Genomic DNA, 72089 nt, shown 5'->3' with positions numbered 1-72089 from the left:
ATGTCTTTCTGCTCAATTGTTTCTGTCCCACTGTAATGCTTAAATGCCTGCAACAGTCTCTCAGAGTATGTATGTATTGACTCTTTTCCTTCGTGAGCTGTCCCATTTATTCTCTGCCAATCAATATTCTTGGGCAAAATTCTCGTTTTAAAAAATTCAGTCACCTTATAGTAATATTTCATTATGTCAGGAGATGGTGCATCTGTTGCTGGATCTCTCTGAGGTTCTCTTGTCAGCCTATCTGCTCTTCTCTTGTACTCAACCCATAAGTCTGTTGGAACTACTATTTCTAATAGGGTGTTCAAATCCTCCCACAGGCATTTTACGAGTTTCACAAACGGATCTGTTTGCTGGTACTATTCCACTAGCTTTTCTCTCAACCTGGGATAATCATTTGTAAATGACAAAATGTCAATTCTGCTCCAAGGGACATGCACAAAATTCCCTCCGGGAATCTCTCTCATTGGTAAGAGTTTCACTGAAGCCTCAACCAGCTGCACATTTGCAGTAAGATTTGCAGAATCCCTTTTCTTCTTGTCTCTTTTCTTCATCCATCTGCCTTTCCACTTATCTAGTGCTCCCCATGTTTGAATGCTCTATGTTAATCATCTAATGTGAATTTTCATTCCCGATACTCTCATGTTCTCAAAGTCCTTTGAGTCAAACTATAATCTCTAACTCCTCTTTAAATGTTTTGTTTTCTTTAATTTCTATGTCATATTTTTCTGCCAGGTCTGCGAATTTCTGATGTACTAATCCTGCTTTGTTGGTAATCAGTTTGTACAAATAATGTAACTCATCTTAACTGTATGAGTCAATTCTGTCCAATCCCTCTGTTCCCTCAATGACGTCTTCTGCCTCTAGTCTAAACCTGGACAAATTCAGTGCACTTCCTCCGCTGGAATCTCCTTTGGTGCCACTCAGCTTCTCCAACCATTCAGTTAACTGCTGTCAAACCTTGTAATGAAATGTTGTTATTACTCACATTGGGCAGTTGCTGTAATGTTAGACTTGGGATCTCTGGTGTCATTGCAACTGGGTTAGGACACAATTCCTGTTTTCCCAAATTATCGGTGTGGTCCTAGGGTAACTCATATCGATTAACGGACTTGTTCCATCAAATGTCGGTCTCAGGGGAGTCATCTTTCTTGCATTCTCGGTGAATCTCTTTCTCTCTACCCTTGGACTCAGGATTTTCAGTTTACTGCTCTTATTATTTCCCTGGGTAAACAATGGTATGACTGGATCTATGGTAACCAGTACTGACACTGCATCTGGGCTTGGTCAGAAATTTGGATCATTGAGGTACATTATTCCTGTATTCTGACTTGTCAAGGCAGACATCTCTGTCTGTGATCCTGTTATGGGGATGTATGTCGGGATCATCTGTATCGTGGACATCAAGTTAGGGGTAGACTCTATCTTGATCAATGTCGGCTTTTGATAAACCTGTCTCATGTGGCCAGCCTGTCCTGTTGGCATTTCTAAGTTTGTTGCAGTATCAATAATAAGCACATCTGAATGAATTCTGGGTATATCAATCTTCTGAGGCATAGGCCTTTGAATTCTCAGAAGTAGCTGGAACATTACGACTAACCTGCATCTGGCTCTGTGTTGATTCAATTGGTATCAGAGCTGTAGGGCCTACACTAGTAATTGAACATTTCTCATGTACTGCACATGGTGGGTTGACGATTTCTCAGTAACTGCAAAGTAAACTCATCATCCTCTGAGTCTTCATCGTAAGTTAAAGACTTCCTAGACTCTGTAGATTTCTGCTCTCTGTCACCTGAAAGATAGGAATCCCTCTTTTTGGTACTCTTTTTAGCCTTGTTCCCGTTCTCCTGTGTAATTGCCGGAAGCAACTTGATTCCCTGAAAGGCCCAGTTCTCCGAACATTTTGCTCACTATCCCCTTAAGTCTCTGCTAAAGTTTTCTCATTCTTCTCTCAAATTTCAGTTGCTGTTACTGTCTAGCCACTAGTTCCCAAATAGCTAATGCTTCAAACTGTACAGGTCTAGAAGGAGGTTTCAAAGCATCCTCAAATTCTCTAAAATCCTCAAATTAAATGTTCAATGGGCAGGAAATGCTAAGGTCCCATCTCTCTCTGTTTCGTTGCACCATTGTTTCAGCCAAGGACATGGCGCAGCACCCTGTTCTTCAAATATAATGTAGGTGGGTGTACCTTCTGGCAGTGTAATTTCTCCTATTCTAGTTGGAATTAACGTATCTCCTCTGAGGGCACTCTTTGCAGCTTTGAAAAATTTCATTTCTGTAATTTACGCTACTATCAATTGAATTAGGAAGTAAATTTCAATCCCAAAATCTTTTTTGTCTACCTTCTCAAACAATTACGCTTCATGGTTGTCCACCAATCTGTTTGCAGCTTTCCACACTAACCGACCTATCCCAGATTGGCTCCAATGATGTCACACTCACACGTACAGCAGCTGACAAAGCCTTTTGGCTTCCCCTCCTCAACTCAGATCCGCGCAAAAATAAATGCAAATATTGCAAGCACCAAAAAAAAAAACACACATCTTGTCTGTTTACTACAGGCAGAGAATACAATTGTTCCAGAAACCTGACTGATTTTTCACTGCAGCATTTTGCTCCTTCTAACTCATTTTCCCTGACTTGCAAGCAAAATTCGAACAGCAAATTTTACTCTCAACAGATTATTGGATCCTCCTGGTGCACATAGGACTCACCAAATCTCCGTCGGAAAAAACTATCACTCCTTTAACCCACACTCTTGGGTTTTTCAACCACGCCGAATGGACCGATTAAACAGACAAATTGCAACATAAACCAAGTGTCTCATACAGTTTTCAATACTCCGGAGTCTTAGACCACACTGGGTCCGTATACCAACAACCATGTGGACAATTTTTGAGCACAAAGCGCCACACACATGTGAAGTTCAAGGATTTCCCTACTCTCACACTTTGAAGTACACAACTTCCCTAAACAACTTCATCTGCAGTATGCAAACTCCCTAAACAACTTCATCTGGAGTATGCAACCCCTAAACAACTTCATCTGGAGTACGCAACCCCCTAAACACTCTCAAACATCACAATTCACCTTCCATTTACTCAAGCTGTGCACGTGCAAAACCTGTTTCATTCACACTGTCACTAGAAACCCTGAGAACACCTTCAACTAAGCATTGGTAAATGCCAAGGTTTTGGGAAAGTCATGGTAGGTTCTTAGGGAGACATAGGGGGTCATTCTGACCCTGGCGGTCATGGAACGCCAGGGCCAATGACCACGGAAGCACCGCCAACAGGCTGGCGGTGCTTCTGGGGCCATTCTGACCGCGGCGGTAAAGCCGCGGTCAGAAAAGGGAAACCGGCGGTTTCCTGTCGGTTTCCCGCTGCCCCAGGGAATCCTCCACGGCGGCGCTGCAAGCAGCGCCGCCATGGGGATTCCGACCCCCTTCCCGCCATCCTGTTTCTGGCGGTTTTCACTGCCAGAAACAGGATGGCGGGAACGGGTGTCGTGGGGCCCCTAGGGGCCCCATTAAGATTTTCAGTGTCTGCTTGGCAGACACTGAAAATCGCGACGGGTGTAACTGCACCGGTCGCACACCAGCAACTCCGCCTGCTCCATTCGGAGCCGGCTTCCTCGTTGCTGGGGCTTTCCCGCTGGGTGGGCGGGCGGCCTTTTGGCGGTCGCCCGCCAGTCCAGCGGGAAAGTCAGAATGACCGCTGCGGTCTTTTGACCGCGGTACGGTCTTCTGGCGGTTCCCGCCAGGCGGGCGGCTTCCGCTGCCCGCGGGGGTCAGAATGACCCCCATAGTCCCTCATTACAACCCTGGTGGTAAAAGCCGCTTACCGCCATGCAGACGGCCGCCAACATACCGTGACTGCGACGGTAATCTGCCACGGGTATTATGACCCACACAATACAGACACCCACACAAGTCCGCCAGACCAAAGGTCAGTGATAAACTGGCGATAGCAAAACCCACACCGTTACGTAAACAGGAATACGGCCACAGTATCATGATCCACGAATCACCGCAGCGGTCTTTCAACTGCGGTAAATCATTGGCGGTACACACTGCCGCGCTCAAAACACACAAACACTTACAAAACTACACCACATTGGACAATTCCAAATACACACACCTGACACACATACACACACCACACCCACACACCCAATCCAATATAAAACACACACCCACATTACCCACAACCCTTAACAACCAAAAAGAAAATAGCGAACAGAGAGAGACACAAGCCAGGAGCACCCACTCAATCTGAGCCACAGAACACCAGCACCCATACACCATCCACGCTACTCACAGCACACACCACAACACAGCACCCCACACCTCACCCCACACATCCTCACACATATCACTCACATCACATCAATAGGACCCCAAAGACACCCCAGGTTCTCAGAGGAGGAGCTAAGGCTCATGGAGGAGTAAATCATCTGGGTAGAGCCACAGCTATATGGGTCACAGGTGCAGCAGACATCCATTGCAAGGAAGATGTAGCTATGGCGGAGAATCGTGGACAGGGTCAATACCATGGGACAGCATCCAAGAACAAGGTATGATATCAGGAAGAGGTGGAACGACCTACGGGGGAAGTTGCGTTCTGTGGTCTCAAGACACCAAATAGCAGTACAGAGAACTGGAGGTGGACCCCCACCTTCTCCCCCACAACTAACAACATGGAAGGAGCAAGTCTTGGCAATAATGCATCCAGAGGGCCTCACAGGAGTAGCACGAGGACTGGACTCTGGTAAGTCAAATCTTTACTATTATATCCCCCACCATACCTGCATGCCATCACGTACTGCTACACCCATCTTCATCACTCCACCAACTCACATACACCCCACTAACATAACCCACCCATCCCAATACCAAGCACTGCATGCACCCCCAAAGCATGGACGCCCATCACAGACCTGCATGGACACCCATCACCCCAGCATGCCCAATAGAGAGACTCACCCAGCCCACAAAATCACTTCTCGCACAAGGCCAAGCTGACAGGGAAATCACAATCATGCAGGGAAACACAGCCATGCACAAGATGGCACACGCAGCTACATTGACAATGTATTTTTCCCCCAACAGGACCCCTAGCCAACGTCACCAGAGAGGAGGCGTCAGCCACATCCAGCCCCCCCCGAGAAGAGGCCCACAGTGACGACAGCAGCTCAGCACGCCTGGATCAGGATGACCAACCTGGCCCATCTGGGACCTCAGGACAGTCTGTTACCCTGCCACAGTCCCAAACCACCACTGAGCCTCCCCCTCAGGAAACAGTGGCACAACAACGGGCGCCTGACACTAGCCAAACCGAGGAACAGCCTTCTACCTCTGCTGGCGCTAGTGGACAGGAGGCCCTGCCACAGGACCAACAGGTCACCAGCACCCCACCCACTGCACAAGGAGAACCACCCCGCAAACGGTCCCTGCGATCCAGGCATAAGACAGAGAACATTGCCAAGAATCCGCCAGGAAATAAGACCCTCCTGATTGTCACCCTTCTGTCCCACCATATCACCCTGTCCACCGTGAACTGACATTGCTCCACTTCCCATGTCCCCTTGGAAAATACGCCTGTGATACCAATAGACTGGACTCTAACTGGACATTCCTCCACCATCACCCCAGCCCCTTGCACATACCCCCATACTTACTGGCACAAAAATAAACACCCTTGAAACCAAAACCATATTGGAGTCAGTGTCATGAATCGATAAATGTATTAGTATAACATTATCAAAGCATTGCAATGTATATGTACAGTGAAATGTACTACAGGATGACCTTTGGTGGACAGTAGTACATATAGCAGGAGCCAGAATGGGGCACACAAATCTGAGAATAGAGAATCCAAAGGGTACAGTCAGTGTCCATAGACAGAGGGTAAGAGGCTGCCATGTACAATGTTCAAAACATTACTGAAAAGTAAAGTTGAGTTACAGTTTCATACCTGTGTGTCATTAGAAGTACTGCTGTATAATGTTTGTTCTGTTGTCCACATCCTCTTCATCTGGTTCCTCTTCCTCAATGTCCACAGGCTCCAACACTGCCGCAAGACCATTTCCAGGCTCATACTCCTGCAGAAAAGGCACCTGAATCTCAAGGCCAGGTTGTGCAACATACAGCATGCCACAGTGATCTGACACACCTTCTTGGGTGAGTAGGACAGGGATCCACCTGTCAGATGGAGGCACCGGAACCTGGCCTTCAGGAGGCTGAAGGTTCTCTCAATAATCCTCCTTGTACGCCCATGTGCCTCATTGTAACTTCCTCTGCCCTTGTCCTGGCATTCCTCACTGGGGTCAGTAGCCATGAGAGGTTGAGGTAACCAGAGTCACCTGTAAATATCGAGGGACAACTGTTAGACACACACTAACCCTTAGGGACAACCCCATACCCAGACACCTACTAATACAGGGTGGGGACCTTGGGCTCACGTATTAGCCACACCCAGTGCCTCTGGAGTTAGCCCATCACATAAGGGATGATGCTATTCCTCAAGATATAGGCGTCATGCACAGAGCCAGGATATTTGGCATTCACATGGGAGATGTACTGGTCCGCCAAACACACCACCTGCATATTCATCGAGTGATAGCTTTTTCTATTTCTGTAAACCTGTTCATTTCTCTGGGGGGGGGAACAAATGCCACATGTGTACCATCAATGGCACCAATGATGTTGGGGATATGTCCCAGGGCATAGAAGTCAGGTTTCACTGTGGCCAAATCCTCCACCTGGGGTAATAGGATGTAGCTGCACATGTGTTTCAGCAGGGCAGACAATATTCTGGTCAACACGTTGGAGAACATTGGCTGAGACATTCCTGATGCCATGGCCACTGTAGTTTGAAATGAACCACTTGCCAGAAAATTAAGTACTGACAGAACCTGCACTAGAGGGGGTATTCCTGTGCGCTGGCGGATAGCTGACATCAGGGCTGGCACCAATTGGGCACACAGCTCTTGAATTGTGGCACGATCAAGTCTGTATATGGTAATGTGTCTGTCCTCCATTGTCGACAGGTTCACCAGGGGTCTGTACACTGGAGGATGCCGCCATCTCATCATCTGCCTCAGCAGTTGTAGCCTATGGAGGAGAACGGTGAGCAGAAGGTCATATTTCCACATAGAATGCACAACTGTTGCTGAAGTTAGGTCACAGAAGCAGTATTTGAAGTTGGGAGTCAGTTGATGGGCCAATGTCTGCTGTGACGCAGTTAGGTGCCATGCCATGTGCCCCCCTGAAATGGCGGCTGCCTGACCTGTGAGGAAGGACAAGTGTAAATGAGGTAATTGCGCTGGTGTTGTGTGCCGTTGCGGTAGGCGGTCGATGACCGGCGCGCAACTTCGCATTGGTTATCATTTGGCCCTATGGGTTCCAGGACCCAATGGCGATGTACGCTGGTGGTGACGGTACGCACCACCGCGGACGTCACCGCCATTTTCGAACTACTAACTCACTTGCTACCTGACCGTCAACAGGAGAGGACATACACTGCAAGTGCTGATGTGACCTGAGTCTGGAAGCGACAATGGCTACAGTGTCTGGGGAAAGAGCCCCTGCCTTCACTGCGGAGGAGTTGGAGAAACTGGTGGATGGGGTCCTACCTCAGTACACGTTACTCTACGGTCCTCCAGACAAACAGGTGAGTACACTGAGAGCATGATGTTAGGCAATGCATGTTTGGAGTGATGTGGATGTAAGCCACATGTTGGGGGATGCTGAGGCATCCTGGCCTTAGTGCTGCATGAGAGGTGGTCAGTGTATGTGCGTCAGGGCATGGGTGGGAACTGGGGGGCGATGAGTATGCTGGTCCTGACGGGTGACCGTCACAGCAGACATTGGCCCATCAACTGACTCTCAACTTCAAATACTGCTTCTGTGACCTAACTTCAGCAACAGTTGTGCATTCTATGTGGAAATATGACCTTCTGCTCACCATTCTCCTCCATAGGCTACAACTGCTGAGAGAGAGGGAGGCTTTTTCTATTTTAATTTCCCCCCTAGTGGTTCTGTTTGAGGAACTGAATAAGTTCCTAACAACTTTATTTCTAACTTCGACATTATTGCTTACGTTTCTAATGCTCAATGTTGATTCCTTAGATATTGTTCCTTAAACGGTTCAAATAGCTTAGAGTCCCCCGTGTCTGAACAATTCCCTTTCATTGCCTCGTTGCTGAAGCTGACCAGACGGTCCAACTGGTGAAGAGAATCGCAGCTTGCTGATCCATATGAGGAGAGGTATAACTAATGCTATTATCCTTGTTGTAGATTGTATTTTGTTACTTGGTACCAACTGCTATTTTGATAGAACCGTAGTCTAGATGTTTTTCCAAATTATCTTTTGACTAAATGTATTTTGCATGAAACCCAAACATACTATTTTATTCAGAAGTTTACTTAGGGAGCCCTGGAAATGTTAACAAACTGCAATTAGCAATTAGCAAAGAATTGATGTTGTTCAACTGTTGAATCTCGATGTATGCTATCTCTATTGTGCAGTTGTTCTTGCTATTAATTTGTACTGTGACTCTTGAATGCTTAATTGTTAATGTTTTAGCTAAACTGAGATTCTTTAGAAAATTTGGTCAGCCAGTGTTATTCATGTATGTTTATCATTTGGTTTTGAGACTAATTTACATTGCATTAGCATTGTTAATATAGGGAAATACTTACTTTTACCTAAAGGTGTGGTTATCCGTGGCCAACTGGGTCATGGTGCGTGAAGATTTTTGACTTCAGAAGAAATTTTTGTTTATTGATTATGTTGAAAGGATTGACGTTTAAAGGTAAAGCTCTTAGTGGAATTACTCCAAGCATAGTCAAAAGGTCCATCGAACCTCTAACGCATCCCCTTATGAATTAGAATGTAAAAGACCAAATAAGGTCAGATGCACTCACAGTTATTGGTAGAGGAGTTGGATGGTTAGTCTCCTTGTGAGGCCACTAGAGTTGGATGGTTAGTCTCCTTGAGAGATCACTATAATTCACAGAGTTGGTAAAAAAGTTGGATAGTGCATCTCCTTAAGAGACCACTATGATCTCCCAGGTGTAAAGGTTACAATTTTGTAGATTTGATAGTGTAAACGAAAGAGTATGGCCCTCATTACAACCTTGGCGGTCGGTGTTAAAGAGGCGGTAATACCGCCAACAGGCCGGCGGTAACAAAAATGTAATCACGACCACAGCGGAAACCGCCAACAAAGACAGCCACTTTAACACTCAGACTGCCACGGCGGTAGCACCAAACACCACGGCGGTCACCACCAACAGACAGGCGGAAGACAATGTACCGCCCACCCTATCATAACCCACCAATCCGCCAGCTTTTCCGGGGCGGTACCAACACCATCAAAAGCACGGCAGAAACAGTACACAGAAGGGGAACCACTCACCTTTCGACACTCAATGAAGAACCAGGACGCCATGGAGCCCGAACTACAGGTCCTGATGGTGTATCTGCTAATACATCAGGAATATCAAAGAAGGTGGCTGCGACGACCACGGTGAGCACTGCGCCTAGCACACAGGGGAGGGGGGAGGAAAAATAGAGTGGCACACCCTCATCCACAACACCATACACACAAAAACATGCAGCAACAGTACGTTTACACCCCGTAACCCCCTGGAAGAACACAAGGACAAAAGGAATTGAGTGCAAATAGTGATATGTATAAATAAGCAGATAAAGTTAACGATTGTAAACAACATTATATACAAATATTTACAATATGTACAGAAGGCGGTACACTGTCCTTTGCAAAAGTTCATGGCCCAGTGGGCAAAAAAACATGGGTGAAGCCCATCCTTGACTCCTGCCTCAAAACGGAGAGAACACTGCAGGGGCATGAGGTCGAAAACACACAGGCACCTCAGGGGGAACAGAAGGGGGGCACCTCAGCCGGAAGATGGTACTATGCCACTGCTCCTCGAGGGGACAACATGCCCACAGCGATTTCCTGGGGAGTGCAAAGCCACAGTATCTCAAGTGGGTGGTTTGCCCACTGCTTGGTCCTGGGGAGTGCAAAGCCACAGTCTCTCAAGTCTCTCAAGTGGATGGTTTGCCCACTGCTTGGTCCTGGGGAGTGCAATGCCACAGTCTCTCAAGTGGGTGACATTTTCCACTGATTCTGGAGGGGGCGTTGTGCCCAGTCTGCTTCATCCTGCCAAGAAAAGTGATAGTGGATGCATATCTCCACTGGTTCTGGAGGGGGCCTTGTGCCCAGTGATGCTGCACCTGGGGTGTGGCAGTCCCCATTCCCTCACCTGGGTGTCTGAGACACGAGATGTGCAGGGAACAGGTAGCATGATACTCCATGGAGGCAGAGCTACACTCCATCCTGCGGCAACTTAGGCTGCAAACTGCTGGTAGTGCCGGTGCTGGTGGTGGTGCTTCAAGTGGTGGGTGGAGGGTCCAGGCCACCTCCTGCAGCCCCGGACGGCTGCCCACTGAGGATGCTGCTGATGACAGATGTAGTGGCACTGGCTGGGCATGTGGTGGTGCAGATGGGGGTGCAGGTGGTGGTGCTTGTGGCGGTGTCTGCAGAGGATATGCTGCTGGTGTAGGCCGTTGTGCAGGTGCTGGTAGTAGTGGAGGGAGACACCAGGCTGTCTCCTGCAGCCTCGGACGGCTGCCCACTGGGGATGATGCTGCTGACTGTTCTTGTGGCAGTGGCAGTGCAGGTGGCGGTGCATGTGGCGGGGAAGATGGTGGTGCAGGTGGCGGTGCCTGAAGCTGTGCCTTCCGCGGTACAGGTTGCTGGGCTGTCAGTACTTATGGTGGGCACCAGTCCCTCACCTGGAGGGTCCGAGGCCTGAAGGGCCTTGCCTTGGGTTTTCTTACCCTTACCCACCTTGCCAGACACTGCTGGGACCTTGGCACTGGTAAATGCTGTTTTGGAGAAGGCCTTGCTGGGTGGGTCGTGCTTTTTGGCCGTGCTGCTTGCTGGCACCCTCTTCACCTTGGCAGGTGGCGTAATGGGTTGTCCTTTGCAGGGGTCGCTGGTACACTGGCAGCCCTGACGGTGCCCCCTTTGATCCCCTGGGACATGCAGGTACCACTGGGGATGCCGACTTGGTGGCTTAGGTGCTAGCCTGGGATCTTGACACCCTGGTCCGAGGGGAAGGATGGGAGGGGAGGGGTAGGGAAGAGGTCAAAGTTTGCAAGGAAAAGTTTTTTAGACACACTGGGACGGGAAGATGGAGAGGGTTTGGGAGTGGAGAAAGTGGGAGTGGTTGTAGGAGTTGTCTTTCTGCTGAGTTTGGGTGAAGGTGCATGGGCTGAATGCTGTTGTGAGGTGGATGGCTGTTGGGTGGGTGGGTGCTTGCCTTTGTGTACTTTGGGAGGAGGGGTCACAGACACACTGGGAGAGGACACAAAGGACATGTGAATGGTTGTGGGGGTGGTGACTGCTCATGACGGCTGTGTTGTGATGGGCGTGCTGGTGATGGAGGTAGTGGATGAGGATGTAGTGCATGCAGGTGTGAGTGGAGACAAGACTGTGAGGGAAGTGGACGAGGAGGAGGAGGGGGACACGGTCAAGGCAGTGGATGTTGGTATGTCTGCATGGGCATGGTGCTGGTGTGAGTGCCTGTGAGATGAGGTGTGGTGCTTATGTTTGCTTGAGCCCCTTTTGTGTGTTGATTTGGGTGAATGCTGGTCTTAAGGTGTGCTTGGGATAGGCTGAGGTTGAGGGGATTGGGACTGGATAGAGGAAGTTGGAGGAGGGAGGCTAGACACAGGGACAATGGCTGTCATCAGTGCTGTGGCCAGGACCTTCACCCAAACTCAGCAGAAAGACACCTCCTACAACCACTCCCACTTTCTCCACTCCCAAACCCTCTCCATCTTCCCGTCCCAGTGTGTCTAAAAAACTTTTCCTTGCAAACTTTGACCTCTTCCCTACCCCTCCCCTCCCATCCTTCCCCTCGGACAAGGGTGTCAAGATCCCAGGCTAGCACCTCAGCCACCAAGTCGGCGTCCCCAGTGGTACCTGCGTGTCCCAGGGGATCAAAGGGGGCACCGTCAGGGCTGCCAGTGTACCAGTGCCCCTGCAAAGGACCAACCCATTACGCCACCTGCCAAGGTGAAGAGGGTGCCAGCAAGCAGCACGGCCAAAAAGCACGACCCACCCAGCAAGGCCTTCTCCAAAACAGCATTTACCAGTGCCAAGGTCCCAGCAGCGTCTGGCAAGGTGGGTAAGGGCAAGAAAACCCAAGGCAAGGCCCTTCAGGCCTCGGACCCTCCAGGTGAGGGACTGGTGCCCATCATAAGTACTGACACCCCAGCAACCTGTACCGCGGAAGGCACAGCTTCAGGCACCGCCACCTGCACCACCATCTGCCCCACCACATGCACTGCCACCTGCTCCGCCACTGCCACAACAACAGTCAGCAGCATCATCCCCAGTGGGCAGCCGTCCGAGGCTGCAGGAGACAGCCTGGTGTCTCCCTCCACTACTACCAGCACCTGCACAACAGCCTGCACCAGCAGCATATCCTCTGCAGACACCACCACAAGCACCACCACCTGTGCCCCCATCTGCACCACCACATGCCCAGCCAGTCCACTACATCTGTCATCAGCAGCATCCTCAGTGGGCAGCCGTCCGGGACTGCAGGAGGTGGCTTGGACCCTCCACCCACCACTTGAAACACCACCACCAGCACCGGCACTACCAGCAGTTTGCAGCCTAAGTTGCAGCAGGATGGAGTGTAACTCTGCCTCCATGGAGTATCATGCTACCTGTTCCCTGCACATCTCGTGTCTCAGACACCCAGGTGAGGGAATGGGGACTGCCACACCCCAGGTGCAGCATCACGGGGCACAAGGCCCCCTCCAGAACCAGTGGAGATATGCATCCACTATCACTTTCCTTGGCAGGATGAAGCAGACTGGGCACAAGGCCCCCTCCAGAACCAGTGGAACATGTCACCCACTTGAGAGACTGTGGCTTTGCACTCCCCAGGACCAAGCAGTGGGCAAACCATCCACTTGAGAGACTTGAGAGACCGTGGCTTTGCACTCCCCAGGACCAAGCAGTGGGCAAACCATCCACTTGAGAGACTTGAGAGACTGTGGCTTTGCACTCCCCAGGACCAAGCAGTGGGCAAACCACCCACTTGAGATACTGTGGCTTTGCACTCCCCAGGAAATCGCTGTGGGCATGTTGTCCCCTCGAGGAGCAGTGGCATAGTACCATCTTCCGGCTGAGGTGCCCCCCTTCCATTCCCCCTGAGGTGCCTGTGTGTTTTCAACCTGATGCCCCTGCAGTGTTCTCTCTGTTTAGAGGCAGGAGTCAAGTGTGGGCTTCACCCATGTTTTTTTGCCCACTGGGCCATGAACTTTTGCAAAGGACAGTTTACGGCCTTCTGTACATATTGTAAATATTTGTATATAATGTTGTTTACAATCGTTAACTTTATCTGCTTATTTATACATATCACTATTTGCACTCAATTCCTTTTGTCCTTGTGTTCTTCCAGGGGGTTACGGGGTGTAAACGTACTGTTGCTGCATGTTTTTGTGTGTATGGTGTTGTGGATGAGGGTGGGGGTGTTCCGTGTGTGTGTCACTCTATTTTTCCTCCCCCCCTCCCCTATGTGCTAGGCGCAGTACTCACTGTGGTCGTCGCAGCCACCTTCTTTGATATTCCTGATGTATTAGCAGATACACCAGCAGGACCTGTAGTTTGGGCTCCATGGCGTCCCGGTTCTTCGTTGAGTGTCAAAAGGTGAGTGGTTCCCCTTCTGTGTACTGTTTCTGCCGTGCTTTTGATGGTGTTGGTACCGGCTCGGAAAAGCTGGCGGATTGGTGGGTTATGATAGGGTGGCGGTACATTGTCTTCCGCCTGTCTGTTGGTGGTGACCGCCGTGGTGTTTGGTGCTACCGCCGTTGGGGTCTGAGTGTTAAAGTGGCTGTCTTTGTTGGCGGTTTCCGCCGTGGTTGTGATTACATTTTTGTTACCGCCGGCCTGTTGGCGGTATTACCGCCTCTTTAACACCGACCGCCAAGGTTGAAATGAGGGCCATACTCTTTCGTTTACACTATCAAATCTACAAAATTGTAGCCTTTACACCTAGGAGATCATGGTGGTCTCTTAAGGAGATGCACTATCCAACTTTTTTTACCAAATCTGTGAATTACAGTGATCTCTCAAGGAGACTAACCATCCGACTCTAGTGGCCTCACAAGGAGACTAACCATCCAACTCTGCTACCAATAACTGTGAGTGCATCTGACCTTATTTGGTCTTTTACATTCTAATTCATAAGGGGATGCGTTAGAGGTTCGATGGACCTTTTGACTATGCTTGGAGTAATTCCACTAAGAGCTTTACCTTTAAACGTCAATCCTTTCAACATAATCAATAAACAAAAATTTCTTCTGAAGTCAAAAATCTTCACGCACCATGACCCAGTTGGCCACGGATAACCACACCTTTAAGTAAAAGTAAGTATTTCCCTATATTAATAATGCTAATACAATGTACATTAGTCTCAAAACCAAATGATAAACATACATGAATAACACTGGCTGAGCAAATTTTCTAAAGAATCTCAGTTTAGCTAAAACATTAACAATTAAGCATTCAAGAGTCACAGTACAAATTAATAGCAAGAACAACTGCACAACAGAGATAGCATACATCGAGATTCAACAGTTGAACAACATCAATTCTTTGCTAATTGCAGTTTGTTAACATTTCCAGGGCTCCCTAAGTAAACTTCTGAATAAAATAGTATGTTTGGGTTTCATGCAAAATACATTTAGTCAAAAGATAATTTGGAAATACATCTAGACTATGGTTCTATCAAAATAGCAGTTGGTACCAAGAAACAATATACAATCTACAACAAGGATAATAGCATTAGTTATACCTCTCCTCATATGGATCAGCAAGCTGCGATTCTCTTCACCAGTTGGACCGTCTGGTCAGCTTCAGCAACGGGGCAATGAAAGGGAATTGTTCAGAAACGGGGGACTCTAAGCTATTTGAACCGTTTAAGGAACAATATCTAAGGAATCAACATTGAGCATTAGAAACGTAAGCAATAATGTCCAAGTTAGAAATAAAGTTGTTAGGAACTTATTCAGCTCCTCAAACAGAACCACTAGGGGGCAAATTAAAATAGAAAAAGCCTCCCTCTCTCTATGCAGTTGGGCTAAGTTAGAATTTCCTAATGAAGCTTTCCACCTTGTCATTGTTCAGAAAATCGTACATTTACATTTAGACCAACAGAAATAAAAACCCACATCTAAAATATCACTTAGTTCTCTTTTGTTAGAAATGGGGTCTTTGGTTGGCAGTCAGGTTACCCCCTGTCCAAGCAAGGACCCTTACTCTAGTCAGGGTAAGTCACACACAGTTCAAATGATCCTGTGCCCACCCTCTGGTAGCTTGGCACTGAGCCGTCAGGCTTAACTTAGAAGGCAATGTGTAAAGTATTTGTGCAACAAATCATACAATAACACCATAAAGCACCACAAAAATACACCACACTGTGTTTAGAAAAATATATAATATTTATCTGGTAACATGCAGGTAAAAACGAAGAAAATGCTATAAATATATGTTCGGATATCACTGTAAAAGTGATATAAAGTGTCTTACGTCTTTTAAAAACAAACAAAGTCTCTTTCAAGTACAGAGTACCTGGTTTGCATGCAAAATCTCCACGAACTTCACTGCCCAAGGAGTCCTTCTTGTAGAGATGAAGTATTTTTTGGTCCTGAGACTTCAGGGAACAGGAGGCAAGCTCTATTCAAGCCCATGGAGAGCACTTCTTCACCTCAGCCGGACAGCAGCAAGGCAGTAGGGCAACAGCAAGGCAGCAGTCATTCACAGAAAGCAGGCAGGTGAGTCCTTTGGCCAGCAAAGCAGATTTTCTTGGCAGGATGCAGGTTCTGGTTCAAGTTTCTTCTCCAGGAAGTGTCTCTGTTGGTAGGGGCAGAGGCACTGTTTAAATACGCAAATGTGCCTTTGAAGTGGGGGAGACTTCAAAGAGTGGCTTAGAAGTGCACAAGGTCTCCTTTCAGTTCAATCCTATCTGCCAGGGTCCCAGTAGGGGTGTGGCAGTCCTTTGTGTTAGGGCAGGCTACTGTCCTTTGACATGCAAGTGTCAGGCCCTCCACCCTCCCAGCCCAGGAAGACCCATTCAAAATGCAGATGTATGCAAGTGAGGCTGAGTATCCTGTGTTTGGGGTTTGTCTGAGTGAATGCACAAGGGAGCTGTCAACTGCACCCAGCCAGACGTCGATTGTAAGGCACAGAAAGATTTAAGTGCAGAAAAATGCTCACTTTCTAAAAGTGGCATTTCTAAAATAGTAATATTAAATCCAACTTCACCAGTCAGCAGGATTTTGTATTACCATTCTGGCCATACTAAATATGACCTTACTACTCCTTTCAGATCAGCAGCTACCACCCAAACTATGTATGAGGGCAGCCCCAATATCAGCTTATGAAGGGAGCAGGCCTCACAGCAGTGTAAAACCGAATTTAGGAGTTGTACACTACCAGGACATGTAAACTACACAGGTACATGTCCTGCCTTTTGCGCACACAGCACCCTGCCCTATGGGTTACCTAGGGCATACCTTAGGGGTATCTTATATGTAGAAAAAGGGGAGTTTTAGGCTTGGCAAGTACTTTTAAATTCCAAGTCGAATTGCCAGTGAAACTGCACACACAGGCCTTGCAAAGGCAGGCCTGAGACAAGGTTAAGGGGCTACTTAAGTGGGTGGCACAATCAGTGCTGCAGGCCCACTAGTAGCATTTAATCTACAGGCCCTGGGCACATATAGTGCACCTTACTAGGGACTTATAAGTAGATTAAATAGTTCAATCAGGTATGTTCCAAGGTTACCATGTTTAAAGGGAGAGAGCACTTTAGCACTGGTTAGCAGTGGTAAAGTGTACAGAGTCTAAAAGCCAGCAAAAACAGAGTCCAAAAAGTGGAGGGAGGCAGGCAAAACGTTAGGGGTGACCACCCTAAAGCATGTCAGGTCTAACATGGGTCCCCCCCAGCTGAAAGTGGGGAGAGCTACCCGACATCCTGGGAGCTCTCATCGCTAAGGCGCTGGGCACATATAGTGCACCTTACTAGGGACTTATAAGTAAATTAAATAGTCCAATTGGGTATGAACCAATGTTACCATGTTTAAAGGGAGAGAGCATATGCACTTTAGCACTGGTTAGCAGTGGTAAAGTGTGCAGTCTTAAATCTAGCAAAAACAGTATCTAAAAAGTGGAAGGAGGCAGGCATAAAGTTGTCAGGTCCAACATCTTTCACACGTCGATGATTGGCTCATCTTCTCCTGTTCCCATCGTCAGACTCGTCAGGTAACCATTTTGTTGCAAATCGCTCTCCAGTCAGTGTATTCATTTTTTGGTTCCTGGGAAGATCACTGTCTCACGCATCAGAATTTACAAAATTGCATTTTCTAATACAAGACCTTGTAGCAGTCAATTCTCATGAGAAGGTTAAAGACATCTGCAAAATGTTTGGTCAGCACAGTGTGAACAATAAAAGCATTAGTTCTCAGGTCATGCATTTCCCACTGTTTTATTAAACAATGCAGCTTAATAAGGGGCTGTGCAGACTAGGCCCAAACCTTGTTAACTTAAGGCCCATAGCATTTTAAGCAAATACATATCATGAAACTATTAATATGACATTCTACTACAATTTTCTTTACACATACCTCAACTAATAATAATATGCATTTAATAAAAGCACTGCGTATTTAATGACAGTCACCCAAGTGGGCACATTTTCTAAGTCGCACATTATTTTCTATGTTAACTTGATTCTATGCAAATTCTTAACCCATAACAAATTAAAACCCATTATAAATTAATTCAGCTTTCACAGAAATGAATCGGCCTATCAAACACAGACAGATGCAGCAGGAGGAGGCTCCAGTCCTTACTACAAGTGTTCAGGTTATTGACTTTGGGTAATGACAATGCTTTCATGGCAACTATGAAAGACATCTCTAAGGAGGTTCATATTGTGCCTAATACAAATTCAGGTAAACAGAAGGCTGACACTCTGCAACGGCTTGCAAGACCAGAATTAATCAGGAACCTAGTATAGGGGGTAGTGCCAGAAGGTAAGGGCAATGTTACAAATAAGCCAGCTCCCACTTTAACATTGATATGTAATCATAGAAATGAAAGAACAGAAACTGTAAGAGCGGCCTTCACGAGAGGAGTCTCATTGGCTCAAAGCAAATTCCAAAAGAAGGGCCACATATAAATCAGATTACCTCCGACCTTGATATTGGAGAACAGTTTTTTCTATTTCTGGGGTTTCATCAGATCTATCAGAAATCAGTGGGGACTCTTAGGGGCATATTTATACTCCGTTTGCGCCGAATGTGCGTCGTTTTTTTCGACGCAAATTCGGCGCAAAACTAACGCCATATTTATACTTTGGCGTTAGACGCGTCTAGCGCCAAAGTATGGGCAAATAGCGTCATTTTTTTGCGTGAATGCCTTCCTTGCGTTAATGAGATGCAAGGAAGGCGTTCCCGTCTAAAAAAATGACGGCGACGCAAATGCGTCGTATTTATACTCCCGGGCAAAAATCACGCCCGGGAGTGGTCGGGTAAAAAAACCCCGCATTTGCGCCACTTTTTAACGCCTGGGTCAGGGTAGGCGTTAAGGGGCCTGTGGGCTCAAAATGAGCCCACAGGTGCCCTCCCCTGCCCCCAGGGACCCCCCCTGCCACCCTTGCCCACCCCAGGAGGACACCCAAGGATGGAGGGACCCATCCCAGGGACATTCAGGTAAGTTCAGGTAAGTATAATTTTTTTTTAATTTTTTTTTTTGGGTGGCATAGGGGGGCCTTATTTGTGCCCCCCTACATGCCACTATGCCCAATGACCATGCCCAGGGGACATAAGTCCCCTGGGCATGGCCATTGGGCAAGGGGGCATGACTCCTGTCTTTACTAAGACAGGAGTCATGTAAATGGCGTCTGGGCGTCGTTAAAAATGGCGCAAATCGGGTGGAGGCGATTTTTTGCGTCAACCTGACTTGCACCATTTTTAAGACGCCCTAGCGCCACTTTTCCCAACGCCGGCGCTGCCTGGTGTACGTGGTTTTTTTCCACGCACACCAGGCAGCGCCGGTCTGCTTGCGCCGGCTAACGCCATTCAATAAATACGGCGCCCGCATGGCGCTTCAGAATGACGTTAGCCGGTGCAAAAAATTTTGACGCTAAACTGCGTTAGCGCAGTTTAGCGTCAAAAAGTATAAATACGGGCCTTAATTCCCACAAGATTTGGTTGAGAGAAGCGATATGCCCACTCAACAGGCAATGTATCAGAAGATCACGGCTCATGGGGAGGGGCAAGAAGGGACAGCAGGAAGGCCTGAGCCATAACAAGGAGACTCATAACATTTCCAAAGCTTGCTTATATGTAGCAGAGCGCATCTCACAGAGGATCAAGCTGCAGTACTCTAGTCAGACCACGCATTTGGTAAAGTGCAGGTCACTGGTTTTGACTCCCAAGTTATGGATAGTCAATAAAAGTTGGAAGACTTCACCAACTGTGACTTAACCTTCCTAGAATACTGGGCATCAAGGAAGATTGTGAGGGAGCAAATCCCAGAGGCTTTATTTTTCAACTGCTAAGATTGTATTCCTGAATTGGCTGAGTGGATTTGGGGATCAGAAATACAGGCCACTCAGATTTCTGTTAATTCTGAAACAGGCATGCTGTGAAGACACAGATCCTAACGCAAACTGAAAGTCAAGGGCCATCTTGGTGTTTTTTGGAAATGTTCTCTTAAGGCAGCAAGTCTTTAAGAAAGCCCGACCAGAGCCCAGGCATGAAATGAATGGACATATCTTTTTTGTAAGGCCTGATGTTTGCCACACAACAGTGGAAAGAGTGAGGCAGCTAAGACAACTTATCAAACGTTTTCAGGATAAAGGATGTCAAGCTTTTTTGCTAAAACCTGAAAGGCTAACAATTATTAGGGATAAGTGGACATGGGGATTCATTCTGAAATTATAAAAACAGGCCACCACATTGTTGGTATAAAGAAAAAAAGCTTATGATTGTTGAGTGGTCTCATGTATAGTTTGGGACATTAAGAGTATTATACTGCAATTAAACATGGCTTCTGACATCCCCTGGGGGGATAGAATTTGGTGCACAAGGAAACAAAAAGATTGTTCATGAAATGGGAAGACAGATACAAAGGTAAGCATATGCAAGGGACATCCCCTACCACAACTTCTAGAGACGAAGCTGTTATAAAGTGAAGAACAATTATCATAGCAATATGTAAGAAAGAGGACTTTAATTCTACTCAGGCTTGCATATGATATTCAATTATAAATTGGAAGACAAAATATAAAAATTTAACTCCTGAAGGAATGCTTGGAAACTGTACTGAGCTATGATTTAAAGGTCGCCAGGTACATCTGAATAATCTGCAATGCTCAGAAATGGTGCTGTTGTAATGTGATGGGTGACTGCACACCAGAGAAATTGGAGGCCAGGAGGTGTTTTAGGTCTGGCTTGAATCACAGCTGTCATTCACCCTTATGTGTTCTTCAGAAGAAGAGCTTCATAAAGTAGCCAAGGACCTACGCTTTGTCAACATTTTGATTTCCTCCTCTGCAAACTTTTGATTGTGCACAAGGTGTGTGCTTACTCTGAAAAATTGTATTTTTTATGCTTTCTGGGTCCTCTAGTAATCAGTACTGTAAGCCTCTAGATGATTATAGGTCATGGTGACAAACCAATGATAAAAATGAACTGATTATTTTTTGGGAACGGTTATATCATAAGCCTTAACTATGATCTTCTTATTTTGAAAAGTTACGATGAAGGCAGTAGGCCTGACTTTTATTATGAAAAGCTGATAGGCCTTAACAGCTGGCTTGTTTCACACAGTGTTTAAAGACTGTCCACAGGTATTTTGTTACATAGAATCTCACAGACAGGCAAGGGAATTGTTCTTTCTTACCGACTATGGCAAACCATGATATTGGTGAATTACACTGTGAACATCCTTGTTAAGTCCTATTAAGAGGGGTTTTGTATTGCTTTTTCAAATGTAAATTTGCACTTATATATATATATATATATAACTTAAACCTGATGGCTGCCTTCTATGAAAGATCATGCTCAATACAACTGGGTGGAGTTGGTTAATTTTTACAAAAGCAGTGTCAAAGGACATAGGTATGATCAGTTTATTATGAAGAGCTTCAACAGTGAAAGAAGGCTTGATGTATACGTTGTAAAAGGCATTTTTTTAAAATCAATAGACCTTTAATGCTGGATTGTGATTACACTGTATTAAATCCTGTATATATGCATTTTGTTACTTTAAAGCTAGCAGATTACCGTAGTAGGCAATGGTTTTGGTGTGTTGTACCCCATCTGAAACACCCAGTGAAGAAGATTGTGCCTAGGACAGTAGAACAGTCAATGTCAGCTACTGGCCCCAATGCCCCAAATGTGACATCATTTTGCCCTATCAGATGTGCAGATCCACCTCAAACTTGAGATTGCCTGAGCGCCAGAGCAAGTCAGGTAGTTTTACTTTTGCAGGACCCCTACCTGTGTTTATCTGCAGGATAGTCTGTTAGGTTGGTATATATGGTTTTTGACTGGCGCACAGTGGGAGCCAATATGATTCCTGAATGTGATGTAATAAAATGTTTGTTCCGCCTTCATAAGGAAGGATTTTCTGTAGAAGTCAATTTTGGGAGTGCACTTAGGAGTACATTGCCTACTTCGGTATGAGAGATCATGCAGACTTGACCCTTAATTAAAAATGTATTGGCAGAAAGGAATAAGTTGATTTTGCACAGTTAGGAAATCGGGTGCCATGTTAAATTAGCTTTTGGTTTTTATTAACTTTCAAGGGTAGGGAAGTATAAAAGTCGAAGACAAGGGTTTTGACTATGTTGGAGGGTAAAAGTGAAACTGTCAACATGTTTTGCTCAGCCAACTTGTAATGTTGTATTGTTCTTTTATTTGATTGAATTTTGTTTTGAGGTGATCAGATTAAATCCTTGCTACCATAAAATGAAACCAGTGTTTGAGGTGTTGAATTTCTGTTACAGCTAGAGGGAAATTGCATGTCATTGTTGTACTGGTGAAGGGATAATGCCCTAATTGGTGAGGGGTGTGCCTATGGGGCCCATATAGTGGCCCAGTATCATTGGAACCAGGATGAATCATTGTGGGACACTGTTTTTCATGAGGGGGGTTGTGTTTGGATTTATCCATTTGAACATGTTGTTGAGTATCAATGAGAAAAGTGCAAAACATTTCATAACTGTGCGTGACTTAAGAGTAAGTCAAGCAGTATGTGGTGGCCAATAATGACAAAGGTTACTGACAGATCAATAAGGGCACGGAGCCTAAGGAGGGAAGGGAATCCTTCTGTGGGTGAGTCATAGAATATCATCAGTACCAAGAAAGGTCTTAGGGCCTGATTTATACTTTTTTAGCACCTCATTTGTGTCATTTTGTGACGCAAAAGCGGCACAAACTTACAAAGGTCAATTGAATTTTTTACGTTTACGCCGCTTTTGAGTCAAAAAATGACGCAAATGCGGCACTCAAAAAGTATAAATCAGACCCTTAGTTTAGTCTTTTAATGCAGCATTTATGAAAAAAATTTCAATGAGTGGTCCGAAGTCATTATTAGTGGTCGTTGTGGTTTTCTCAGAATCTTGCCAGGTAATCCATCTTTTTTGCAGGGTCAGCCCAAATGTTTCACCTATTTTATCGACCATATTTTGTCTAATATTTTAACTCACTCTGCACACTGTAAAACTGCTATTTAGTGCCGCAGTATGTGTGCTCTTTTCCTAAGACTACTGTAAGGCTAGTTGCACATAATTGGTGTATTTAACATTCTATTAAGATCATTGCAACTTGGCAAAAAATTGCACCAGTAGCCTGGAAGGTAAATGTCATGTGTGTCTAAGCACCACTAACACATTTAAAACAAAAATGCATGGCCTTAGGGAACACTATTGTGCTCTGACTGTGTTGCAGTTTACAAGTACTGCAATGACGGCAGCAGAGACAAGTGACTTTGCCATGAAAAACAGCCTATTTTTGTATACTAGTTATGAGACCCCTAAAGTTTGCAAGCCTATCAGGCTGGGTGTGCAAAACATATACATGGGGAATAATAATCATTAGGAATCTGATGCCCTCACTAGGAACAACTACCCAAAGTTATTTTTACTGAGTAGATGAAGCTACATTTTTCAGGAAGAGACTGAGCATTGCATTAAATATGTTTTGCATATTAACTGTTAGGGAATACGTATAGAAAATATTGTTATTTTTCCCTTAGTGTAAAAAATCAACTCACTTGTAAAATGTGGTTGTTGATAATAAATTTGCTGCAAAAGTAACTGCAAGAAAGTGTACTTAGTGGTACTTGAAAGAACATCAGTTTATAAACTAGTACACATTCTTGGCTGGTTTGGTAACAATATTGCTCCTGGAAGGCACTGGCTTGGCCTCTGGCAGCAGTGAGACCGTAGCGTTGTCAACAAGTAGTCACTTAGAAGGGATTAGCCTTTTGCTGGGGAGGTGGGATAGCTGGAAGAACACATGCATCTTTTGCAGTTTTTCCTTAGATTTGAAGGTGCCAAAGGGGGCTGTTAGAACTTGCTAGCATGTATTCTTAGAGTCACCCTACACTTCAAGGGTTCATACCCAGCAGGAGGAAACCCCATTCTAGCCAGCCCTGAAAGAGTGAACCACACCTCATCGCTGTATGAAAGTTGCTAAGGGGCAGACCAGAGCTCCTCCAGAAGGAGGCCAAAGAAACCATCTTGGTTTTAGGGCTTATGGCAAGGTTTGCAGTAAGCCAAAAGAGAAAGTGCTGAACAATGAGGTGGTGATTGAGTAAGAACATAGTCATGATTGAGTGTGGGAAATTCTACAAACACTGGCTAGCACAGAGGATGAGATTTTTATTTCACCACATCTTCTCAGAACATTCCTGAACCTGGGAAGAAACATTTGGAAGGGAAGATGATTCTGCCCAAATGCTTGGGAAAGAAAATATAGGGAATCCTGATTCCCACTGGCATCTAGATACTGCTCTCCAAAAGTTAAGGAGTTTGCCTCCTGTTGCTGCTGCAGACACACAAATGGCAGAGGTTCTCAATGCTATATGAAAAATTACCAGCTGACCGCTTAGTACTTTACTGTGAATAAGCTCTGGCTAGATGGAGACCTGGTTCTGAAAGGCTGCCATTAGGGCTTGCCACCTGTAGGAACAACCCCAAGAATGGCTTTTCCAGCATTAGTAAAATAAGCAGACTCTTGTTTATAGCAGAATTCAGCAGTAGAGTGGCCTATCTACCCCGTGGAGTTGTGACTGGAGTTTCCCAGGAGGGTAATAAGAAGATTGCTAGCACTGTCAGATTACTGACTAAGCCCTAGACATCTTGACCTCTGTGAGGCAAAGCAATTTGCTAATAACTTATCCTTGTTTTCATTACTAATAGCAGGTTTTGGGTAAAGCAACAATACTGCATATGACCTTTATATTTCCATTGTTCACATGGACATTTTTTCACTACTTCACTTTCGAACTTTAAAAATCCCCTTATTTGATGTTTATTGTTTTGTTCTCCATTTATTCTTAATCGCTTTAGGAATTTTATTGTGCTGTTTTCTTAAATGTAAAATTGTTGGCAATACTTAATACACATTTATTTTGGGAGTTGCCAGCTGTTTGTGCCACAGCTACCAGTGGTTGATCAGAGTTTCTCTCAGAACTGTTCGGCAACCCTAAGGTTCCAAATCATTGCTGCATAGATTTGCAAATATTTCGTCACAATCTGGGGGTTTCCCCTTTTAGTTAAAATTCCAGCAAACTGTGAATTAATACAGTGTGACTTTATACTAATAGCAGCACCAGCCTTCTTGTAATCTAGACCGCACAAACAATTACAACAAGTTGTAGCATCAGCATAACGCAACAAATTCACATGTTCCATCTAGGTATGATATAGTCATGATGAACTAAGTGACAAAAATTCAAATATGGCTGTCTTTTTATATGCAGTCAAAGTCAGCGATCTTTGAATATTTTGGCATACTTTATATCAATCATAATTTCCCCTTAAAAGAGGGCTGGTACGTCTTGGAGCAATGCATTGACCATACTGGAAAGGTAAAGAATGAGAAGGCATGAGAAAAAAAGAATTCCAAAATGGCTATTCTTGTGTGCACAAGCTTAGGTAGCTATTTTTAAGACTTTTATTCTCTCATTCTTTGTCATTCTGCCTTATTCTATGACGGGCACGTTGAAAGAAACATGTTAAGCTTATTGGAATTGTAAAGACTGATTAAAACCAAGACTAAAGGATTACCAAAACTGCCAAAGGAGTGCCCGTATGTGATGTGGCACACTGTTAGGATTATGGGTAGGAGCTGTGGGGTGAAATCAGAAGGTAAAAAATGTTAATTTAAAGTTTTCAAAAATGAAAAGAGTATATTTTTCCAGAAAGGCACATAGAGTGAGAGATTGAGAGAGAGTCTCTCTCTTTCTCGAACAAAATGCCACACTCACACTGAGGGGAGTCAGTCCCTGCAGAAGGCTGATATAATATCCCCTGCTGTATGCTGTGGTGAAAGATAAATTAACGGACTAACGGATGACTCAAATCCCCTCTATGTAAGTATTTTGTATATGAATGTTTTTAGAAAAACAATAATCTGGCCTGACCTGGAAATCGAGATGTGCTTAAGAGAACCCCTGCTACTACAACCCCATCTGTCTCCCCGCAGTGTATTTTATTGTACAAACTCATAATTCTGTCCAACAACAGTGTCCCTCTATACTCCTTCTTCTTCCTTCCCTCCCCCGCTAAACCCTCCTCCACTCTCTAATGAGGTCTGTGCTGGTCATCTTCTCATAAATGCACTGTACAAGAACTCCTATGCTTCTTTTTAATTGGTGCACCATTATCTAATTCCTTTACCTGGTATTTTCCATGTGTCTGCCCCCAGCTTTTGTCTCTGCTGAAGTAGAAAATGCATTTTTTAATAAATATTGTCTAGGTTAGGGAAGCACTTGCAGTGTATGCAATTTTCACTGAATATTTATTGGTGATAGACAATTTGTGGCCCCAAAGTCAATTAGACCTGAGTGGTGTTGCATGCGGTGGAGTTGTTAAATCTAGCTTCCATTTTGTGTAAATGTCTTGGTTTGGTATACCCTATTAAAGAAAAACTGGAAAATGTAAAGTTTACCAAAGAATGTAATATGCGTTTTTTTTGTATTGTCTAGCAGGTAATTAATGTATAGTGAGTGCCACAATGTACCCCTTTCTTTTTATTATAGACATGCAAATATGTCATTCACTTAAGAACAACAAAATTACGTTTAGTAAAGTCTCCAGTGGGAATTTAAAAGTATTCATCATTATTTATCGTTCTGACTTTTCTGAAAGTAGTTTCAACTCGTTTACATATTGTGTAATTTAAAAGAAATTAGACACCTATAGGAAATCATACGGTTAATATGACATTAGTCACTGCACTGCACTTTTTCATAAAATCTGTACCGTGTGGATCTGCGCACTCGCTTTTGCGGTTTGGGGTCACTCTGAACATTTTTTCAGTCATATTTATGCTTCATCATGTAAGGAAAGTGGTTTTCTGTTCTCACCAGTGACATTTCGTTTTCTTTTTGAACACTGAACAGGTAGTAATCAAGTCACACAAAGATATATATATTTTTTTTTAAAACACACACAGACGTACCTGGTCCTATTCTTTAGCCGGAAGAAAACAAGTTTATTTCCAAAGTTTACACTAAATTATTTATTTAAAAAAAGAACAGCCACTTGTTAAGGCATGCGAACTTGTTAAAATCAAAACGCGCTGGCGTCCTTGTTCTCTTGACGCCAACTGTACAGTCCGCTCCTTTGACCGCACTACATCGTGGATCAACTTTTACCTTTGGCAAATGACCAACCTATTTCCTCGAGGTAATGGGTTTCAAATGGAACAGTTATAATAGAGGTTGCTATGAATGAAACCCTGCTATTCTTAGGTTTTAAGCAATTTATTTCTGCGAGAGAGAAGGCCAGGTCTGTGTATAACTTCCTAAAATCTACCCGACGATTTATTTTAAATGACTAACTTCTGTTTCCTAAACAATACATGATTGTGTCATTATGGCAATTGTTCACAGCGCAGCTTGACCTCTGTTGCACAGGCTGCCCAGCCAAAACTGATTATTCAATCTCGATTTCGATCGTGATTATGAGTGAATTAATCTGTTGTTTTTGAAAAAGAAATGTGAACCATTTAGATTTTCAGCATTGTATATACATAAGTCAATCTTTAAAGATGTACAGCTTAAGCAGGGAAGCCAGTTACTGTGTTTCTGTTATTTATTGATTTGGCAGCAATGACATTTCGAACAGTACTGTCGCACATAACAACTGGGGTGAATGGGGGTGATAATTTAAATAGGAGAAGCAGTAATGACACCAATGAAGAAATCTGATTGGAACAGACAAAAACACATGGTCTAGCTGGCACAACATAAAAGAATAAACAGCACATGTTTATATCATAGTGGGCGGGTCATCAATTGTGGTTTTCCACCGAGAACAGGTAACTTTTCAGTTCCAGTGCGAACTTTTGGAGCCATTTAATGGCCCCTATGCCAGGAAACAGGAGGCCCAAGGCCTGGAACTTGTCGGGAGCACCAGGGGGATTCTGTATTGCTAGAAGTTTATTAGCAGATCTTAGGTTCCCACTTGGTGTATAGGTTAACCCCTTCGCTGCCAGGCCTTTTCCCCCTCCTGTGCCAGGCCTTTTTTTGCCTATTTGGGGCAGTTCGCGCTTAGGCCCTCATAACTTTTTGTCCGCATTAGCTAACCAAGCCAAATTTGCGTCCTTTTTTTCCAACATCCTAGGGATTCTAGAGGTACCCAGACTTTGTGGGTTCCTGTAGGAGGCTGGACTGGCTTGTAGTGAGTACCAAGGGGAACTTGCACCTTGCACCAGGCCCAGTTATCCCTTATTAGTGTATAGGGTGTCTAGCAGCATAGGCTGATACATAATGGTAGCTTAGCAGAGCAGCTTAGGCTGAACTAGGAGACGAGTGAAGCTCCTACAGTACCACTCAGTGTCATATGCACAATATCATAAGAAAACACAATACACAGTTATACTAAAAATAAAGGTACTTTATTTTTATGACAATATGCCAAAGTATCTCAGAGTGTACCCTCAGTGAGAGGATAGGAAATATACACAAGGTATATATACACAATACCAAAAATATGCAGTATAGTCTTAGAAAACAGTGCAAACAATGTATAGTTACAATAGGATGCAATGGGGACACATAGGGATAGGGGCAACACAAACCATATACTCCAAAAGTGGAATGCGAACCACAAATGGACCCCAAACCTATGTGACCTTGTAGAGGGTCGCTGGGACTATTAGAAAATAGTGAGAGTTAGAAAAATAACCCTCCCCAAGACCCTGAAAAGTGAGTGCAAAGTGCACTAAAGTTCCCCTAAGGACAAAGAAGTCGTGTTAGAGGAATAATGCAGGAAAGACACAAACCAACAATGCAACAACGATGGATTTCCAATCTAGGGTACCTGTGGAACAAGGGGACCAAGTCCAAAAGTCACAAGCAAGTCGGAGATGGGCATATGCCCAGGAAATGCCAGCTTTGGGTGCAAAGAAGCTTCTACTGGACAGAAGAAGCTGAGGTTTCTGCAGGAAAGAAAAGGGCTAGAGACTTCCCCTTTGGTGGACGGATCTCTCTTGCTGTGGAGAGTCATGCAGAAGTGTTTTCCCACCGAAAGAACACCAACAAGCCTTGCTAGCTGCAAATCGTGCGGTTAGCGTTTTTGGAAGCTGCTGTGGCCCAGGAAGTACCAGGATGTCGCAAATTGCGCCAGGAGGTAGAGGGGACGTCAAGCAAGACAAGGAGCCCTGTCAGCAGCAGGTAGCTCCCGGAGAAGTGCCAAAAACAGGCACTACAAGGATGCGTGAAATGGTGCTCACCCGAAGTTACACAAAGGAGTCCCACGTCGCCGGACACCAACTTAGAAAGTCGTGCAATGCAGGTTAGAGTGCCGTGGACCCAGGCTTGGCTGTGCACAAAGGATTTCCGCCGGAAGTGCACAGGGGCCGGAGTAGCTGCAAAAGTCGCGGTTCCCAGCTATGCAGTCTGGCGTGGGGAGGCAAGGACTTACCTCCACCAAACTTGGACTGAAGAGTCACTGGACTGTGGGAGTCACTTGGACAGAGTTGCTGGATTCGAGGGACCTCGCTCGTCGTGCTGAGAGGAGACCCAAGGGACCGGTAATGCAGCTTTTTGGTGCCTGCGGTTGTAGGGGGAAGATTCCGTCGACCCACAGGAGATTTCTTCGGAGCCCGTAGTGCAGAGAGGAGGCAGACTACCCCCACAGCATGCACCACCAGGAAAACAGTCGAGAAGGCGGCACGATCAGCGTTACAGAGTTGCAGTAGTCGTCTTAGCTACTATGTTGCAGTTTTGCAGGCTTCCAGCGCGGTCAGCAGTCGATTCCTTGGCAGAAGGTGAAGAGAGAGATGCAGAGGAACTCGGATGAGCTCTTGCATTCGTTATCTAAAGTTTCCCCAGAGACAGAGACCCTAAATAGCCAGAAAAGAGGGTTGGGCTACCTAGGAGAGAGGATAGGCTAGCAACACCTGAAGGAGCCTATCAGAAGGAGTCTCTGACGTCACCTGGTGGCACTGGCCACTCAGAGCAGTCCAGTGTGCCAGCAGCACCTCTGTTTCCAGGATGGCAGAGGTCTGGAGCACACTGGAGGAGCTCTGGACACCTCCCAGGGGAGGTGCAGGTCAGGGGAGTGGTCACTCCCCTTTCCTTTGTCCAGTTTTGCGCCAGAGCAGGGCTAAGGGGTCCCTGAACCGGTGTAGACTGGCTTATGCAGAATTGGGCACATCTGTGCCCAAGAAAGCATTTCCAGAGGCTGGGGGAGGCTACTCCTCCCCTGCCTTCACACCATTTTCCAAAGGGAGAGGGTGTAACACCCTCTCTCAGAGGAAGTTCTTTGTTCTGCCATCCTGGGCCAGGCCTGGCTGGACCCCAGGAGGGCAGATGCCTGTCTGAGGGGTTGGCAGCAGCAGCAGCTGCAGTGAAACCCCAGGAAAGGCAGTTTGGCAGTACCAGGGTCTGTGCTACAGACCACTGGGATCATGGGATTGTGCCAACTATGCCAGGATGGCATAGAGGGGGCAATTCCATGATCATAGACATGTTACATGGCCATATTCGGAGTTACCATTGTGAAGCTACATATAGGTAGTGACCTATATGTAGTGCACGCGTGTAATGGTGTCCCCGCACTCACAAAGTCAGGGAAATTGGCCCTGAAAAATGTGGGGACACCTTGGCTAGTGCCAGGGTGCCCTCACACCAAGTAACTTTGCACCTAACCTTTACCAGGTAAAGGTTAGACATATAGGTGACTTATAAGTTACTTAAGTGCAGTGTAAAATGGCTGTGAAATAACGTGGACGTTATTTCACTCAGGCTGCAGTGGCAGGCCTGTGTAAGAATTGTCAGAGCTCCCTATGGGTGGCAAAAGAAATGCTGCAGCCCATAGGGATCTCCTGGAACCCCAATACCCTGGGTACCTCAGTACCATATACTAGGGAATTATAAGGGTGTTCCAGTAAGCCAATGTAAATTGGTAAAATTGGTCACTAGCCTGTTAGTGACAATTTGTACAGAGAGAGCATAACCACGGAGGTTCTGGTTAGCAGAGCCTCAGTGAGACAGTTAGGCACCACACAGGGAACACATACCTATAGGCCACAAACGTATGAGCACTGGGGTCCTGACTAGCAGGGTCCCAGTGACACATAACAAACATACTGAAAACATAGGGTTTTCACTATGAGCACTGGGCCCTGGCTAGCAGGATACCAGTGAGACAGTGAAAACACCCTGACATACACTCACAAACAGGCCAAAAGTGGGGGTAACAAGGCTAGAAAGAGGCTACTTTCTCACAGTTCCCCTGAAGGAGGCCAAGAAATTGGCCAAAATAAAGGGAAAATTTCGTTTTTTTCTAAAAAATTGGAAAAAGTGGCTGCAGAAGAAGGCTTGTGGTTTTTCCCCTGAAAATTGCATCAACAAAGGGTTTTTGGTGCTAAACTCAGCAGCTTCCCAGCTTTCAGGAACAGGCAGACTTGAATCAGAAAGCCCAATTTTTCAACACAATTTTGGTATTTTACTGGGACATACCCCATTTTTGCAATTTTTTGTACTTTCAGCCTCCTTCCAGTCAGTGACAGAAATGGGCATGAAACCAATGCTGGATCCCAGAAACCTAAACATTTCTGAAAAGTAGACAAAATTCTGAATTCAGCAAGGGGTCATTTGTGTAGATCCTACAAGGGTTTCCTACAAAAAATAACAACTGAAAAAGAAAAATATTGAAATTGAGGTGAAAAAAACATAAATGTTTCTCTACGTTTTACTCTGTAACTTTTCCCTGCAATGTCAGATTATCGAAAGCAATATACCGTTACGTCTGCTGGACTCCTCTGGTTGCGGGGATATATAGGGCTTGTAGGTTCATCAAGAATCCTAGGTACCCAGAGCCAATAAATGAGCTGCACCCTGCAGTGCGTTTTCATTCTAAACCGGGTATACAGCAATTCATTTGCTGAAATATAAAGAGTAAAAAATTGCTATCAAGAAAACCTTTGTATTTCCAAAAAGGGCACAAGATAAGGTGTTGAGGAGCAGTGGTTATTTGCACATCTCTGAATTCCGGGGTGACCATACTAGCATGTGAATTACAGGGCATTTCTCAAATAGATGTCTTTTTTACACACTCTCCTATATTTGGAAGGAAAAAATGTAGAGAAAGACAAGGGGCAATAACACTTGTTTTGCTAATCTATGTTCCCCCAAGTCTCCCGATAAAAATGATACCTCACATGTGTGGGTAGGCCTAGCGCCCGCGACAGGAAACGCCCCAAAGCGCAACGTGGACACATCCAAATTTTTTAAAGAAAACAGAGGTGTTTTTTGCGAAGTGCCTACCTGTAGATTTTGGCCTCTAGCTCAGCCGGCACCTGGGGAAACCTACCAAACCTGTGCATTTCTGAAAACTAGAGACCTAGGGGAATCTAAGGAGGGGTGACTTGCGGGGCTCGGACCAGGTTCTGTTACCCAGAATCCTTTGCAAACCTCAAAATTTGGCTAAAAAAACACATGTTCTTCACATTTCTGTGGCAGAAAGTTCTGGAATCTGAGATGAGACACAAATTTCCTTCCACCCAGCGTTCCCCCAAGTCTCCCGATAAAAATGATACCTCACTTGTGTAGGTAGGCCTAGCGCCCGCTACAGGAGACGCCCCAAAGCGCAACGTTGACACATCAACATTTTTGGAAGAAAACAGAGGTGTTTTTTGCGAAGTGCCTACCTGTAGATTTTGGCCTCTAGCTCAGCCGGCACCTAGGGAAACCTACCAAACCTGTGCATTTCTGAAAACTAGAGACCTAGGGGAATCTAAGGAGGGGTGACTTGCGGGGCTCGGACCAGGTTCTGTTACCCAGAATCCTTTGCAAACCTCAAAATTTGGCTAAAAAAACACATGTTCCTCACATTTCTGTGGCAGAAAGTTCTGGAATCTGAGAGGAGCCACAAATTTCCTTCCACCCAGCGTTCCCCCAAGTCTCCCGATAAAAATGATACCTCACTTGTGTGGGTAGGCCTAGCGCCCGCGACAGGAAACGCCCCAAAGCGCAACGTGGACACATCCAAATTTTGGGAAGAAAACAGAGGTGTTTTTTGCGAAGTGCCTACCTGTAGATTTTGGCCTCTAGCTCAGCCGGCACCTAGGGAAACCTACCAAACCTGTGCATTTCTGAAAACTAGAGACCTAGGGGAATCTAAGGAGGGGTGACTTGCGGGGCTCGGACCAGGTTCTGTTACCCAGAATCCTTTGCAAACCTCAAAATGTGGCTAAAAAAACACATGTTCCTCTCATTTCTGTGGCAGAAAGTTCTGGAATCTGAGAGGAGCCACAAATTTCCTTCCACCCAGCGTTCCCCCAAGTCTCCCGATAAAAATGATACCTCACTTGTGTGGGTAGGCCTAGCGCCTGCGACAGGAAACGCCCCATAGCGCAACGTGGACACATCCAAATTTTTGGAAGAAAACAGAGGTGTTTTTTGCGAAGTGCCTACCTGTAGATTTTGGCCTCTAGCTCAGCCGGCACCTAGGGAAACCTACCAAACCTGTGCATTTCTGAAAACTAGAGACCTAGGGGAATCTAAGGAGGGGTGACTTGCGGGGCTCGGACCAGGTTCTGTTACCCAGAATCCTTTGCAAACCTCAAAATTTGGCTAAAAAAACACATGTTCCTCACATTTCTATGGCAGAAAGTTCTGGAATCTGAGAGGAGCCACTAATTTCCTTCCACCCAGCGTTCCCCCAAGTCTCCCGATAAAAATGATACCTCACTTGTGTGGGTACGCCTAGCGCCCGCGACAGGAAACGCCCCAAAGCGCAACGTGGACACATCCAAATTTTTGGAAGAAAACAGAGGTGTTTTTTGCGAAGTGCCTACCTGTAGATTTTGGCCTCTAGCTCAGCCGGCACCTAGGGAAACCTACCAAACCTGTGCATTTCTGAAAACTAGAGACCTAGGGGAATCCAAGATGGGGTGACTTGCGGGGCTCGGACCAGGTTCTGTTACCCAGAATCCTTTGCAAACCTCAGAATTTGGCTAAAAAAACACATGTTCCTCACATTTCTGTGGCAGAAAGTTCTGGAATCTGAGCGGAGCCACAAATTTCCTTCCACCCAGCGTTCCCCCCAAGTCTCCTGATAAAAATGATACCTCACTTGTGTGGGTAGGCCTAGCGCCCGCGACAGGAAACGCCCCAAAGCGCAACGTGGACACATCCAAATTTTGGGAAGAAAACAGAGGTGTTTTTTGCGAAGTGCCTACCTGTAGATTTTGGCCTCTAGCTCAGCCGGCACCTGGGGAAACCTACCAAACCTGTGCATTTCTGAAAACTAGAGACCTAGGGGAATCTAAGGAGGGGTGACTTGCGGGGCTCGGACCAGGTTCTGTTACCCAGAATCCTTTGCAAACCTCAAAATTTGGCTAAAAAAACACATGTTCCTCTCATTTCTGTGGCAGAAAGTTCTGGAATCTGAGAGGAGCCACAAATTGACTTCCACCCAGCGTTCCCCCAAGTCTCCCGATAAAAATGATACCTCACTTGTGTGGGTACGCCTAGCGCCTGCGACAGGAAACGCCCCAAAGCGCAACGTGGACACATCCAAATTTTTGGAAGAAAACAGAGGTGTTTTTTGCGAAGTGCCTACCTGTAGATTTTGGCCTCTAGCTCAGCCGGCACCTAGGGAAACCTACCAAACCTGTGCATTTCTGAAAACTAGAGACCTAGGGGAATCCAAGATGGGGTGACTTGCGGGGCTCGGCCCAGGTTCTGTTACCCAGAATCCTTTGCAAACCTCAAAATTTGGCAAAAAAAAAACACATGTTCCTCACATTTCTGTGGCAGAAAGTTCTGGAATCTGAGATGAGACACAAATTTCCTTCCACCCAGCGTTCCCCCAAGTCTCCCGATAAAAATGATACCTCACTTGTGTGGGTAGGCCTAGCGCCCGCGACAGGAGACGCCCCAAAGCGTAACGTGGACACATCCAAATTTTTGGAAGAAAACAGAGGTGTTTTTTGCGAAGTGCCTACCTGTAGATTTTGGCCTCTAGCTCAGCCGGCACCTAGGGAAACCTACCAAACCTGTGCATTTCTGAAAACTAGAGACCTAGGGGAATCTAAGGAGGTGTGACTTGCGGGGCTCGGACTAGGTTCTGTTACCCAGAATCCTTTGAAAACCTCAAAATGTGGCTAAAAAAACAAATGTTCCTCACATTTCTGTGGCAGAAAGTTCTGGAATCTGAGAGGAGCCACAAATGTCCTTCCAACCAGCGTTCCCCCAAGTCTCCCGATAAAAATGATACCTCACTTGTGTGGGTAGGCCTAGCGCCTGCGACAGGAAACGACCCAAAGCGCAACGTGGACACATCCAAATTTTGGGAAGAAAACAGAGGTGTTTTTTGCGAAGTGCCTACCTGTAGATTTTGGCCTCTAGCTCAGCTGGCACCTAGGGAAACCTACCAAACCTGTGCATTTCTGAAAACTAGAGACCTAAGGGAATCTAAGGAGGGGTGACTTGCGGGGCTCGGACCAGGTTCTGTTACCCAGAATCCTTTGCAAACCTCAAAGTTTGGCTAAAAAAACACATGTTCCTCACATTTCTGTGGCAGAAAGTTCTGGAATCTGAATGGAGCCACAAATTTCCCTCCACCCAGCGTTCCCCCAAGTATCCCGATAAAAATGATACCACACTTGTGTAGGTACGCCTAGCGCCCGCGACAGGAAACGCCCCAAAGCGCAACGTGGACACATCCAAATTTTTGGAAGAAAACAGAGGTGTTTTTTGCGAAGTGCCTACCTGTAGATTTTGGCCTCTAGCTCAGCCGGCACCTAGGGAAACCTACCAAACCTGTGCATTTCTGAAAACTAGAGACCAAGGGGAATCTAAGGAGGGGTGACTTGCGGGGCTCGGACCAGGTTCTGTTACCCAGAATCCTTTGCAAACCTCAAAATTTGGCTAAAAAAACAAATGTTCCTCTCATTTCTGTGGCAGAAAGTTCTGGAATCTGAGAGGAGCCACAAATTTCCTTCCACCCAGCGTTCCCCCAAGTCTCCCGATAAAAATGATACCTCACTTGTGTGGGTAGGCCTAGCGCCTGCGACAGGAAACGCCCCAAAGCGCAACGTGGACACATCCAAATTTTTTGAAGAAAACAGAGGTGTTTTTTGCGAAGTGCCTACCTGTAGATTTTGGCCTCTAGCTCAGCCGTCACCTAGGGAAACCTAAAAAAACCTGTGCATTTCTGAAAACTAGAGAACTAGGGGAATCCAAGATGGGGTGACTTGCGGGGCTCGGCCCAGGTTCTGTTACCCAGAATCCTTTGCAAACCTCAAAATTTGGCAAAAAAAAACACATGTTCCTCACATTTCTGTGGCAGAAAGTTCTGGAATCTGAGATGAGACACAAATTTCCTTCCACCCAGCGTTCCCCCAAGTCTCCCGATAAAAATGATACCTCACTTGTGTGGGTAGGCCTAGCGCCCGCGACAGGAGACGCCCCAAAGCGCAACGTGGACACATCCAAATTTTTGGAAGAAAACAGAGGTGTTTTTTGCGAAGTGCCTACCTGGAGATTTTGGCCTCTAGCTCAACCGGCACCTAGGGAAACCTACCAAACCTGTGCATTTCTGAAAACTAGAGACCTAGGGGAATCTAAGGAGGGGTGACTTGCGGGGCTCGGACCAGGTTCTGTTACCCAGAATCCTTTGCAAACCTCAAAATTTGGCTAAAAAAACACATGTTCCTCACATTTCTGTGGCAGAAAGTTCTGGAATCTGAGAGGAGCCACAAATTTCCTTCCACCCAGCGTTCCCCCAAGACTCCCGATAAAAATGATACCTCACTTGTGTGGGTACGCCTAGCGCCCGCGACAGGAAACGCCCCAAAGCGCAACGTGGACACATCCAAATTTTTGGAAGAAAACAGAGGTGTTTTTTGCGAAGTGCCTACCTGTAGATTTTGGCCTCTAGCTCAGCCGGCACCTAGGGAAACCTACCAAACCTGTGCATTTCTGAAAACTAGAGACCTAGGGGAATCGAAGGAGGCGTGACTTGCGGGGCTCGGACTAGGTTCTGATACCCAGAATCCTTTGCAAACCTCAAAATGTGGCTAAAAAAACACATGTTCCTCACATTTCTGTGGCAGAAAGTTCTGGAATCTGAGAGGAGCCACAAATGTCCTTCCACCCAGCGTTCCCCCAAGTCTCCCGATAAAAATGATACCTCACTTGTGTGGGTAGGCCTAGCGCCTGCGACAGGAAACGCCCCAAAGCGCAACGTGGACACATCCAAATTTTGGGAAGAAAACAGAGGTGTTTTTTGCGAAGTGCCTACCTGTAGATTTTGGCCTCTAGCTCAGCTGGCACCTAGGGAAACCTATCAAACCTGTGCATTTCTGGAAACTAGAGACCTAAGGGAATCTAAGGAGGGGTGACTTGCGGGGCTCGGACCAGGTTCTGTTACCCAGAAACCTTTGCAAACCTCAAAATTTGGCTAAAAAAACACATGTTCCTCACATTTCTGTGGCAGAAAGTTCTGGAATCTGAGAGGAGCCACAAATTTCCCTCCACCCAGCGTTCCCCCAAGTATCCCGATAAAAATGATACCTCACTTGTGTAGGTACGCCTAGCGCCCGCGACAGGAAACGCCCCAAAGCGCAACGTGGACACATCCAAATTTTTGGAAGAAAACAGAGGTGTTTTTTGCGAAGTGCCTACCTGTAGATTTTGCCCTCTAGCTCAGCCGGCACCTAGGGAAACCTACCAAACCTGTGCATTTCTGAAAACTAGAGACCAAGGGGAATCTAAGGAGGGGTGACTTGCGGGGCTCGGACCAGGTTCTGTTACCCAGAATCCTTTGCAAACCTCATAATTTGGCTAAAAAAACACATGTTCCTCTCATTTCTGTGGCAGAAAGTTCTGGAATCTGAGATGAGACACAAATTTCCTTCCACCCAGCGTTCCCCCAAGTCTCCCGATAAAAATGATACCTCACATGTGTGGGTAGGCCTAGCGCCCGCGACAGGAGACGCCCCAAAGCGCAACGTGGACACATCCAAATTTTTGGAAGAAAACAGAGGTGTTTTTTGCGAAGTGCCTACCTGTAGATTTTGGCCTCTAGCTCAACCGGCACCTAGGGAAACCTACCAAACCTGTGCATTTCTGAAAACTAGAGACTTAGGGGAATCTAAGGAGGGGTGACTTGCGGGGCTCGGACCAGGTTCTGTTACCCAGAATCCTTTGCAAACCTCAAAATTTGGCTAAAAAAACACATGTTCCTCACATTTCTGTGGCAGAAAGTTCTGGAATCTAAGAGGAGCCACAAATTTCCTTCCACCCAGCGTTCCCCCAAGTCTCCCGATAAAAATGATACCTCACTTGTGTGGGTACGCCTAGCGCCCGCGACAGGAAACGCCCCAAAGCGCAACGTGGACACATCCACATTTTTGGAAGAAAACAGAGGTGTTTTTTGCGAAGTGCCTACCTGTAGATTTTGGCCTCTAGCTCAGCCGGCACCTAGGGAAACCTACCAAACCTGTGCATTTCTGAAAAGTAGAGACCTAGGGGAATCTAAGGAGGTGTGACTTGCGGGGCTCGGACTAGGTTCTGTTACCCAGAATCCTTTGCAAACCTCAAAATGTGGCTAAAAAAACACATGTTCCTCACATTTCTGTGGCAGAAAGTTCTGGAATCTGAGAGGAGCCACAAATGTCCTTCCACCCAGCGTTCCCCCAAGTCTCCCGATAAAAATGATACCTCACTTGTGTGGGTAGGCCTAGCGCCTGCGACAGGAAACACCCCAAAGCGCAACGTGGACACATCCAAATTTTGGGAAGAAAACAGAGGTGTTTTTTGAGAAGTGCCTACCTGTAGATTTTGGCCTCTAGCTCAGCTGGCACCTAGGGAAACCTACCAAACCTGTGCATTTCTGAAAACTAGAGACCTAGGGGAATCCAAGATGGGGTGACTTGCGGGGCTCGGACCAGGTTCTGTTACCCAGAATCCTTTGCAAACCTCAAAATTTGGCTAAAAAAACACATGTTCCTCACATTTCTGTGGCAGAAAGTTCTGGAATCTGAGAGGAGCCACGAATTTCCTTCCACCCAGTGTTCCCCCAAGTCTCCCGATAAAAATGATACCTTACTTGTGTGGGTAGGCCTAGCGCCCGCGACAGGAAACGCCCCAAAGCGCAACGTGGACACATCCACATTTTTGGAAGAAAACAGAGGTGTTTTTTGCGAAGTGCCTACCTGTAGATTTTGGCCTCTAGCTCAGCCGGCACCTAGGGAAACCTATCAAACCTGTGCATTTCTGAAAACTAGAGACCTAGGGGAATCTAAGGAGGGGTGACTTGCGGGGCTCGGACCAGGTTCTGTTACCCAGAATCCTTTGCAAACCTCAAAATTTGGCTAAAAAAACACATGTTCCTCTCATTTCTGTGGCAGAAAGTTCTGGAATCTGAGATGAGACACAAATTTCCTTCCACCCAGCGTTCCCCCAAGTCTCCCGATAAAAATGATAGCTCACTTGTGTGGGTAGGCCTAGCGCCCGCGACAGGAAACGCCCCAAAGCGCAACGTGGACACATCCAAATTTTGGGAAGAAAACAGAGGTGTTTTTTGCGAACTGCCTACCTATAGATTTTGGCCTCTAGCTCAGCCGGCACCTAGGGAAACCTACCAAACCTGTGCATTTCTGAAAACTAGAGACCTAGGGGAATCCAAGATGGGGTGACTTGCGGGGCTCGGACCAGGTTCTGTTACCCAGAATCCTTTGCAAACCTCAAAATGTGGCTAAAAAAACACATGTTCCTCACATTTCTGTGGCAGAAAGTTCTGGAATCTGAGAGGAGCCACAAATTTCCTTCCACCCAGCGTTCCCCCAAGTCTTCCGATACAAATGATACCTCACTTGTGTGGGTAGGCCTAGCGCCGGCGACAGGAAACGCCCCAAAGCGCAACGTGGACACATCCAAATTTTGGGAAGAAAACAGAGGTGTTTTTTGCGAAGTGCCTACCTGTAGATTTTGGCCTCTATCTCAGCTGGCACCTAGGGAAACCTACCAAACCTGTGCATTTCTGAAAACTAGAGACCTAGGGGAATCTAAGGAGGGGTGACTTGCGCGGCTCGGACCAGGTTCTGTTACCCAGAATCCTTTGCAAACCTCAAAATTTGGCTAAAAAAACACATGTTCCTCACATTTCTGTGGCAGAAAGTTCTGGAATCTGAGAGGAGCCACAAATTTCCTTCCACCCAGCGTTCCCCCAAGTCTCCCGATACAAATTATACCTCACTTGTGTGGGTAGGCCTAGCGCCCGCGACAGGAAACGCCCCAAAGCGCAACGTGGACACATCCAATTTTGGGAAGAAAAACAGCGGTGTTTTTTGCGAAGTGCCTACCTGTAGATTTTGTACTCTAGCTCAGCTGGCACCTAGGGAAACCTACCAAACCTGTGCATTTCTGAAAACTAGAGACCTAGGGGAATCTAAGGAGGGGTGACTTGCGGGGCTCGGACCAGGTTCTGTTACCCAGAATCCTTTGCAAACCTCAAAATTTGGCTAAAAAAACACATGTTCCTCTCATTTCTGTGGCAGAAAGTTCTGGAATCTGAGAGGAGCCACAAATTTCCTTCCACCCAGCGTTCCCCCAAGTCTCCCGATAAAAATGATACCTCACTTGTGTGGGTAGGCCTAGCGCCTGCGACAGGAAACGCCCCAAAGCGCAACGTGGACACATCCAAATTTTTGGAAGAAAACAGAGGTGTTTTTTGCGAAGTGCCTACCTGTAGATTTTGGCCTCTAGCTCAGCCGGCACCTAGGGAAACCTACCAAACCTGTGCATTTCTGAAAACTAGAGACCTAGGGGAATCTAAGGAGGGGTGACTTGCGCGGCTTGGACCAGGTTTTGTTACCCAGAATCCTTTGCAAACCTCAAAATTTGGCTAAAAAAACACATGTTCCTTACATTTCTGTGGCAGAAAGTTCTGGAATCTGAGAGGAGCCACAAATTTCCTTCCACCCAGCGTTCCCCCAAGTCTCCCGATAAAAATTATACCTCACTTGTGTGGGTAGGCCTAGCGCCCGCGACAGGAAACGCCCCAAAGCGCAACGTGGACACATCCAAATTTTGGGAAGAAAACAGCGGTGTTTTTTGCGAAGTGCCTACCTGTAGAGTTTGGCCTCTAGCTCAGCCGGCACCTAGGGAAACCTACCAAACCTGTGCATTTCTGAAAACTAGAGACCTAGGGGAATCCAAGATTGGGTGACTTGCGGGGCTCGGACCAGGTTCTGTTACCAGGAATCCTTTGCAAACCTCAAAATTTGGCTAAAAAAACACATGTTCCTCATATTTCTGTGGCAGAAAGTTCTAGAATCTGAGAGGAGCCACAAATTTCCTTCCACCCAGCATTCCCCCAAGTCTCCCGATAAAAATGATACCTCACTTGTGTGGGTAGGCCTAGCGCCCGCGACAGGAAACGTCCCAAAGCGCAACGTGGACACATCCAAATTTTGGGAAGAAAACAGATGTGTTTTTTGCGAAGTGCCTACCTGTAGATTTTGGCCTCTAGCTCAGCCGGCACCTAGGGAAACCTACCAAACCTGTGCATTTCTGAAAACTAGAGACCTAGGGGAATCCAAGATGGGGTGACTTGCGGGGCTCGGACCAGGTTCTGTTACCCAGAATCCTTTGCAAACCTCAAAATTTGGCTAAAAAAACACATGTTCCTCACATTTCTGTGGCAGAAAGTTCTGGAATCTGAGAGGAGCCACGAATTTCCTTCCACCCAGCGTTCCCCCAAGTCTCCCGATACAAATTATACCTCACTTGTGTGGGTAGGCCTAGCGCCCGCGACAGGAAACGCTCCAAAGCGAACGTGGACACATCCAATTTTGGGAAGAAAACAGCGGTGTTTTTTGCGAAGTGCCTACCTGTAGATTATGGCCTCTAGCTCAGCTGGCACCTAGGGAAACCTACCAAACCTGTGCATTTCTGAAAACTAGAGACCTAGGGGAATCTAAGGAGGGGTGACTTGCGGGGCTCGGACCAGGTTCTGTTACCCAGAATCCTTTGCAAACCTCATAATTTGGCTAAAAAAACACATGTTCCTCTCATTTCTGTGGCAGAAAGTTCTGGAATCTGAGATGAGACACAAATTTCCTTCCACCCAGCGTTCCCCCAAGTCTCCCGATAAAAATGATACCTCACTTGTGTGGGTAGGCCTAGCGCCCGCGACAGGAGACGCCCCAAAGCGCAACGTGGACACATCCAAATTTTTGGAAGAAAACAGAGGTGTTTTTTGCGAAGTGCCTACCTGTAGATTTTGGCCTCTAGCTCAACCGGCACCTAGGGAAACCTACCAAACCTGTGCATTTCTGAAAACTAGAGACTTAGGGGAATCTAAGGAGGGGTGACTTGCGGGGCTCGGACCAGGTTCTGTTACCCAGAATCCTTTGCAAACCTCAAAATTTGGCTAAAAAAACACATGTTCCTCACATTTCTGTGGCAGAAAGTTCTGGAATCTGAGAGGAGCCACAAATTTCCTTCCACCCAGCGTTCCCCCAAGTCTCCCGATAAAAATGATACCTCACTTGTGTGGGTACGCCTAGCGCCCGCGACAGGAAACGCCCCAAAGCGCAACGTGGACACATCCACATTTTTGGAAGAAAACAGAGGTGTTTTTTGCGAAGTGCCTACCTGTAGATTTTGGCCTCTAGCTCAGCCGGCACCTAGGGAAACCTACCAAACCTGTGCATTTCTGAAAACTAGAGACCTAGGGGAATCTAAGGAGGTGTGACTTGCGGGGCTCGGACTAGGTTCTGTTACCCAGAATCCTTTGCAAACCTCAAAATGTGGCTAAAAAAACACATGTTCCTCACATTTCTGTGGCAGAAAGTTCTGGAATCTGAGAGGAGCCACAAATGTCCTTCCACCCAGCGTTCCCCCAAGTCTCCCGATAAAAATGATACCTCACTTGTGTGGGTAGGCCTAGCGCCTGCGACAGGAGACGCCCCAAAGCGCAACGTGGACACATCCAAATTTTTGGAAGAAAACAGAGGTGTTTTTTGCGAAGTGCCTACCTCTAGATTTTGGCCTCTAGCTCAACCGGCACCTAGGGAAACCTACCAAACCTGTGCATTTCTGAAAACTAGAGACTTAGGGGAATCTAAGGAGGGGTGACTTGCGGGGCTCGGACCAGGTTCTGTTACCCAGAATCCTTTGCAAACCTCAAAATTTGGCTAAAAAAACACATGTTCCTCACATTTCTGTGGCAGAAAGTTCTGGAATCTGAGAGGAGCCACAAATTTCCTTCCACCCAGCGTTCCCCCAAGTCTCCCGATAAAAATGATACCTCACTTGTGTGGGTACGCCTAGCGCCCGCGACAGGAAACGCCCCAAAGCGCAACGTGGACACATCCACATTTTTGGAAGAAAACAGAGGTGTTTTTTGCGAAGTGCCTACCTGTAGATTTTGGCCTCTAGCTCAGCCGGCACCTAGGGAAACCTACCAAACCTGTGCATTTCTGAAAACTAGAGACCTAGGGGAATCTAAGGAGGTGTGACTTGCGGGGCTCGGACTAGGTTCTGTTACCCAGAATCCTTTGCAAACCTCAAAATGTGGCTAAAAAAACACATGTTCCTCACATTTCTGTGGCAGAAAGTTCTGGAATCTGAGAGGAGCCACAAATGTCCTTCCACCCAGCGTTCCCCCAAGTCTCCCGATAAAAATGATACCTCACTTGTGTGGGTAGGCCTAGCGCCTGCGACAGGAAACGCCCCAAAGCGCAACGTGGACACATTCAAATTTTGGGAAGAAAACAGAGGTGTTTTTTGCGAAGTGCCTACCTGTAGATTTTGGCCTCTAGCTCAGCTGGCACCTAGGGAAACCTACCAAACCTGTGCATTTCTGAAAACTAGAGACCTAGGGGAATCCAAGATGGGGTGACTTGCGGGGCTCGGACCAGGTTCTGTTACCCAGAATCCTTTGCAAACCTCAAAATTTGGCTAAAAAAACACATGTTCCTCTCATTTCTGTGGCAGAAAGTTCTGGAATCTGAGATGAGACACAAATTTCCTTCCACCCAGCGTTCCCCCAAGTCTCCCGATAAAAATGATACCTCACTTGTGTGGGTAGGCCTAGCGCCCGCGACAGGAGACGCCCCAAAGCGCAACGTGGACACATCCAAATTTTTGGAAGAAAACAGAGGTGTTTTTTGCGAAGTGCCTACCTCTAGATTTTGGCCTCTAGCTCAACCGGCACCTAGGGAAACCTACCAAACCTGTGCATTTCTGAAAACTAGAGACTTAGGGGAATCTAAGGAGGGGTGACTTGCGGGGCTCGGACCAGGTTCTGTTACCCAGAATCCTTTGCAAACCTCAAAATTTGGCTAAAAAAACACATGTTCCTCACATTTCTGTGGCAGAAAGTTCTGGAATCTGAGAGGAGCCACAAATTTCCTTCCACCCAGCGTTCCCCCAAGTCTCCCGATAAAAATGATACCTCACTTGTGTGGGTACGCCTAGCGCCCGCGACAGGAAACGCCCCAAAGCGCAACGTGGACACATCCACATTTTTGGAAGAAAACAGAGGTGTTTTTTGCGAAGTGCCTACCTGTAGATTTTGGCCTCTAGCTCAGCCGGCACCTAGGGAAACCTACCAAACCTGTGCATTTCTGAAAACTAGAGACCTAGGGGAATCTAAGGAGGTGTGACTTGCGGGGCTCGGACTAGGTTCTGTTACCCAGAATCCTTTGCAAACCTCAAAATGTGGCTAAAAAAACACATGTTCCTCACATTTCTGTGGCAGAAAGTTCTGGAATCTGAGAGGAGCCACAAATGTCCTTCCACCCAGCGTTCCCCCAAGTCTCCCGATAAAAATGATACCTCACTTGTGTGGGTAGGCCTAGCGCCTGCGACAGGAAACGCCCCAAAGCGCAACGTGGACACATTCAAATTTTGGGAAGAAAACAGAGGTGTTTTTTGCGAAGTGCCTACCTGTAGATTTTGGCCTCTAGCTCAGCTGGCACCTAGGGAAACCTACCAAACCTGTGCATTTCTGAAAACTAGAGACCTAGGGGAATCCAAGATGGGGTGACTTGCGGGGCTCGGACCAGGTTCTGTTACCCAGAATCCTTTGCAAACCTCAAAATTTGGCTAAAAAAACACATGTTCCTCACATTTCTGTGGCAGAAAGTTCTGAAATCTGAGAGGAGCCACGAATTTCCTTCCACCCAGCGTTCCCCCAAGTCTCCCGATAAAAATGATACCTCACTTGTGTGGGTAGGCCTAGCGCCCGCGACAGGAAACGCCCCAAAGCGCAACGTGGACACATCCAAATTTTTGGAAGAAAACAGAGGTGTTTTTTGCGAAGTGCCTACCTGTAGATTTTGGCCTCTAGCTCAGCCGGCATCTAGGGAAACCTATCAAACCTGTGCATTTCTGAAAACTAGAGACCTAGGGGAATCTAAGGAGGGGTGACTTGCGGGGCTCGGACCAGGTTCTGTTACCCAGAATCCTTTGCAAACCTCAAAATTTGGCTAAAAAAACACATGTTCCTCTCATTTCTGTGGCAGAAAGTTCTGGAATCTGAGATGAGACACAAATTTCCTTCCACCCAGCGTTCCCCCAAGTCTCCCGATAAAAATGATACCTCACTTGTGTGGGTAGGCCTAGCGCCCGCGACAGGAGACGCCCCAAAGCGCAACGTGGACACATCCAAATTTTTGGAAGAAAACAGAGGTGTTTTTTGCGAAGTGCCTACCTGTAGATTTTGGCCTCTATCTCAGCTGGCACCTAGGGAAACCTACCAAGCCTGTGCATTTCTGCAAACTAGAGACCTAGGGGAATCCAAGATGGGGTGACTTGCGGGGCTCGGACCAGGTTCTGTTACCCAGAATCCTTTGCAAACCTCAAAATTTGGCTAAAAAAACACATGTTCCTCTCATTTCTGTGGCAGAAAGTTCTGGAATCTGAGAGGAGCCACAAATTTTCTTCCACCCAGCGTTCCCCCAAGTCTCCCGATAAAAATGATAGCTCACTTGTGTGGGTAGGCCTAGCGCCCGCGACAGGAAACGCCCCAAAGCGCAACGTGGACACATCCAAATTTTGGGAAGAAAACAGAGGTGTTTTTTGCGAAGTGCCTACCTATAGATTTTGGCCTCTAGCTCAGCCGGCACCTAGGGAAACCTACCAAACCTGTGCATTTCTGAAAACTAGAGACCTAGGGGAATCCAAGATGGGGTGACTTGCGGGGCTCGGACCAGGTTCTGTTACCCAGAATCCTTTGCAAACCTCAAAATGTGGCTAAAAAAACACATGTTCCTCACATTTCTGTGGCAGAAAGTTCTGGAATCTGAGAGGAGCCACAAATTTCCTTCCACCCAGCGTTCCCCCAAGTCTTCCGATACAAATGATACCTCACTTGTGTGGGTAGGCCTAGCGCCGGCGACAGGAAACGCCCCAAAGCGCAACGTGGACACATCCAAATTTTGGGAAGAAAACAGAGGTGTTTTTTGCGAAGTGCCTACCTGTAGATTTTGGCCTCTATCTCAGCTGGCACCTAGGGAAACCTACCAAACCTGTGCATTTCTGAAAACTAGAGACCTAGGGGAATCTAAGGAGGGGTGACTTGCGCGGCTTGGACCAGGTTCTGTTACCCAGACTCCTTTGCAAACCTCAAAATTTGGCTAAAAAAACACATGTTCCTCACATTTCTGTGGCAGAAAGTTCTGGAATCTGAGAGGAGCCACAAATTTCCTTCCACCCAGCGTTCCCCCAAGTCTCCCGATACAAATTATACCTCACTTGTGTGGGTAGGCCTAGCGCCCGCGACAGGAAACGCCCCAAAGCGCAACGTGGACACATCCAATTTTGGGAAGAAAACAGCGGTGTTTTTTGCGAAGTGCCTACCTGTAGATTTTGTACTCTAGCTCAGCTGGCACCTAGGGAAACCTACCAAACCTGTGCATTTCTGAAAACTAGAGACCTAGGGGAATCTAAGGAGGGGTGACTTGCGGGGCTCGGACCAGGTTCTGTTACCCAGAATCCTTTGCAAACCTCAAAATTTGGCTAAAAAAACACATGTTCCTCACATTTCTGTGGCAGAAAGTTCTGGAATCTGAGAGGAGCCACAAATTTCCTTCCACCCAGCGTTCCCCCAAGTCTCCCGATAAAAATGATACCTCACTTGTGTGGGTAGGCCTAGCGCCTGCGACAGGAAACGCCCCAAAGCGCAACGTGGACACATCCAAATTTTTGGAAGAAAACAGAGGTGTTTTTTGCGAAGTGCCTACCTGTAGATTTTGGCCTCTAGCTCAGCCGGCACCTAGGGAAACCTACCAAACCTGTGCATTTCTGAAAACTAGAGACCTAGGGGAATCCAAGATGGGGTGACTAGCGGGGCTCGGACCAGGTTCTGTTACCCAGAATCCTATGCAAACCTCAAAATTTGGCTAAAAAAACACATGTTCCTCACATTTCTGTGGCAGAAAGTTCTGGAATCTGAGAGAATCCACAAATTTCCTTCCACCCAGCGTTCCCCCAAGTCTCCCAATAAAAATGATACCTCACTTGTGTGGGTAGGCCTAGGGCCGGCGACAGGAAACGCCCCAAAGCGCAACGTGGACACATCCAAATTTTGGGAAGAAAACAGAGGTGTTTTTTGCGAAGTGCCTACCTGTAGATTTTGGCCTCTAGCTCAGCTGGCACCTAGGGAAACCTACCAAACCTGTGCATTTCTGAAAACTAGAGACCTAGGGGAATCTAAGGAGGGGTGACTTGCGCGGCTTGGACCAGGTTTTGTTACCCAGAATCCTTTGCAAACCTCAAAATTTGGCTAAAAAAACACATGTTCCTCACATTTCTGTGGCAGAAAGTTCTGGAATCTGAGAGGAGCCACAAATTTCCTTCCACCCAGCGTTCCCCCAAGTCTCCCGATAAAAATTATACCTCACTTGTGTGGGTAGGCCTAGCGCCCGCGACAGGAAACGCCCCAAAGCGCAACGTGGACACATCCAAATTTTGGGAAGAAAACAGCGGTGTTTTTTGCGAAGTGCCTACCTGTAGAGTTTGGCCTCTAGCTCAGCCGGCACCTAGGGAAACCTACCAAACCTGTGCATTTCTGAAAACTAGAGACCTAGGGGAATCCAAGATGGGGTGACTTGCGGGGCTCGGACCAGGTTCTGTTACCAGGAATCATTTGCAAACCTCAAAATTTGGCTAAAAAAACACATGTTCCTCATATTTCTGTGGCAGAAAGTTCTAGAATCTGAGAGGAGCCACAAATTTCCTTCCACCCAGCATTCCCCCAAGTCTCCCGATAAAAATGATACCTCACTTGTGTGGGTAGGCCTAGCGCCCGCGACAGGAAACGTCCCAAAGCGCAACGTGGACACATCCAAATTTTGGGAAGAAAACAGATGTGTTTTTTGCGAAGTGCCTACCTGTAGATTTTGGCCTCTAGCTCAGCCGGCACCTAGGGAAACCTACCAAACCTGTGCATTTCTGAAAACTAGAGACCTAGGGGAATCCAAGATGGGGTGACTTGCGGGGCTCGGACCAGGTTCTGTTACCCAGAATCCTTTGCAAACCTCAAAATTTGGCTAAAAAAACACATGTTCCTCACATTTCTGTGGCAGAAAGTTCTGGAATCTGAGAGGAGCCACGAATTTCCTTCCACCCAGCGTTCCCCCAAGTCTCCCGATACAAATTATACCTCACTTGTGTGGGTAGGCCTAGCGCCCGCGACAGGAAACGCTCCAAAGCGCAACGTGGACACATCCAATTTTGGGAAGAAAACAGCGGTGTTTTTTGCGAAGTGCCTACCTGTAGATTATGGCCTCTAGCTCAGCTGGCACCTAGGGAAACCTACCAAACCTGTGCATTTCTGAAAACTAGAGACCTAGGGGAATCTAAGGAGGGGTGACTTGCGGGGCTCGGACCAGGTTCTGTTACCCAGAATCCTTTGCAAACCTCAAAATTTGGCTAAAAAAACACATGTTCCTCTCATTTCTGTGGCAGAAAGTTCTGGAATCTGAGAGGAGCCACAAATTTCCTTCCACCCAGCGTTCCCCCAAGTCTCCCGATAAAAATGATACCTCACTTGTGTGGGTAGGCCTAGCGCCTGCGACAGGAAACGCCCCAAAGCGCAACGTGGACACATCCAAATTTTTGGAAGAAAACAGAGGTGTTTTTTGCGAAGTGCCTACCTGTAGATTTTGGCCTTTAGCTCAGCCGGCACCTAGGGAAACCTACCAAACCTGTGCATTTCTGAAAACTAGAGACCTAGGGGAATCCAAGATGGGGTGACTAGCGGGGCTCGGACCAGGTTCTGTTACCCAGAATCCTTTGCAAACCTCAAAATTTGGCTAAAAAAACACATGTTCCTCTCATTTCTGTGGCAGTAAGTTCTGGAATCTGAGAGGAGCCACAAATTTTCTTCCACCCAGCGTTCCCCCAAGTCTCCCGATAAAAATGATACCTCACTTGTGTGGGTAGGCCTAGCGCCTGCGACAGGAAACGCCCCAAAGCGCAACGTGGACACATCCAAATTTTGGGAAGAAAACAGAGGTGTTTTTTGCGAAGTGCCTACCTGTAGATTTTGGTCTCTATCTCAGCTGGCACCTAGGGAAACCTACCAAACCTGTGCATTTCTGAAAACTAGAGACCTAGGGGAATCCAAGATGGGGTGACTTGCGGGGCTCGGACCAGGTTCTGTTACCCAGAATCCTTTGCAAACCTCAAAATTTGGCTAAAAAAACACATGTACCTCACATTTCTGTGGCAGAAAGTTCTGGAATCTGAGAGGAGCCACAAATTTCCTTCCACCCAGCGTTCCCCCAAGTCTCCCGATAAAAATGATACCTCACTTGTGTGGGTAGGCCTAGCGCCCGCGACAGGAAACGCCCCAAAGCGCAACGCGGACACATCCAAATTTTGGGAAGAAAACAGAGGTGTTTTTTGCGAAGTGCCTACCTGTAGATTTTGGCCTCTAGCTCAGCCGGCACCTAGGGAAACCTACCAAACCTGTGCATTTCTGAAAACTAGAGACCTAGGGGAATCCAAGATGGGGTGACTTGCGGGGCTCGGACCAGGTTCTGTTACCCAGAATCCTTTGCAAACCTCAAAATTTGGCTAAAAAAACACATGTTCCTCACATTTCTGTGGCAGAAAGTTCTGGAATCTGAGAGGAGCCACAAATTTCCTTCCACCCAGCGTTCCCCCAAGTCTCCCGATACAAATGATACCTCACTTGTGTGGGTAGGCCTAGCGCCGGCGACAGGAAACGCCCCAAAGCGCAACGTGGACACATCCAAATTTTGGGAAGAAAACAGAGGTGTTTTTTGCGAAGTGCCTACCTGTAGATTTTGGCCTCTATCTCAGCTGGCACCTAGGGAAACCTACCAAACCTGTGCATTTCTGAAAACTAGAGACCTAGGGGAATCTAAGGAGGGGTGACTTGTGCGGCTCGGACCAGGTTCTGTTACCCAGAATCCTTTGCAAACCTCAAAATTTGGCTAAAAAAACACATGTTCCTCACATTTCTGTGGCAGAAAGTTCTGGAATCTGAGAGGAGCCACAAATTTCCTTCCACCCAGCGTTCCCCCAAGTCTCCCGATACAAATTATACCTCACTTGTGTGGGTAGGCCTAGCGCCCGCGACAGGAAACGCCCCAAATCGCAACATGGACACATCCAATTTTGGGAAGAAAACAGCGGTGTTTTTTGCGAAGTGTCTACCTGTAGATTTTGGCCTCTAGCTCAGCTGGCACCTAAGGAAACCTACCAAACCTGTGCATTTCTGAAAACTAGAGACCTAGGGGAATCTAAGGAGGGGTGACTTGCGGGGCTCGGACCAGGTTCTGTTACCCAGAATCCTTTGCAAACCTCAAAATTTGGCTAAAAAAACACATGTTCCTCTCATTTCTGTGGCAGAAAGTTCTGGAATCTGAGAGGAGCCACAAATTTCCTTCCACCCAGCGTTCCCCCAAGTCTCCCGATAAAAATGATACCTCACTTGTGTGGGTAGGCCTAGCGCCTGCGACAGGAAATGCCCCAAAGCGCAACGTGGACACATCCAAATTTTTGGAAGAAAACAGAGGTGTTTTTTGCGAAGTGCCTACCTGTAGATTTTGGCCTCTAGCTCAGCCGGCACCTAGGGAAACCTACCAAACCTGTGCATTTCTGAAAACTAGAGACCTAGGGGAATCCAAGATGGGGTGACTAGCGGGGCTCGGACAAGGTTCTGTTACCCAGAATCCTTTGCAAACCTCAAAATTTGGCTAAAAAAACACATGTTCCTCACATTTCTGTGGCAGAAAGTTCTGGAATCTGAGAGGAGCCACAAATTCCCTTCCACCCAGCGTTCCCCCAAGTCTCCTGATAAAAATTATACCTCACTTGTGTGGGTAGGCCTAGGGCCCGCGACAGGACACGGCCCCAAAACACAACGTGGACACATCAAATTCTTTCATAGAAAACAGTGCCTACCTGTGGATTTTGGCCTCTAGTTCAGCTGGCACCTAGGGAAACCTACCAATCCTGTGCATTGTTGAAAACTAGAGACCTAGGGGAATCCAAGGTGGGGTGACTTGTGGGGCTCTGACCAGGTTCTGTTACCCAGAATCCTTTGCAAACCTCAAAATGTGGCTAAAGAAACACATTTTACTTACATTTCGGTGACAGAAAGTTCTGGAATCTGAGATGAGCCACAAATTTCCTTCCACCTAGCATTCCCCCAAGTCTCCCGGTAAAAATGATACCTTACTTGTGTGGGTGGGCCAGGAGCCTGCAACAGAATAAGGCCCAGAACTTGTAGAGATAGAGGGGATAGCACAGGGAGTTTATAAGGACATATTATTTTATACATCTTTAGACTGACTCTGCTTTGGGGACCCACATAAGTGAGGTGTCATTTTACTTGGGAGATTAAGGGGAACACTGGGGAGTAGGAATTTTGTGCTGGAGCGGTGATCGTACAAACAAAACTCAGGAAAATATGCTTTTTTATGCAAATTTTGCGGTTTGCAGAGGCGTCTGGGTAAGAAAATGTTGGGGGATCCACGCAAGCCACATCTCCCTGCAATGGAGATTTCTGGGTTTGGTAGGTTTCCCTAGATGAAGGCCGCACCCAGGATCAAAAACACAGGTGGCCCCTCCCCCCCAAACACAGGTAGTTATGTAATATATCATTTTGATGTGTCCACATACGTCTGTGATGTGCCAAGCACTAAAATTGTGAAAAGAAACACACTTAGGTTATGTGAAAAAGACCCCTCACCCACCAACCAAGTTGGTGGCATGCTTCATCGCCGGGGTCCCACCTGAGACACCTAGCGTGTCTCAAGTGTGCTGCAACGCCTGATTACAGCTGAGCAGGTTTTGTCATTTGTACCACACATACTGGTTGGATTTGGCACCAGGGTGAGTGATGGTTCAGTAGATCAAATTTTATTAACAAGAGATTTCACAAAAGTGAAATGCACTGGTAATAACTGAAAGGCCAAAAAACTGAACCAATGACTCACAGCTCGTGAGCTGTAAAGCCATGACAAGGCACCAACCGCTTTACAGTCCATTCACACACCTTTCATACATGACATGCTCTAGACCATTCACGCCGCCAGCCACGGGCCCAGCACATTACAAGACTCGCATCCACAGACAGCGCCAGTCAAGGGCCCATCACTTTCATACGCCCACATGCCTGATACAGCAATCACACCAGCTGATGAGTGTGTGGACTGGCGTTTGGCTGGCACTGCCAGCCAAGCGCCACCCCACCCACACCACCAGCCAACCGCCACCCCACCCACACCGCCAGCCCAGCGCCACCCCACCCACACCACCAGCCAAGCGCCAACCCACACACACCACCAGCCAAGCGCCACCCCACCCACACCACCAGCAAAGCGCCACCCCACCCACACCGCCAGCCCAGCGCCACCCCACCCACACCGCCAGCCAAGCGCCACCCCACACACACCGCCAGCCAAGCGCCACCCCACCCACACCGCCAGCCAAGCGCCACCCCACACACACCGCCAGCCAAGCGCCACCCCACCCACACCGCCAGCCAAGCGCCACCCCACGCACACCACCAGCCAAGCGCCACCCTACACATGCCATCCCCTTTTTTTTTGTTTTTAAACAACAAAGAAACCACTAATCATAAATTAGTACAAAACTACAAACACAAAAGCTCTAACTGAATACATGACTAATGCCAACCGTGAAACCGAACATATAAAAATATAAAACACCAGTTTACGCTCACGGAATTTCCCAATAATTCTTCTGTGTGTGGTAGCTCCTGAAACAGCCACCCACACACAGCCCAGGCTTTGAAGGACAATCAGGGCAGTACATCCTAGTCTCCTTCCTGATACCTCTTCGAGCACAGACTCTACATCTCTTAGCAGGAAAGTTTTTTGGGGCCGTGGGAGGAATGTGCTCAGCAAAGTGACGATCTTTCAATCTAGCCACATCCTCCACCACTGCTTCTCTAGGAACTCTTGCCTGTTCCAGCACAACAAGACTAGCTATGATAGACTCCTGAAATTTCACAAATGTCATCCTTGACTCTGGAGAACTATCCTTAAACACAACAAAAGCATTAAAAGTTGCCAAGTGGAACAAGTGAACCGCTAATTTCTTATACCACACATAAGACTTACGAGCAGCAGTGTAAGGTTCTAACCTCTGATCTACTCTATCAACACCACCCATGTGCTTATTATAGTCTAAGATGCACACAGGTTTGCGCACTTCGGCAACCTGACCCCAAACAGCCACAGGTGAAGTACTCTCATCATGGATGGTGCTTAGCATGTATACATCCCTCTTGTCTACAAATTTCAGAGCTAGCAGCTCATCATTCCGCAAGGCACTGCAATGTCCCTTCTCAAGTTTTTTACAGACAAGCTCTTTTGGATAGCCTTTCCGATTAGAGCGGATTGTGCCACAAGCAACAGTGTCCACTCTGAACAACTCCTTGAACAACCGAACTCCAGCGTAGAAGTTATCTACATATAAATGGTGACCTTTGTTAAACAGTCGTCTACCAAGTTCCCACACAATTTTCTCACTAACTCCAAAAGTGGGAGGACAACCAGGGGGGTCAATATTGGAATCCCTACCAGTGTAGACCCAGAAATTATAAACATATCCTGTACTACTTTCTGACAGCATATACAATTTAAATCCATACCGTGCCCTTTTGCTAGGAATGTACTGCCTAAAAACCAAACGACCCTTGAACAGGACCAAAGACTCATCTACAGATATTTCTTTCCCTGGAACATAGATCTCTGAAAACCGATCTACCAAATGATCAAGGACAGGTCTAATCTTAAAAAGACGGTCAGAATCAGGATGATCTCATGGCAAGGCTAAAGCATTATCTACAAAATGCAACATCCGAAGAAGAAGCTCATACCGGTTACGACTCATGATGGCAGGAAATATAGCAGTTGCCATCAAGGGACTAGTAGACCAATATGAAGACAGCGATGGCTTCCTTAGCAGCCCCATCAAAAAAGTTAAACCCAAGAACTTTTTCAACTCTTCCAGATTTGTGGGAATCCACCGGCTAGCTCTAGAGTGTGGCCTAAGTCTGGCAGCGTTGTCCCTCAAAAACTGCTCTGAATACAAATTAGTCTGCTCAACAATCTCTTCCAAAAATATATCGTCCATAAACAACTCAAAAAAGTTGACGGGCAAAAAGTTTTCCGTATTAACTCGACACCCTGGAAAACCAGTAAACGCAGGCAACTGTGGCTGCTCCATGTTTGGTGCAACCCATGTGTCAGGTCTTCCAATGGGAAGCCTTTCAGCCACTGGCTCCTGCAACATTGGCACATCACTGTCCTCCTCTAAAACAGGCCCTTCATCAGCACTGAGAGTGGCTTCATCATCAGATGATTCATCTCTGACAGAAAATTCACTTCCAGAATCCTGCACTTCCTCCTCTGCCTCAGATGCAGAGTCAGTCTCATATTCATGGTCAGAAGATGACTCAAAAAGCACACTAACAACCTGCTGAGCGGTCATCCTACGGCTAGCCATGATCCTTCCTACAAAAATTAACTGGACAAATACACCACCAACAACCAGCACTGTGTAAGATAAGTAACAAAGTATAGGTTTATCACTAAGAGTTATAAACTCAAAAACTATACTGCTCACTTGCCTGAAAAAGCTTGACTCACCAGCAACTACTCTGCACAGCCACAGCAATCACCAACGATATCCCACTAAAAAAAGAAAAAAAAAAGCAAATTAGACATAAGACAACACAATAATTATTGTGCATAAATCTAAGGACAATTTCACACAGAATCCTGCATTCAGTACACCACCTACAAACATGTCATTCATGCATTGCAACAATACTCACTTGGAGTAAATTTATTTACTTACCTAAAACATGCAACTACGCAAACCGCAGGACAACTACTGCCAAAACTGCAACAAGCCACAGCAAAGTCAGCAAAAGCTTTGAACTAGAACAAAAGGAGAAAAACTGTTATTATCATAAAAGCAAATACTTCGCCAGTTGACAAACACTCCGCCACTAACCATTTTTTAATTTTCCCTTGTGTCTAGTGTTCTCTGCTTGGGGGAAGATGGGCCTAAAAAAAAATAGGCCAATCTACCCCCAAGGGGAGGGGGCAGAAATCACCCAGATTACATTGCACCCTTTGGGGGGGGGCGACCCTTGCCCAAGGGGCCACACCCCCACACAAAGCACACACACACACACATATAGTATCCCTGGCGCTATGGGGATTCTGCCCCCCTTGGGGACAGAAAGGCCTAAAAAATAGGCATATCTGCCCCCAAGGGGGGCAGAACTGCCCAATAATACATATGGGCCCTGGGGCCGACCCTTGCCCAAGGGGCCGCCCCCCAACACAAATTTTAAAAAAACAACAATAAAATCCCTGGTGTCTAGTGGCTTTCTGGCCCCCTTGGGGGCAGAAAGGCCTAAAAAAATAGGCCTATCTGTCCCCAAGGGGGGCAGAACTGCCCAAAAATACATGTGGGCCCCTGGGGGCGACCCTTGCCCAAGGGGCCGCCCCCCATCACAAAAAATAAAAACCAACAATAAAATCCCTGGTGTCTAGTGGCTTTCTGCCCCCCTTGGGGGCAGATCGGCCTAAAAATAGGGCCAATCTGCCCCCAAGGGGGGCAGAAACAACGATAAATACATTGCGCCCACCGGGGGAGCGACCCTTGCCCAAGGGGCCACCCCCCAACACAAAGCACACATACAAACATATATTTCTGGCGCTATTGGGATTCTGCCCCCCTTGGGGGCAGAAAGGCCTAAAAAAAATAGGCCTCTCTGCCCCCAAGGGGGGCAGAACTGCCCAAAAATACATGAGGGCCCCCTGGGGGCGACCCTTGCCCAAGGGGCCGCCCCCCAACACAAAAAATAAAAATAGGGCCAATCTGCCCCCAGGGGGGGCAGAAACAACGCAAAATACATTTGCCCCCAAATGGGAGCGACCCTTGCCCAAGGGGTCGCTCCCCCACACACTAAAAAATCACACACATACACAAATCCCTGGTGTCTAGTGGGCATTCCTGCGATGCGATCGGGCAGCAGGAATGCTCAAAGAGACATCGAGGGAAAGGGAAACCCTTTCCTTTCCCTCGATACCTCTTTCAGAGCACCCCCCCCCGCACGAAGGTGAAAAACTCACCTTCTCCCTTAGACGCGCTGGAAGCAAATGGCTTCCAGCGCGTCTTTCTCCCTTTCCATGAAATCAGCGCGCGATCGCGCGCTGACGTCATGGGGGGGTTGGGGGTGAAAGGGGAAGGGATTCCCCTTTCAGCCCTGGCCTGGGGGGGTTGGGGGGCGGCCCTCGGGGGAAGCGCTTGTGCTTCCCCCGACTGCCAGTCCCAGGACGTAATGGTTACGTCCATGGTGCCACACGGGCGCTGCCATGGACGTAACCATTACGTCCGTGGCGGGGAAGGGGTTAATAAAGTGCCGGAGAGGTAGATAAGGGCCAATTTCACCAAAATGCCAGAGGTGGTGGAAGTGACATCACACGCACATTGACCTTAATGACATCTTAGGAAGTGACATCATTTGACCCTTGGCTTTGATTTTTTTAAGGAAGGCATGTTGCATGAACCTAACATCACACTTGGAATTTCTACACCCTCCTACAATCATTCTTATTCATTTTCACTCACTCACTTCCATTCACTCTAAATCTCATTCATACTAACTGACTTTCAGTCCCAGATTTACTAACGCTTTGCTCCATGTTTGCATCACCTTTGTGACGCAAAACTGGTGGAAAATTATAGGGTGGCATTTATTGTCCAATGCAAATCCTGATTTACGGTGGAGTGTATCCTAAAGTAAAGCAAGGGGCTGTACCATTGGTGGTGTATGAGTGTTCCAATGCAACCACCCATGGGTTTTGATGCAAATCGCTATCTACAAACATTAGTAGACAGGAATGTGTGCCACAATCTTGCAATTTTAGGCATTAGGGTGAATTTAAGGGAGTTTCGGTACACAAGATTGGAGACTGTAAGAGTGATAAGTGCAGTAGTGGAAGACGTATCGGACCTCATATTTAGAGGCATTTAACGTGAGTGTCTGTAGTGTCAAGAAGTGTCAGATCACAGTGAGGCAGCTCAAGATGATTAAATGGAGTTGGTGTGTAAAGGCTGAAAAGCAGAAGATTCAAATGTCATGGGCAAGTCAGGTAGGATCCATCATTTGGGAACCCTGCAAGTTTTGAGTTGTTAGTAGGGTTGTCATATGTTGACAATTGGTCCTTTAATGTACACTTGCTAATAGGCTTAAAGAATGTCAAGTGTTGTGTTGGAACTTTGAGGATTGATGAAAACATAGAAGTGATGGCCACTCAGTCTAGGCAATTGGCAGGTGACCTCGATGCTTACTTTGTGCTATTGGTCTTCATAGGCACTTATTTGTGCCCATGGGTAGCAATTCTGAATATTAAATAAAACAGGAAGAAAAGTGCCTTACATGTATGCTTCATCAATTGATGTCATATCAGAATGTTAACTTGTGATGTAATTAAGCCATTCGTGCAGGACTAGTAGGGCAGGCAGGGGGCCATGTGAAGGGCAGGCTGTACATGCAATGCCTGTTTGTCTTCCTGCCTGCTGTTACTTAGTTTTCCCTGCCAATTGCTATAAGCCTCTCACTGCTGCTTCTGCCTGCACTTCCTGGGTCTGCCTGAGCCTTATGTCACCACTTGCCCCCAGGTCATGAATGGTGGGAAGGCTAAACCAGCACATCCACCAGACTGCTAGAGTGTCTGAGTCCTCTATTCTCCGCCTGTAAAAAGCATAGAGATATGGGCAGTGGGCAAGTGACACTGGAATTATAACTCTCACAACTGTCACTCTACATACCTGATCCCCTACATCAAAGGTCTTACGTTATGTTACAAGTATCTGGTATAGTGCAAAAATGGTTCACTCCTTACAGAGTACCCTGATGTTAAGATTTTATCAGAGAAGGTACAACACAACCTGACATGCACCAGGAGCTAAAGTTAAGCCGGGCTTTGATAAGGTTAGAATAATCAGGAAGGAGCTACAGGAGCAGATATGAACAGGTAACTTGTCCCAATAGTGAGTCGCAAGAAACAACAAGGAGCATCCCCCATTTCATGTAGTTTGAGTTCTATGAGGAGTAGCCAGAGCAATGTCAGAAGATTTCATATCCCTATCTGGATAGTAAAAAGCATTTGCAAAGGAATAGGTCTTGCGTTTGCGTGAGTTAGAGCTATTAGAGTTGTAAATTCCTAACTGGACTGTTCTTGCCACATAAATTGAAAATGAAAAGTAAAACAGTTGACATAAGCGAGCAGCCAGGGCCATCGACCAGCCTTGTCAACAGATGCCCCTGCCTGCACCACGACATGTAGGCGATGCGCAGAGCCCACCCCGTGTCTTACTGCCACCATGGGTCTACTGATGACAGCGCTTCACCAACAACGACACCGCTACCTTCTCTGCAACCTGGAGACAGTGCACTTCGCACCGCCCCGCTTCACGCCACAGCCCTGGTCTCACTAACACTGCAGGATGGCATCACCGAGCCGCTGACTGCATGTGACCTGTGGGCACCGCACGTTGCATCATCCTGCTTCACATCGCGGCCCCGACACCATCAACGCCAGAGCTCCTGACTTCGTCATCAGTCTGGAGTTCGATCTGCAACACCTGTGACTTCAAGGGCCGGGTGACCTCTGCACTGACCTCTGGAACTGACAGCTGCCGACACCTACTGACGCTGCACTCCGGACCTCATCATGAGGATCACAGCGCCCTACTTTTCCAAGGTACTGTTTGTGGGTCTTCCCAACACTGTAGCTGGCCCGCAACCCAACGGTAGGCCTGAACTGTTGGATTTGTTGTTCACAATGCCGCTATAGCCCCAGACAGAGCTATCAACTTCAAGGAACTGTATTTTTAAGTAATTCTTGCTAAATTAATATATTTATTACTGTATGTTGAAAATTTCTCGTTTTGGTCTTATTTTACACAGATAAATATTGGCTATTTTTCTACAATTTGTGTGGTGTCCTTTTGTAGTATTTTCACCGAATTACTGTGTAATATATGCAAATGCTTTACACCCTGCGTCTGAGATAAGCCTGACTGCGTGTGCCAAACTGCCAAGGGGGTGAGCAGCGGTTATCTGTGCTGGGTATCCCTCTTACCCTGACTAGGGTTAGGGTCCCCACTCACACAGGTTGTAAACAGACTGCCAACTGGAGACCCCATTCCTAATAAAGGTTATTTCCCATTCTGTGGGTTTTCAAATTTTTTGATACCAAATTCAATTCAATCTGTTCACTATGGCAGCACCTATTGTTACAGGGACTAGTTAAAGGGAATCAGTCAGCATCTCAAAACTTGAGATGTCTCGGACAAGGGGTGGGGGTTACTTATGTAGTAGCTGTACATGCAACATATGACTATGAGACATTTGAGCATATCAATACTGTCTTAAGGCAGTTTTATGCCTACACAGCAGTACACCGCTGGCACACTATATGGCTCACAAAGATTTGGAAATCCTTCTGACCTACCAGGAGGACCAGAACTGGTTTGCTGGTCAAATGCCACACACTCACAGAAATGTCTGTTTGGGGTATCCTAGCAATGAAGTAGCCACACGGGCAGTCTTGGTTGGCAACACGTCTGTTCCTCACCCTGACAATCTAACACTTGCTGAGGTGCTTGGGGTTTTAAACTATCCAGTTCCCTTATACAGGAGACTTGTACAATTCGTACAACATACTTTGAACTCCATACTGCTCTTGCAGCAGGACCAGCTGCTCTCACACAAGTACAATAAACTATTAGTCCATGGACTATTAATGCTATCATAAAAAACAGCCATAAAGCATGATGAAATGGCCTTCTGGAATGCTTACAAGACTAACCAGCTGGAAGCAGTGTATCCGTACACTACACCCCAAGACAAACATAGAATACTGACTATGTATCTTCCTCTTGGGATGTGTCCCCAGTAGAGGAGTGCAACACCTGGGAAAGTTTTGTTATACCATTTAAAGCACTATGCATTTGCCGTAAATCTTTGGGCACAACAGGTCCCAGATTTCCTAGTTCTCAGTTTGGCTGCTACATGTCTTTGCAGTTGCTATGATCATCAACTTTAAGTTCTCTGTACTTCCTCATTATAAGCTAGCTAGACAAGAAGGGCATTCATTCTTCTTTGTCATTGTAAAAAGTTCTTGCAGAGGATAGAAGGTAGGAAGTGGGTCATTTTCCATGCAGTGGTTTTTTAATAAGGTGGGAGTTGGACTTCTGAGATAGCATGCAATATGAGGATGTAAAACTATAGAAAGAACTTTCATTATTCACATGTGAGATCAAATGTTGCATTGTAGCATTTGTACAGAATTTTTCACCCATATATAGGCGCTCACAAGCTTAGCCACACTGAAAGCGCGCTACACCATGTGGGTGCGTGGTTGAAAATATGTTGTCTTTGCTTTGAGGACAAGTAGGAAGTGTTCCCAAGTCATGCGCGTTGACCACTGAGCGGCAGTTATCGTGTTATGGAACATTATGCTTGGCGGTGTGATGTATGAGGATACGTGTGAGATAACCATGCATTATTAGTTTGCGATATGCTGGCAATTCTGATTATATCTGAAGGTCTTCATTATGTTGGCAGTTTTTCTTTGTTCTCAATTCCATTTTTTTGTTTTGTCCTCATAACCAATCAAGCCAGGCTACCAAAACGTCCGAAATAAGGCACCGAGAGGGCTAATCAATGCTGATGGGCCCCATCCAGCTGTCTATTAGCCTTGTGGTTAAGGCCCCGCTCTTCCAAGAGACTCTGCTCCAAAGAGGCAGGGACACCCCTTTACCCCACAGGCTATTGCAACCGGAGGACTGACAAGGCATATAATCATCGGACTCTTTACTATGTTCATCCATTCCGCATTTAACTTAGATCAGCTTCCCTTTCCCTCCATAATGCCCAAAACCTATTTCTCTAACTCTGAAGGCCACCTTTTTCCAAACTACACACTTTATCAACAGATGAAGCGACCAAGGCCTGGGGAAGCGTCCATTTTAGGAAAATCTCACGTTGTGCCAAAATAATGAGCACAAGTAACGTGTGCCTTTGTTCTTTAGTCAAATTTGATGAGCACTCCTCCCTTAAGCTAATTCTAAATATTACTAGCAAAAGAGTTACATTAACATCTGGACTCACCACACCTCTAATCACTTGCCCTATTTCCATCCTGTACCGATTAAGCTTCTAGCAACTACAGACCATATGGATGAATCGGCCCTTTCTTCGTTACACCGTGGACAGCATTTCTTTCCCTTTCCAAGGGTAGTTAATCTCTCGGGGGACCAGTATATTCTGTGCAAAGTAAAAAGATGATTCTTTTTCAGAATGGCCGGTTTAACTATATGCGAAAGGGTAGTAAACAAAATTTGCCAGAGCTTGCCAATGTCCGGTGAGATTATTTCATCATTGCATTTCTTCGCTGGCAATAAACAGGGGTCTTCTGTCAACTCCAATGGACGTAGGGAGGGTTCCTCAGGTTTGGGGGTGGGGGGGTTCAGAGTAGGACACAATTGAATTTTAATTATAGACTAAGTAGATTAGCACTGGGTGTGGGAGCATTTGAAGGAGAAAACACACAAAAAAAATTGGACTTAAGGAAATATACGTTTTTGAAGACAGGTTACCGTTTAGTTTGTCTTAGGCGGTATGAACCCTCATCTTTGTCACAATGTCAAGCACCATTATAGGACATTTAAGTGTTTTGTCATGGAATGTTAATGGCCTCAGAGTAAGTGGTCGGAGGCAGAAAATCTTTGAGTTGCTGGGGACAAAAGATGAAGAAGTAATTATTTTACAAGAAACCTATTTGTTACAAGATGAATGGAAGGGAATTCTTGAAGAGTTTAGATGGATAGATCATTGCCTGGTCACTAGGCAAACAGCTGTGGTACGGGGCATAGCCGTTTTAACCACAAAAACGACTAAGGCAACCCTGGGGGGAGTGGTTATGGATCCCATGGGACAATGGCTCCCAAGAGAGGTCAAAGTTGGTGTGGTCTAGTTTGTGGTTGCAGGATATTATGGCCCAAATGTGGATGATCCAGCACCTTTTCAATCTCTTTATAATCAACTACTTCTTGCCAAATAGTTGGTAGTTTTGGGTGGTGACTTTAATATCTTGTTAGACCCAATCTTGGATGAATCCACTACCAGAGATACGGTGAGTTCCCCAAGAACTAGGTGTTGGGTGAAACAGGCCATGGAAGACTTGAGTCTGGTAGATATCTGGCATAGTCGAGCCAACGGGGGCCCAGGATTTACTTTTCATAATAAAAAATATGGACATAGACCCAGGATTGATTTTATTTTGATTCACAATGGTCTTTGTGGAAAGGTTAAATATGTGGCTCACGCACTGGAACATTTGTCTGATCACTTGGCGGTTAAAGTTCATATGAGTTATGATATATCAACTAGTCCTCCTAGGTGGACCTTAAATCAGGCCTTGTTGGCTGATGAAAGCACTATTGAAGGACTAAAACAAGACTCAAAAACATTTTTCCAACAAATTTTGGGTCCGCCTCTTTACAAGTTGTATGGAACACATACAAGGCATTTATTAGAGGAAGATTAGTTAGTATCTCTGCAGATAAACTCAGAGAAGAGAAGAGACAGCTCCAATGTTTTGAGTCTGTGATTCAGGAACTGCAAATTAGGGGTGAAATGGGATTGAATGTTCAGGCAGGGAACACATTGGACCATCAGCTGAAGGAAGCAAGGGCAGGTTTGGAGAACTTATTAGAAGTAAACATCAGGAAAAGATGGGAACTAGTAGATTAGCACATTATGAGTATGTGGAGGGGTGTGGCAAGTTACTAACCTGCAAAACCAAAGCAGACCAAGCTAGGAACAGAATCAGTGCACTTCAAATGGAAGGTAACCCCAGCCGTTTTGTTGATGAATTAGAAATAAAACAGGCATTTGTTTCCTTTTTTCAAAAACTGTATACAGAGGCCACGGATGATCAGGTCAGTGAATACTTGAGTAGGATATTACTGCCTGCCGTGGATGAATTAACAAGACAGGCTTTGGAGGCGAGAACAACTATGGAGGAACTTCAGGAAGCATTAAAATCCTTGAAAGGTGGGAAATCCGCGGGCCCTGGTGGTCTACCGAATGAACTATATAAGTTGGTTTCAAATGAGGTGGCCCATGTTATGCTGGAATTAATGAATGAATTTTGTTTTGGTATTTCTCCAATGCCAAGGTCATGGAATGAGGCTACGATTACATTGATTTTAAAGCAGGATAAGGACTCGACACAGTGTGACTCACGTAGACCCATTTACTTGCTTAACTCGGACTATGAGTTTTATACTCACATTTTAATGAGAAGGTTAGCTGGGGTAGCCGTTACACTGACACATCCTGTTCTGATCAGAAGGGCTTTATTAGAGGTAGCAAATTGTTTGAATTAACTCATTAATTATTTGGAGCAATAGATCTTGCACAAATGAATAGTCATCCTCTTGCGATTCTTACTAGAGATGGCACCAAAACCTTTGATTGGGTTAGTTGGCATTTTTTATTGAGAGTTATGGAAAAAAATGGCTTTGGCAGCTTTTTTATCAGGCAATAGAGGCGTTATATAAGGGCCAAGTAGTGATGATATGGGTGAGTGGCAATCTATCAACTCAAGTTAAGATAGAGAGAAGTACCCGTCAGGGTTGTCCACTTTCTCCTCTTCTATTTAATTTATATATCAAACCTCTGGCGAGGATGATTAGTTCCCATCAAAATATAATACTGCTTCGTTTTAGAGTGTGCTGGAATATTTGTTAACACTCTCCCCTTGTTAAAAAAGAGATCAGATACCTGGGAATTCAGGTTACTGTGGATTTGGGGGAGGTGGCCTGGAACATTTTAATAAAGTATGGCTATCGACAAAGAAGTTACTGAGATCATGGGCTGCGCTTCCACTGTCCTTGGTAGGCAGATCTAATATTTAGAAAATGCTTATTTTACCGAAATTCACTTTCTTATTTAACACTATTCCACTAGAATTTAAAGCAATATGGTTCAGAAGGTTACAGGGGGACTTAACATCCTTTGTGTGGGCATCACAGGGAGTCCGTATTGCATGGAGGAGGTTGTCCAGGAAGAAGCATCAAGGGGGAATAGTTGCCCCGGACCTGTATAAATACTACATGGCGTTCCACCTTAAGAATATAAGGAGGCTATTGGGCTATTGAATGGGTGTTCTAGCTATACCCTGTACCACAAAGTTATGATTAACATCTTGAAGGCCGGAGACCACTTTCTATATAAATATGACCACCCTAAATACTTTTAAGAAGGTTAGACTAAAGTGTCTTAATTCAGCATGTAGGATATGGTTTCAGACGTGATGAGTATTAGATAAACCATACTATCGCGATTTCGCACCAATAGGGGACTCACCAAGCACTCCAGAATGTTTGCAAGACAGTCTATCTTTTCCACAATGGAGAAACCGGGTAGCTCGTTGGGGGCAAATTCTGATAAAGCAGGAATTGATAGCGTGGGATAGGTTTGTTGAGGTAGTTGGAAACAAGGTTTCCAAGTTCAAATATTATCAGTTGGCGAGTAGGGCAAGTGTTCTTCCTAGGTTAGAGCAAAGAGAGGACATTTGGGAGGAGAAATTGTGTTATAACTCAGGGTATCATAAGGAAATTGCTCTCTGCTATTGGAATTCCAGTTCTTATGCCAGCTCTGGTAGGAGGCCTTCCACTCTGTGTTCTTATGAGTCTGGGGAAGGGTTGAGGTGTAGCGAAGGAGTTAATCAGAGATCTGCCTGGATAGACTGCATTACAGTTCTCTTTTATACTATTGCCATTATAAAACGTCAATTAAAGAGATTTACCAAGATGTAATATGTCACAAAGATCCTTTTCTCTATTCCTCGATGAAATGTATATTATGCCGGCATAATTAATGTAATTTACTGAATTTTGCATTCTGGCATTATTCCTAAAAGTGTGCCACTTTTTATAAATATGCACCATTTGGTGTAAAAATGTACAGAGAATACACCATTTGAGGTGTGATTTACAGTGAATGCAAGGGAACAAAAAGAATGTGAGCGGTTGCTGTTTGCAGTGCTTTTCGTTTTTTGCACTTTGTTAGCACTGAATGTGGAAAAACTGATGCAAAAGAACATTTCACTCTAAAGTACAGCAAGAAATAATGGATCTGAATTTCACATATTTTCATGTACTTTTGCTGACATTCCTCGTAATTATGCAAAAAGCAAATTGAAACAATATTTACCACACCCATAGACTTGTCAAATTAGGATGTTGGTGCTCAGGGTATGTGACAATTTGTCACCTGCAGGGTGAACTATGTTAGAGTCCTGTGGTGACCAGCAATATGCATCAGATCTTATCGGTCTTCGCAGAGCTGTCTGGTTAGTATTGAATGGTTAGTAAAGTCAGCTGGTTTAGACTGTACCCTCCAGTTGCTAGCAAGGTTCCACAGCACCTTTCTTACCTTAGATGCCTGTCCCAATGAAGATAAGTTATCAGATAGTAACCTGGAATATAGTATCATATTGTTATAGAAGAGCTTTCTGGGTTCCTTAGGTATATCATTTACAACACTGCTAAAAGGCATACTTGGTAAGGCTCCCTGTAAAACGATAAGAGGCAATGTGATACTCAATATGCTGCAGCTATAGTGTTTTAGTCAATTGACCATGTTGCAAACATAGCAATACCTGGCACCATCCCAGTGAACTCTATTATAGAACATTTTAACTCATTACTGAAGTCTAAAATATCGTTCTATTCTAGGAAACATCTTAAGGCTAAAACAAAATCTATTACCCTGATGACTAAGCAATAGTTAAAATGTTTCTGTAAGTCACTCACCAGAACTTCCTCGGGCCCATCCTTATAAGAATACCCTTGCTAACAGTATTAAGACTTTTGTACCACTCTCGATCCTCCAGGCCTAGACATGGCTCAAGCTATTAAAGAGTTTATTAATCTGCTTAGAAGACAGTGCTGTTGAGAATGGTATATCACTTACTTTAAATGTAACAGTGTTGCTCACGCTTTCCATCTTCTTTGCAGAATCACAAGACCCCATTCCAAAAATCCTAAATATACAACAACAAAACCGTTTTTTCTCTTATAAAGTTCAACAATAGTGTATTGGTGTGCACATTGCAAGGTACTGAAACAATACGTATGGGATAAATTAACTTCTACATATATTTTATGGATAGTGCATGTCACAGAGAAGCTACAAGACCAGATAGAGGAATGAGGTGAAGGATGAGCTCCTTAATAAGGTTATGGAAATCTGAGGTGACTTGCAGTAGCCTTTTGAAATATGGCAGAGAGTTTACTATTCCTTTAAATACATGGTCGCACCTATGCCGTTCCCTCAGAGGTTTGATCTCTTTCTTCTTCATATGAACGTGCACGGTTGAATTATATTGACTATGTGTTATCTGTATTTAAGTTACTTAAAGATTCACTACAGATACAATATCTAACTGACATTCTTTACATAGAATTTGTGTGCATGAGAGATAAACATTGATATTATTATGATGACTTCTAGGAGTCAGGTTGTTGCTCAAAGTACTTTTAAAGAATGCCATTTAACATTTAATTTTATTTGACAGTTGCATATTCAAAACAAGAGTTAAAGGAATTCTTTAGACCCAGGAGAATGCCTTTTAGGGTCCTACTGAAAAGTCGCACATCTCTCTTTAAAAATAAAAATTAGCTTTGTTATTTATTATGAAAAATTAGATGTTGAAAGACCCCTTCTTTTAATAAAAAAATTAAAGGGTCCAATACATAAACACAAAACAAGAGGCAAAAGATAAGTATGTGTTCTTAAGAAACCCCCACAATAAATCGCTATGAAAATTCCCATTAAATTGACCCAGATATTGGAGAACTTAATGGAGCTACCACTATTAGTGGCACTATGTTAATCAAAAGCTTATGCTTCACACATTTCCCTCCAGCATATAAAAAATAGTAGTTGTTTGCCCATAAAGGTCCCTTTAATTATATGTCTAAAACTACAGGATGCATTATTAGTTGTTCCTCTTCCATTCCGAAGATGATATTGTTAACCTTTTATTTGGAAAACTAAGACTTCACCTAATATTTGGACATGATTTAGGAATTTTATGTAATGCAATAGTGGAATATGCTCCTTTTTGCATTTCGTTAGCAGGACCATGTTGTGTTCCATTGGAAATTCTACCTCCTGCTACACTGTCTGTAATCAGATATGTTCCTAAAAAAAATACACGATCGGCTAAGACGCTGAGACATTATAAATGCCCAAACCTACATAGCTGCCTTGATAGTACATGCTTCAGACAACTACTAATTTTTAATAAGTGTGAACCTTAACCCTGTATAAAAACCTGTGTTTAACGCTCTTACTGGAGTCTAATTATGAAATCATGTGTCTCTTGTAATAAGAAAATGAGTTGCTTTTCACCTGTAATAACTCATTACAGTTGAGTTGCGACACCATAGCGCCTGCATCGAAAACCACCGGACAGTGTGAAAGGCAGGTTAGGAAGCAGAGTTACATCTGCTGTTTAAACAATGGAAATGAGTGTTCAGGTCGACTGAACAGTCACCTGGAATGCGCAGTCGTTAACAGATAGGATACATTTATTACAGCGAGTTTACTTTTTACAGGACCGTAGTTCACTGCACAAAACCATGACGCAATTTATATTAAATTGCATATAATATGTTTTTGCAACAAATTGCTAGGTGTATTCTGGTGAGATTAAAGGTGTGAGGGGAAACTATATGTTGAGCATGACACATATGCTCACAAAACGAGGTTTAAAATTGTAACTCACAGCCATAAATAATGTTCGAAATGTGGCCTTTCTGCCCTTACATCACTAGACATTCAGCCACTGTAATCCTCATGATTCATCCTAATTTGTCACAAATACAGTCTATGATGCACGAGGAACTGGAACATGGACGGAACCCAGCAAGACAGAGGTCCCCTTTGGATTCAGGTCAGAAGCTGAGATAGATTCTCATTGTGATAAAACCTGCTATAATAATTTATTTTTTACATACGAACCTAAGGAGGAAATTACCAGACCAGTCGTCTGCTACCCAGGGCATGCTTGGGCTCTCCAATATGCTGGTGGTCTGCACCCTGACTTAATATAGCACAGTGTTATTATATCTGTACTCCAAATTCCTTCATTCTTTTCTGCAACAAAAAGATTTTTCTCCATGTCTGTGTTTCTTTTATTTATTGAAGTTAACAGTAGCACAGCGGTTCTCACTTCCTATTTCATGCTCACTTATGCATTAAAAAATATCTGATGGCTAATCCCAAAGAGCCAATAGAGCAAGGTTCATTCTTTACATTCTACATCTTTTCCAGAGTATAAATGCTGCATATTTAATTCAACGGACACTCTTTGGATAAGAGATTATTGTATTAGTATTTATATTCATGACATTGTAGTCCTCTCCTGCATTCGACCTTTTAGTCCACGCCTGCATTAAAATAATGTATCAGAGAAAATAAATTGCCAAACGAACGCCTATGCAGATAAATACAGACTACACCGAGAACCCGTGTTCGACAGTGTTGTGGAAAGGCCCACATGCCTACTGTATCACTTAGTGGTACGACGAGTTGGAGTTTGAACACTTTACACTCCAGAGTAGATTATTTGTGGCATTTCATTTGTATTTTTGTAGAGCTGTTGCCCCAGGTGGAGGGCGATGAAAGGAAAATGGATGGTTGGTGAAATGGGGGGAAAAGAAAGCAGAATAGATGTTTTCAAGCTTGGTAGTCTATGCACTGTATAACAAGCAGAATAGGTTATCCTTAGTGCTCTTCTAAACTTAAGCCAGCCAGGGGAGAACTGGAGGTGCCATGGATGGGAGGAGTCTTAAAAACAGAGATCTACGTCTAAACCATTTGTGTTTAGGATGGCACCAGCTTAATAGGTGTTTTCAGAACAACTTTAGGCCTATGGTTGGCTGGTATAAGGATAACACTCTAAAGAAGTCAAGGGCGCGTGACCATGGAGAGCTTTGCAGTTCGGGGTCAGGATCTTGAAGTTTATGCACTGCTTGGTTGACAGCTGTTTGTGCCTAAAAATATATTCCAATGCCCTGCATCATGCAACAAAACTACTCCCACTGACCAGACTGCAGATATTATTGTCAATTTATAAAGGACACAGGTACACTCATATCTTATGATTAACCAAGTTGTTAGTTTCTTCTGTATGATGCACATTTTTAAAATATTTTTATACTAAGGTAACTAGGTCTTCCTCGTGCTAAACATCCATGTTTCCAATAATACTATTGGGTAGTGTGACCACCCGTCCGTAAATTTCACGGACTGTCCGTAATTTCGCCCTGCTGTCCGTTGTCCGTGATGAAAGCTTTAACGGACAGCATTTGTCCGTAATTTTCGCCTTTCACCTAAAGGGCAAGGGAGGCAGGGCGAAATTACCAGCAAAGGAGTTTCCCCAGCTGGGCTGGAAGGCAGGGGGTCTCCTGTGCTGTGAGGGAGGGAGGGGCAGACAGATAAGAAAAGGCCTTCTTGCCAGGGGGTCTCCTTCCCTAAAGACATGCAAATGTGCCTTTACTGGTAAATCTGCAAATACAAAGGGGCTTGAAAACCTGCATTGACTTTACTAAAAGGAGTCACTTGAAGTTTTCTGGTGGCAAAGAAATTTCTTTCAGAGAGGTATTGTAATGGTGTTCCAAGGTGAGCTGTGGAGTGTGTGGTTTTAATGGAGTGTTATATATTTTTTTTATCCTAGGTATAAACTGTATATTATTCAAATCTGTTTTTGAGAAGCACTTTTTTTTAATTTAACCGAAATGTATTTGCGCATTTTGTAGCAGCCTTTATTATGATGTAATTGTATTTTTCACAGTTCTTTCAGGTACCTTGGTACCTCATAGTACTAACAAACATTGGCAAAGGCAATAGGTCTCATCTACGAAAGAGTTAATTGGCTTTGCTAATGTGTTTTAGCCATTAGCCATGTTATACACCAGAGTAGCTGCTGTTCAGCATGGCTTAAAGCTAGTGGCATAGTGGTGTGGAGTGGAGTAGAGTAGCATAGGAGCAGTGACGTACAGCCCAGTGGTGCAAAGTACAGCGCAATGGGGTACAGTGCAGTTGTTTAGAGTGCGTTAGCGTAGAGTGCAGTGGCATGGTGTGGCATGGGACAGAGTAGAGTGGCATAGAGTGCAGTGGAGTAGAGTGGCATACATTAGACTGGCAGAGAGAGCAGTAGCGTAGAGTGATGCAGTGGCATAGATTGCAGAGTAGACTCACGTTGCAGGGAGTGCAGTGGCGTAGTATAGAGTGGTGTAGAGTAGGGCAAAGTGCTGTACAGTGGAGTGATGCAGAGTAGAGTGGCATAGAGTGCAGTGGCATAGAATGCAGTTGTACATAGTACATTGGTGTATAGTACGGTGGTGGAGAGTGCAACAATGCAGAGTAGAGTGTCAGTGCAGTGATGTAGAGTGGAGTAGAGTGGCACAGAGTAGTGGCGTAGAGTACAGTGGTACAGAGTAGAGGGCAGTGGCGTACAGTGCAGTTGTTTAGAGTGCATTGGCGCAGAGTGCAGTGGCATAGAGTGGCATGGGGTAGAGTTACATAGAGTGCAGTGGAGTAGAGTGGCATACAATAGAGTAGCAGAGAGTGCAGTAATGCAGAGTAGTGCAGTGTCATAGAGTGCAGAGTAGACTCAGGTGGCATAGAGTGTAGTGGTGTAGAGTGGTGCAGAGTGGAGTATTGTAGAGTGGTGTAGAGTAGAGTATAGTGCCTAGAGTGCAGTAGCATAGAGTAGAGTGGTGTAGAGTGCAGAGTTGCAGAGTAGAGTGTCAGTGCAGTGGTGTAGAGTGGTACAGAGAACAGTGGCATAGAGTACAGTGGTGCAGAGTAAAGGGCAGTGCAGTTGTTTAGAGTGCACTGGTGTAGAGTGCAGTTGCATAGAGTGGCATTGGGCAGAGTAGAGTGGCATAGAATGCAGTGGAATAGAGTATATTGGTGCAAAATGCAGTAGTACAGGGCAGAGTGGTGTAGAGTATACTGTAGTGGCGGCCAGAGCAGTGTTGCAGAGTGTCAGCTTGCAGTGGTGTAGAGTGCATTGAACTAGAGTGCAGTGGTCAGAGTGGTATATAGTACAGTGGCGTAGAATAGATTGTTTCAGAGTAGAGTGCAGTTGCATAGAGTGGAGAGGTGCAGGGTAGAGTGCAGTGGCATAGAATGCAGTGGAACAGAGTGCAGTGGCATAAAGTAGATTATTTCACAGTAGAGTGAGGTGGCTTAGAGTGGAGAAGTGCAGGTTACAGTGGAGTTGCATAAAGTGGCATAGAGTGTGATGGCATAGAGTAAAGTAGTGTAGAGTGCTGTGGCATAGAGTGCAGAGTAGATTAAATGATGTACAGTGTATTGATGTAGAGTGCAGGGGGCATAGAGTTGAGTGTTACAGAGTAAAGTGCATTAGCATAGAGTGTATTAGAGCTTAGAGCTTAGAGTGCAGTGGCGTACAGTGCAGCGTTGCAGAGTGGCAGAGAGTGGAGTTGTGCAGATTAGATTGGTGTTGCCTAGACTGGAGTGGTATGGCGTGCAGACGAGCAGAGCGCAGTGGTGTAGAGAGGCGCAAAGTGTGGTGGCTTAGAGTACAGTAGTACAGAGTAGAGTAGAGAGGCATAGT

The sequence above is a fragment of the Pleurodeles waltl genome, chromosome 4_2 (genome assembly GCF_031143425.1).
Source record: "Pleurodeles waltl isolate 20211129_DDA chromosome 4_2, aPleWal1.hap1.20221129, whole genome shotgun sequence".
Taxonomy (NCBI): domain Eukaryota; kingdom Metazoa; phylum Chordata; class Amphibia; order Caudata; family Salamandridae; genus Pleurodeles; species Pleurodeles waltl.
The sequence above is the reverse complement of the archived record's forward strand: the minus strand, read 5'-3'. Positions refer to the sequence as shown.